This window comes from Polypterus senegalus, chromosome 7, assembly GCF_016835505.1.
Source record: "Polypterus senegalus isolate Bchr_013 chromosome 7, ASM1683550v1, whole genome shotgun sequence".
Lineage (NCBI taxonomy): Eukaryota > Metazoa > Chordata > Cladistia > Polypteriformes > Polypteridae > Polypterus > Polypterus senegalus.
The window spans coordinates 31,725,853-31,797,941 of record NC_053160.1 but is presented as its reverse complement, the minus strand read 5'-3'; the positions used below and the strand labels follow the sequence as shown (position 1 = coordinate 31,797,941).

Below are 72,089 nucleotides of genomic sequence, written 5' to 3'. Positions count from 1 at the left end.
ACCGTTTCCAAAACTTTTATATATAGTGCATAACGTTACAATTCAAGATAAAGAGAAAATCTGATATGCAGAAGAACAGAGAGACGCCTGAACACGAGCATAGGAAACAAGGGCAAAGGGGAAAAAACGTCAAAATACACTGTGACAATCTAGACATAACAAAAATGCCAAATATACACAGGGAAGAAAGTCACTGTGCTGATGTGTGAGTCACTTTGTGAAACTTGGAAAATGTTATTAGATAAAATTAGGACAGATTTGCCAAGAACAGTGTTTGTTTTAACAAGGTGGAAAGTATTACTGCAAACTTATGTCTGGGTGATTTGAAAACAGAAGAGAGCAGCCACAGTTTTAATACTATAATGCTGCATTTGTGTTTGCCTGATATGCAAATAAGTACATACAAGTGCCGTTTATTAATACTACTGTATGCGATGGACTGGCTTTCCATCCCATAGTTAATTACTGTAGTGCTCACAATGAAGTCGATGTCACATTATGTCAGACCGAAGTTGCTAATCTTGTCACGGACTATGTCAATTTACACAACTGAAAATGGCTGGACATGTCAAATTTAAGGACTTTGTGCCAGACTTCCAGCACAGTCACACTCACCCCCTTTTTTGACAGTCAATAATAACGTGCTGCCTGATGAGCCTGGTGCTATACAAAGGGCTAAGAGCCACAGCGAGTTCAACTGCAATCTCGGCCCATTTTTTTAATATTCTGCCATTGTATGTAAAACATGACACATCAGACAAGGGACTATCTCTTCTGTTTTTGATGTCCAAAACACCCGTGTTCCTTATTTATCATCTCTGCATAATATGAATTGTGCTTATGGATAAGCATTCATTTGTTGTCAGCTTTCACATACACAGAGCTCAAAATCAAACCTTTTGGACTAGTTGGAGTGAGTCACTATATCAAAATCATAATCAAGATAGTAAATATGCAGTATGTTGTAAGTGAGGAAGGAGACCAAATGAAAATTAGAGGCACCACCTGGGCCACCCCTTTAATAGCCAAAAACCAAAACAATGAACAAAAATGAGCATGTGATGGCACAAGAAAAGAATTTTAGGCCTGAACAACTTCTCAATAGAGTCAGCTTAATTGAGCGGGCCACCTTCTGTGATCTTGCAGCTTTTATATTCCTGACCAGAAGAGGCGGGCTTCCTAGGTGATGGGCGGGTTTAGCCGCCCTCTGTGCGTGTCTTTTCAGCACTGCACAGGAGAAAAGAAATGACACCGTTAGTGACCACGCCCCCTTGTGGTCCTGGTTTGAGCCTGGAAGTTGACCCTTAGAAGCTCGTGCATGACTATATATATTATACACTAGCAAAATACCCGCGCTTCGCAGCGGTGAAGTACTGCCTTAAAATTTTTATTAAGAAGAAAATTAAACCTTTTTAAACTGAGGGAAAATATACCAATAATTATTTGTTAAGGATCTCTTTGTATACCACATTGTGAGTTCGGCCCTCCGGTTGTAATATAACCAAGCTGTGCGCTGAGCTTACTCTTGAGCATGCAACGTACAGTTGGCCATGTGAACAGTAATCTTGTTTCAAATCTCACAGCTTGGATTGCTGCTGTCATAATCAGTTTGAGCTTCATGGTTTGTTTCAGTTACGTTAGTATTTGTAGGACTTGTGTTGAAGTGACATTCGGCATCTGTCTAGCGTTGTAAGTATACAACCGGTTTCATCGATAACTTCACATCCAGCTTTTGAGAGTTTAAACATTCATAAACATCAAAGTGTCCACTACTCAAATCGTCACCTGTGAATCTAAGATGTTTAAGAGGCATTGAGGGTTGTCGAAAGGTGTAAAATATTTGGCTATTTTGGTACACTTGAAAGCGTCAACCGAACAATTCAGCGGCAGCCATCAACTCACATGCAGATCCATAGGTGAAGGGCTTAAGCATTTCACTCTTCTAGTGCTCCTGTGTAGTATAATTATCTACTGTACCATCATCAGTCCACACCTTGAACCTGTCCCAGTCATTCAATACATAAGACAGAATGTTCCTCCGGATATCAAGAGTGAGCCTGATATGGCCGTGCAATATGTAACAAAGAGAATGGAAAAGATAGGTGCCATCTCCGGGCATGGAAACCACTCAGTAAGTGACAGTTCTTTGATCGATGGTGATCACCTCGATAGACATGTTAATGGGGGTACGGTTGGAATGATAAAGGAAATGGGTACCTGAACAATGTAAAGTAAGTCTAAAATACCTACACAATAACTATACAGGCTTACACAGCCAGTATTTATTAATGCAAAGTGGACTGACTGACTGACTCAATACTACTACTACTACTAATACTACTTACACTAATTCTCATTTAGTTAAAAAACTCTCGCTAAGAAAGAACATTTCGATATATCAATATTTAGAGCTAAAAAAAAAAACTACAACAGAAATTCTAAATACCCCAAAAATCCGAAGAAGCCTCAATGGATTTCATTGAAATTTGATGACTTGATTTATTTTTATTTCTCAATGCATTTGCTTTATTTGTCGATATTTATTTATTTATTCTCTGCTAACTTATATACTTAGCTCCTGCTAATAGCCTGCTTTATGCAAATGAAGGGCGCAGCACAAGTAATTGGTGGGCCATGCGAACAGTACCAGGGTAGACGGATGACTGAAGATGGGGTGGAGTCCTAGACAGGATAAAGAAATAGGCATGATCACATTATGAGTGGAAAGAGAAAGTTTGGCAACGATTAAGGAAGATGCAAAATGGTTAACAAGTGCTGAATTTGCTGTTGGCTACTGGTACTCTTAGATATGCACAACTCTGTCACAGTGTTGAAAACTGATTGCCTCCCACCCTTGTTCTTCTATTACGGCACTGAAACCATTAAGGGAGAATCCTCACCCTCCACTCTTCGATTGCGGTGCAAATGTGCGGACCTCCCACCACGTTTTTTATGCCAATTCAAATTAATTTATGGCTAAAGGAATCACTAACTTGTGTCCTATGAGACAGATGAAGTAGATGAAGAGCCGGTCAGCTCAGTCCTACAAAGTGAAGTGGGGGAAAGAAAGCATATAGTCTTGCAAAAGCATCCACCGGTGTTACCAGGTCTGTAGTTTTTCCACCCAAATTGGCTATTTATAAGCAGTGTCCTTGGGGAAAAGATGGGCTTTTACAGGTTGTGATGTTTTTGGACTATTGTTTTAAAAATAACACGGTATTTTTGGCTCCAACTCCCATGCATTATTAGCATTTATTTTTCTTCCATTGTGAACCCCCTCACCTCCCCTTCATGCCTATATACAAATTTTATGTTGTACTGCATTCTAATCTCCTATCAGTTACTCATAAGTAAATCACAAAGCATTAAAAGATTTCTCTTTCTTTTTTTAACCTCACAAAATGCAGTGCACATAGCATTTTTGTATTCAGAAATGATAAAAGGACATCAAACAATCAAAAGGTGTTATATGAAAACTGGGTTTAGCTGTTTTTCCTTTCTTATTTGTCAGAGCAGACAATGGTGGTGTTTACAGAATCTGTTAAGTGATGATGGCCATTGATATTTGTATATCTACTACTGCTCTTATATACAAAGTATTATTATTATTACAAACTGGACAGGTCTGACAACACAGTGGCTCTGTACAAGAAGGGCAGGGAGAGACTGGACTTGCTAAGCAGACGTGAGGTCTTTCAGCTGCTGGAAATGTCCTAGCAGTCCACAGCACTCAATGTGGCGTTCTATGCTGCAATCTCCTGGGGAAGCAACTTCAGCTCAAAAGAAGTACAATACCTGAACGATCGTATCAGGAGGGCCTGTTCCATCACAGGAAAACCCTGGACACACTGGTAGTCTGTTGTGGAAAAGAGCATGGTGACAAAATTTGATGCCATCTTGAAAAATCCTTTCCATCCCCTCTAGGGGGGTGCTCTCTTAAGCTACAGGCTCATCTCACCATGTTGTGCTAAGAAGTGCCTCGGGGGGTCTTTTCTGTCCACTGCTATCAAGACAATTCAGTGCTTAGTCCTGACATATTCTTTAAGTTCATTTAGAAATATATGCACAATGCACATGTATTTATTTATTAACTGATTGATTGATTGATTGGCTGTATTATTTGTCCCGTGAATCTGTATCCTTGTGTTTTTACATTTCTGATGCTGTATGCATCTGAATTTACTACGAGATTAACAAAATTTATCTAATCTAATCTGATCTGAAGGAGGATGTGCTACTGGTATGGACTTAGAAAAAAATATTTAACTATTGTTAAAGAATAAATAACTTAGTTAACTGCACCTGCTTCAAGATGATTTACAGTAATAGTTACAGATTATATTTTTTGAAGTAGTGTATACATTCAGTTTTAATATTTGAATGCCAGACTAATTTGACTGATGCCTTTATTTAAGGCAACTTACAATATCTGAGATTCAACTGGTTACATTTCTTTTGGTTTTCTAATTGGAGCACAGGCAGGGGAGGTGATGGGTTCAGGATTTGAACCCACAACCTCAAGGTTTGAAAATGAAAGTCTGAACCACTACAACACACTGCCCACCAATGACATTAGCCTTTGAAAAAAAAAAAGAGTAAATAAATAAAAAATTACAAAAATTGTATACAGAAAAGCATTTAGTTAGTTACATGGCACCACTGTTACACCCAATTAACTAACGGCACTGTAACTGGCACCCATTGTTTTATGAAATTTCTCTTTTGAAGCCAGGTAACACAGCTAGAACATTATATTTAGAATACTGTACCTTTTATATTTATCTGTTTATTGCTTTCCTCCATTTACTGTCTGTCATTGTCCAGTTATATATTGTTTATTGTTCACATATTTTAACTTTATTAGTCGTATGCCTTTGGTTTCTGTGTCTTTTACTTTGATTGTCTTGTATTATATCTCTTACACATTCTGCATATGTTATAGATCAGGGGTCACCAACTCCAGTCCTGGAGGACCACCGTGGCTACAGGTTTTCATTCTAACCCTCTTTTTAATGAGTGCTCTGTTTGTGTTGCTAATTAACTTCTTGTGAATTCATTTTAACTGAATTGCTTTTTTAAGATGTTTCCCTGTATTTCTTCATCGTTCTTCTGAATTGCTTCATTTCTTTCCTTAAATGGCACCCAAACAGGAATGAAATGTGAAGTGAAGGAGCCAACAGAAGACCAACTAAGTCAGGGCCTCAAACTCCAACCAGCTGCTTAAATGAGATGTCGATTCTTGTCGTTAATTAAACCTGTTAATTCCATGGCTTGTTGCTGTTCTTATTGTGCAATGGCAGACATTTCTGAAATTGTTGATCTTCTCTTTTCTAAGAGCTCTGTGAAAATGTTTTGTGGAGCCCAACAGATCGACATTCCTGAGACCTTCATCTTTCTTTATTTTCAGATATTGTACGATGGACACCAGTTGTTTTGTAGCTCATTATTGTTTGGCTGCTAATTAAGGACAAAGAAACAATTAAGGGGTCTGAGTCTTCAAGAGCAAGACAATTGAAATGAGGTCAAAAGAAGTTAATTAGCAGCAAAAACAGGTCGCTCATTAAGAAAAGGGTTAGAATGAAAACCTGCAGCCACGGTGGTCCTCCAGGACTGGAGTTGGCAACCCCTGTTATAGATCATTATTCTGTTTTTTTATATTACTCAATGACTAAAGAGGAATGAAATTTAATTTCACTGTATGAACTTACATATCATAGAACTATGATGACAATAAATACACTATTTAATAGATTTGATTTTAATAGACTATTTTATTATTATTATTAGTAGGGGGAGGAGGAGGAGAAGGAGGACTGTACTGGACTAAAATGGACTTAGAAAATATATAATTACAATGATGTCATCATCATTATTATTATTATTACTACCAGTAGTAGTAGTAGTAGTAGTATTGTACTGGACTAACAGGCATTTAGAAAAATGGAAAATTGCAAACGTGAACATTATCATTAATATTACTGGTAGTAGTAGCAGTATTAGTATTGTGGTGAACTAGAAGGTACTTAAAATTTTTAAATAGTTAGCATCATCATAATCATTACTATTTTTTTTATTATTGCTATCATTAGTAGTTGTATTTGTAGTAGTAGTAGTAGTATTAGCAGTAGTATTGTGATGAATTAAAAACACTTAGAAAATTGATAACAGTAATCATCAACATCATTATTAATATTAGTAGTATTAGCAGTTGTAACAGTAGTATTGTATTAGGCTGCAAAGTTCTTAAAAAATGTAAATAGTTATAATTATTACTATTTTTTTTATTATTGCTATCATCATTAGTAGTTGTAGTAGCAGTAGTAGTAGTAATAGTAGTATTAGCAGCAATATTGTACTGGATTAAAAGGCACTTAGATAATGGATAATAGGATAATAGAACAAGCCGGATTCCAAAAAAGTTGGGACACTAGACAAATCGTGAATAAAAACTGAATGCAATGATGTGGAGATGCCAACTTCTAATATTTTATTCAGAATAGAACATAAATCACAGAACAAAAGTTTAAACTGAGAAAATGTATCATTTTAAGGGAAAAATATGTTGATTCAGAATTTCATGGTGTCAACAAATCCCAAAAAAGTTGGGACAAGGCCATTTTCACCACTGTGTGGCATCTCCCTTCTTCTTACAACACTCAACAGACGTCTGGGGACCGAGGAGACCAGTTTCTCAAGTTTAGAAATAGGAATGCTCTCCCATTCTTGTCTAATACAGGCCTCTAACTGTTCAATCGTCTTGGGCCTTCTTAGTCGCACCTTCCTCTTTATGATGCGCCAAATGTTCTCTATAGGTGAAAGATCTGGACTGCAGACTGGCCATTTCAGTACCCGGATCCTTCTCCTACGCAGCCATGATGTTGTGATTGATGCAGAATGTGGTCTGGCATTATCTTGTTGAAAAATGCAGGGTCTTCCCTGAAAGAGATGACGTCTGGATGGGAGCATATGTTGTTCTAGAACCTGAATATATTTTTCTGCATTGATGGTGCCTTTCCAGACATGCAAGCTGCCCATGCCACACGCACTCATGCAACCCCATACCATCAGAGATGCAGGCTTCTGAACTGAGCGTTGATAACAACTTGGGTTGTCCTTGTCCTCTTTGGTCCGGATGACATGGCGTCCCAGATTTCCAAAAGAACTTTGAATCGTGACTCGTCTGACCACAGAACAGTTTTCCATTTTGCCACACTCCATTTTAAATGATCCCTGGCCCAGTGACAACGCCTGAGCTTGTGGATCTTGCTTAGAAATGGCTTCTTCTTTGCACTGTAGAGTTTCAGCTGGCAACGGCGGATGGCACGGTGGATTGTGTTCACTGACAATGGTTTCTGGAAGTATTCCTGAGCCCATTCTGTGATTTCCTTTACAGTAGCATTCCTGTTTGTGGTGCAGTGTCGTTGAAGGGCCCGGAGATCACGGGCATTCAGTATGGTTTTACGGCCTTGACCCTTACGCACAGAGATTGTTCCAGATTCTCTGAATCTTTGGATGATGTTATGCACAGTTGATGATGATAGATGCAAAGTCTTTGCAATTTTTCGCTGGGTAACACCTTTCTGATATTGCTCCACTATCTTTCTGCGCAACATTGTGGGAATTGGTGATCCTCTACCCATCTTGGCTTCTGAGAGACACTGCCACTCTGAGAAGCTCTTTTTATACCCAATCATGTTGCCAATTGACCTAATTAGTGTTTATTGGTCTTCCAGCTCTTCATTATGCTCAAATGTACTTTTTCCAGCCTCGTATTGCTACTTGTCCCAACTTTTTTGGGATTTGTTGACACCGTGAAATTTTGAATCAACATATTTTTCCTTTAAAATGATACATTTACTCGGATTAAACGTTTGATCTGTCATCTACGTTCTATTACAAATAAAATATTGACATTTGCCATCTCCACATCATTGCATTCAGTTTTTATTCACAATTTGTTTAGTGTCCCAACTTTTTTGGAATCCGGTTTGTAATCATCAACATCATTAATATAAGTAGTAGTAGTACTGGCAACAGTAATATTGGACTAGACTAGAAGGCACTTAAAACCTTTTAAAAATCATCATTATTACTATTATTATTATTAGTAGTAGTAGTAGTAGAAGTTGTACTTGTAGTAGCAGTGGTATTGTACTGGACTAAAAGGTACTTAGAAAATGTATTATAATAATCATCATCACCATCGTCATTAGCAGAAGTAGCAGTCATATTATTACTAATAGATTTCCTCACTCAATCCAAAGGCAAGTTACACGTGCAGTTTGTCTCCTGTCAGGCCCAGTTTCCATGAACCTGCTTTGTAATGAGCTGATTTGTTTCCAGGGTTCAGTCCTGACTTGCTGCCTTTACTTTCAGGATAGCCTCTGGCTCCTGTGCTTTTGTAAATTGAAAAAGTGAATTTATAAAAATGGATTCCTTATTATTATCATCATTATCATTCATTTCTCTATTTTCTGATGGTGCTTAATCAAATAGGCTATACCAGCATGAGCAAAATCCTTGGATAGAATGTTCACTCACATACCCGCAGTCATTAATACTGAGCCATTTTATAGCTGACAATCAACCCAACGTGCACAAATTACTGATGTGGGAGGAAAATTAGGGAGCCCAAACAACATGTAAAATTCACAGGGGCAAGTGACCAGGCTGGGATTTGAACCCAGGACTTCTGGTCGGTGAGACAGCAGCAGCATTAACCCCTGCACTCCTCTCTGTCCCATGCCAGGACTTTTTGTATTGTGTAGTTGCCCCAGATTTTTAAACTGTTAAGGGGTGCCAGGTCATGACAACCCACACTCCCTCATTCAGCAGGTTAACTGACTCAAACAAGGGAAAACAGTCTAAAAGAAAAAGCAAATATCTGAGCAATGAAGACAACTTTACTGCCTATTAAAAGTAATAATAGTGATAATTAAAATGTGCACTTCCTGGGTTTCTGAGGTCAGTAACGTATGGGACCCCCTCAGGACCTATTTAGGCCCTCATTGTTGACTGTTAATGCTTTTGCCGTTCAAGTCTCTCTCTCCATTCCAAATGCGCACATTCTATGATACCATAAATAACTCCTTTAATGTGACTGAAAGTATCAAAATGTTTGATCTGTGACCCAAACATGGGTGATAATGTTTTTGCTGCCACCACCGACTCCCTGAGCCCCCAGGCACAGTAAATATCAACAAACCCACCACAATTCCCATAACAACTTTCACACCGGACTTCCATAAGACTAAAACCAGGCACACAGAAAAGAGCTCTGAACCCTCCAGGCAAACGGTGCCTGACATTCCAGGTCAAGTACCTACAGCACCGGCCCACCAGTTTCTTGCTTGGCTCAGTGGTCACATACCACACATTTCTCTCTGATGACACTGAGATGTGAGCGGCAGCTGAGTGCTGGCCGGGATCAGCTCCATTGGGAGCCAACCTGTGTGAGAAAACAGCTTTTTTGGGAGTTACTTGGTATAAGAGGGGAGCTGCCTCATCAGGTTTAAGTCCCACACCTGGCCATGTTTTCTTCCCGCATCCCAAAAACGTGCAGGTTAGGTTGCTTGGGGACTCTTAATCAGTCCAGGGAGGGATAGTGTGTGTGTGTGTGTGTGTGTCTGGGTTGTAACTGTGCCCTGCTATTCAGAGGTGAATTTAGGGACTCTGGGGACCCCAGCCAAAAAAACTCCATGGGGCCTTCCAACTCAACTTCCCAACATGGTAAACTTTACTACTATTATTTTCGCACAAAGATTAAATTAATAACATCAACAGGGAGAATTTAGTAAACACAAATTCTTGATTTTCATTTTGTAAAAATCAGATGATATAAATGAACAACAGGATTAAAAACAACATTTGTATAGAAAATAGAAAAATAATAATGGAATAAAGTAAAGTAAAAAGGTAAATACAATATAAAAAAAATTCAAGGCTCATGTGGTAATAGAAATACAAATTGCACATTGTAACATTTAAAAAAAAATAAATTAATTGCAAAAATAAATGAATTGCAGATAATGAAATAAAAAAAAAGTCTCACCAAGATATTACTGTAACTTTCAAAATTGCTACTTCCTGACTTAAAACCTGTGGTGTTCAAGCTTCAAGAGTCAAAAGCCCCAACATGTAAACATGCCCTCGACAGGCCAAGAACACACTGGACTGAAGTTTAGCACCGAGTTCATCACTCTGTGGGTGCAGAGCCTCCTCTTTCTATACGCACATCATTTACTTGGGTGGGGCCCGTGATCAAAGGTGTAATGGGATCGCAGCTCTGTGAGTCTAGCGCTTCACTGGTCCGCCAACTGGATTGCCCGTTTTTGTCACTTTATTTACTTGACTTGCTTGCCTGAGGAGCCTGAGTTGCCTTGAAAGCTTGCATATTGTGATCTTTTTTTAGTTAGCCAATAAAAGGTATCATCTTGTTAGACTTCTCATTACATCCATAATGGCTAACACGGCACAACACCCTAATGCTACTTGACTTGAGTCAGATAGCCCTCACACAACCTAAATCTTATTACCATATCATAGCCCTGGTGTATCACGTAACATCACTGAAGTTTAATGTAAACTGACAACATCCTCCACCTGGTTGGAGTGCTGGAGGTCTGCAGATAGACTCTATTGGGGTTATTGCTGTGTCTCTTTTTCAAAAGTTTAAACTGTGCTCCATGACAAGACAGAGATGACAGTTCTGTCTCACAATTAAAAGAATGCAAACATATGTTCCTCTTCAAAGGAGTGTGCGTCAACAGCAGAGAATGTCAGAGAGAAAAAAGCAAACAATCAAAAATCAATAGGTGCTGTTCGGGCTTTTAAGTATGTGAAGCACCACGCGACAATCACCCACAAGGAAGGGAGCAATGTGAAGGTAGTTTTTCAGCATTTTTTAGAGAAGCATCCATATCCTCTAGGCCAGTGTGCCAACACCCCCTCTGCTCACACCCCCTCCGTCAGGAGCAGAGAGAGAGAGAGAAAAGCAAACAATCAAAAATCAATAGGTGCTGTTCGGGCTTTTAAGTATGTGAAGCACCGCACAGGAAGCATATTGTATATAACTGAGGAGTTTTATTTAATACGTAATTGGGTATCTTCTCAGCCATCTGCCAATAGCGTCCCTTGTATGAAATCAACTAGGCAAACCAACTGAGGAAGCATGTACCATAAATTAAAAGACCCATTGTCCGCAGAAATCCGCGAACCAGTGAAAAATCCAAGATACAGTGGAACCTCAGTTCATGAACATCTTGTTACACGTACAACTCGGTTTACGACCAAAAAGTTCGCCAAACTTTTGCCTCGGTTCACGACCACACACTCGGTATACGAACAAGCCAGTTTCCCTTTGGTTTGTGCGCGCCGATGATTTCCGCATGTGTTGCATTGTTCTCGGTCAGACGTGCGTGCTTTCGCTGTAAACTCTTTGTGCTCTATTTCATTTCCCTTCTGGTTCGTGCGCAACGATTACTGTATTTAAGCACGTGTTCAGCCTCTCCCTGTTCATTGTTCTCAGTCAGACGTGCGTGCTTTACCTGTGAACTCTTTGCGCTCTACAGTATTTCGTGTGCTTTTGCAGTTAACCATGGCTTCTAAGCACTGTAATCTCGTCTCCACCCAGTTCCTCCTCACTTCATGCCAGAACTCAACTCATGCAAGGTTAGTTTTCTTGGTGGTTTATGGTTAGTTTTTGTATTACAGATTTTTCAAATGTTCATTTTTCGGTTCGTAGCGTGAATTGTTGCAATGTTACTTTTCTTGGTTGTTTATTAAGTTACAGATTTTTCAAATGTTTATTTTTTTTCCCCTGTGCTTAAAACTCATTTTAAAAAAAAGTGTTTACAGCGATCGGGTTGTAAGGCTATAGCGCGAACTCTTGCAATGTTAATTTTCTCTGTTGTTCAAGGTTTTCTCAGTGGTATTCAATGTTTTTATATTTAGTTTACTATTACGATGTGCATTCTATGGTGTAATTAACTATATTTGTGCTTAAAAATCTTTAAAAAAAATATATTTACATACAATTCGTATGGTCTGGAACGGATTTACATACAATCCTATGGGGGAAATTGCTTCGGTTCACGACTAAATCGGTTTACGACCAGAGTTTTGGAACAAATTATGGTTATGAACCCGAGGTTCCACTGTATACTGTATATTTAGATATGCTTACATATAAAATCCACGATGGAGTGAAGCCACGAAAGTCGAAGCCCGATATAGCGAGGGATCACTGTACATCAGTTGCCACTACACTAAATCTAGCAGTTTACGGGAGTAACAATGGAGTAACAACAGTATTATGTGTAAGAGTTTGCTATTGAGTGTTTAGTAGATATTATCTGATGTTACAGTCAATGGTTGTGAATTATTTATTATGACCATGTGGACCTCAGGACCTACACATATTGTTAGAGGCTGCTAATGTTAGTCAACATATGAAGTGCATTGAGGACTGTGACGATGCAGGTTCAACTCCATGCTCCCTTTGCTGTTCAGGAGCCCTTGAACCCAACACCGTCGATAGATATAACCGAGTTGAGCTAGGCAGTGGAGGCAACAACTGAGCAAGGGGATGGTTCAAATGTGCAAAAGTGCTTTTATTAAAAAGACAATCAAAAACAAAGTGTCCAATAAAGTGCAGTGCTTCAAAGTCCAATAAATAATTCAATAAAAGAAAACGTGGAGGTTTAAAATACACAAAAACAATCCTTTAAAACCAGAGGTTAAAATGTTCAACAGGAAGCAGTCTCTAAAAACAACAACAAGAAGCCTGGTGCTTCTTCTATGCTAGTGTCTCACCTGCTTCTCCCAGTTGGGCTTTGCAGCAGGTGAGACGCCCTTTGCAGCTGCCCCTTTTCGTAGCTCTCACACACAGATCTGGAGAACTCCCGATCCTGGCTTCGGTCTGGCACTCATCCCAGGCCTGAGACTTGGACTCCTTAGTCTCCAGGACGCCCACACCAAGGACTGTAACACCAAGCCTCGCGACTCCCACTCCCTTTCCGGTCTTCTGCGGCCAGTCGCCTTTCCCTGGTCAGTCCCGCTACCTGATTGCTCAGCGGGAGTGACTACAACTCCAACTCCTGGGTGTCGGCCTAACACCCAGCTTCCTCGCAGCTGCCCACGAGCGCTCGTTCACTCGCCCACACGCTCCGCGTGTCTCTGTCTCTCTTGCACCACCTTGCTTCCTCGCTCCCTGTAACATCTGTCCTTTTCGTTCTCTTTTTTCTGATCTTTTTTTCATTTCATCTCCTCCCTAACTGACTTGCGCTTATTTTTATATTGCGAGGGGCCATAGCAGCTGCAGCACATTAGCCATGGGAACAATCACGGATGTGGGCAATCCCTCACCTGTGCACACGATGAGAAACGCCCACACTTCAGATCGCCCTGCGGCTTGCTACAACCACTACGCCCCCTCATGAAGCCGCCTCAAGTGTGGTGATTATTTATTTAAAAAGAAACGGCCTTTGCTCAGCGAGCTGTGGACCCATAACACCACAAGGACATGTTTGTAAATTCCACCAACGCACAGGAAGCTCTCTGTTTTGCTAGTTAGTTATTGGCTGAGTTGTGGAAACATACAAAAAGAGCAATTAGCTTGGATTAACTTCAACTGTTAGATAATTTTATAGGGAGCTAATGTTATTGATTTAGTTAATGCCTTATTGATATCTGCTGTCATTGGGAGGACAGAATGAAGTTTTGATAAATTCATTGATTCTTAGTGCATCACAGTTGTTAGCAGGGCCATCTTAATGCATGGGCATGCTGGGCTGTTGCCAGAGTGCCCTACAAGTATAGGGGCCACATGCTAATCTATGTATGTTGTGACTTTGCTGTCAATCAATAAATACTACACTATACTAAACTATAAATATTTGTTATTGTGTTACAAGTGGACATTGGTATTCACCTCTGGTTTAGTATCACGGTCACCTCTGCAACCTCACGTGCCTGTATGTGTACGGATCTCACACACTACATAACGTAAAGGCGTATATGTTAACGTCACTTCAACTCAATTTTCTGCAAAGAAATTTTGCAAATGCTTGTGTTGAACACTTGATTAATAATAAATAATTCATACTGTGCCATTTCCGTCTGTATGGTTTACCAATTGAGTATCATTTATATGTTGAAATTTTTGTGTTTTTCAAGACTCGTGTTATATTGTTCAAACGTTTGTGTTGAGTAGTCTTTGCTGTATGGCATGTTTTTTAATGTTTAAACACTGATTTTGTTAGAAGCACCAATACAATAAATATGTTTCATTTTATTGACCATTTACATTTTTATTCCTGTGAGTGGTTGTGTAGGAAGTGCCCCAGTGCACCTTTTTGCCTGGGGGCCTATAATGCTGTTAAGATGTTCCTGGTTGTTAGGCCTTTCCTTGTATCTCTTGTTTTACTTCTGGGTGACTTTGTCACTTCTGTCCACATTTCCTGTAAGCTTTCCTACAAACTCCACCTCTCGCTGATCCCATCCACTCCTTTAACCTTTATTGAAGCAATGCAGGTTGTTTATGAAAAATTGGGATTTTACCTGTTCTTTATGTTCTGCAGATGTATTTGAATAGTAGTGACTAGGGGATAGATATTAAATCAAGCTTAAAAGTCAAAACCAAAGATTCAGTCCTACTGTTGTCTCACAGATCCACATTAAAAGCATACAAGTATTCAAAAAGCACTGAAATGTATCAATTTCTTTTATGGTGTTCCAAAAAAGAAAAAAAAATTCCTAAAGTTTAGTTTAAACTACCTTCACCATAAAAGAACAAGCAAACTAGAGCAATGTTAACAATGGCGGGTCATATCTGTTGCCATAGCAACCATTGGCAAAGTGGCTTATCTATCGAAGTTTCTAAGTAGGACACATGTCTCCCGCAGGTGAGTGGCTGTATAGGAGCCAATGTGCTTAATGATGAGCCCTTTGTGAGATATCTTAACAAAAGAAGTTGGAACGAACCACAGCTGTTTTATTATAAGAAATGTGGGTTGGTTCCTCCTACATGAGAAAATAAGAAATTTGACAAAAGAGAGGAGACCATTTAGTCCATCAGACTTGTTTGCTTAGTTAATAGCTAAGCTGTCCCAATATCTCATCTAGATACATCTTAAAGGTTCTCAAGGTTTTTGCTTTAACAAGAGATGAAGTTGCAATCATCCACTGATGCAGCACGCCAACCACACGACAAACCACCTCAGGATCCCAAATTAGGACCCGAGCACAGCCGTGCAATGGGTGACATCTCAACACCACATTAGTTTGAATGAAATGTTCTGACTTTCCATTCCAGCCACCAACCCCTGAGTTCTCCGTGTCAGTTGGGGAACCTGCTTGCAGGACTGGATGCAGGTTAATGTCATATTCAGGACGGAGCAATTGCAGGTTAAGGGCCTTGCTCTTGTTATGGGACCAATGGAGTGGAATCACCATTGGAATGTACAGGATTCGAACCAGCAAGCTTATGATTGCCAGGACAAAGATCCCTAGCCTCAGAGTCACCACTCTGCGAGTATGTTCCTTATTGTTAAGTTGAAAGAAGTCTGCTGGATCTACTTTATTGGTGTATTTGAGAATTTTGAAGATCTGGATCAGGTCCCCACACAGTTTCCTCTGCTTGAGACTGAACAGATTTAGTTCTCAAAGTTTGTCAAAGTATGACATGTCCCTAGGGCCTAGTATATACCTGGTTGATCTCCTCTGTACAGCTTTAAGTGTTGCTATGTCTTTGTTGTACTGTAGGGACCAGAACTGCACACAATACTTCAGATGTGGTAAGACTAGTGCATATATTCAACAGTATTTACTATATAACCTAACATCTTATTTACTTTTTGAATTGATTCTGTGCTTTGCTTGGATGATGAAAATATTGTGCGTCTGTAAACACCTAAATCCTTTTCAGAGTTTACTTCCTTTAGGATAGTGTCTTCCATCTTATAAAGAAATAAAGACAAAAATAAATAAATAAATATGCAGAACATTACAGGCCTGACAAACAAGAGCATTCAATTCAGCCCGTCAAGGTTATTTGTCTGGCTTATACAGAAGCTGAGCTATCTGGGTATATCATTCAGATACTGTATTTTAAAAAAGTTGTCAATATGGGAAAAGATGGCTCCAGAATGTTAGTCTTAGAGGCAGAGTTTCAAAGAAAACACCCTATGAGAAACTGACAAATAAAAAGAAAAGGTGAAAGTGGGCAAAAGAACACAGACATTGAGCAAAAGATAACTGGAAAGGTGTATTATGTTTAGCACCATGGAGTTGTACTTCCTCTTGCAGATAACACTGGTATTTGGGGCTGTGGTTGGGTGGTGGAAGGACATACTGGAAACAGTCGAAATGTTGGGATGCCAACCAGGTCATACCTTTTAATCGTCGCAAAATGAAATAAACAAAAATTAAGAAATATCGAAACACAGCGCCAATACGCTATTCCAGATCAGGGATTTTCTCCTTCTGAAGGACTTTCAAGAATCACGTGCTTTCAAGAATCAGATTCTTTTTTCTTAGTAGGCACTTCTTTTATAACGCAACTTCCGGAAGGAGTGGGGTTAAGTGCCCTTAATGGAAGGCTTCTCAGACCTGTGAGGGAAGAAAAACAACAGGACAAAGTCAGCGGTAGCCCCTCCTCTCGTCTCGACAGGTTATTGCATACCTTTCCCTTGCCCTTAGAGGAGTCCTTCGAAGCCCATGTGTGTATTTAAGAGAGAAGACAATTGAGGACCTGCAATATTGTTTTTTTTAAATGTTTAAAAGTATTTATGTAATGCTTCTTTAAATGTTTGTATGTGCCCCTTATTTTGTGGGTGGTTCTCCAAGAGGCGTCACTGTTGACTGCTCCCAGCCCTATAAAGACAGATGGGTAATGCAGTCCTTCACGGTTCATTGAATGTGCTTTGGTGGTTTGGTGAGTTCTCTTTTTATTTACTGCTATTCTTTTTATTTTATTTATTTTTATTTTTTTTTTGTTTTTATTTAATCATTTTCTGGCTGTGTTTTAAGGATTTTGTTTCCTGTTTTTTATATTGGGACTGTTTTTGCTAAGGATCAACTTTTTGCCTTTTCAGGAATTTCTTTTTTTTATTTTTTTTGTTAATAAATCTTCAAATTTATAAAGATTAATTGGGGTCTTGCCTTTACCTCTAGTCAATGTTTTTACAGTTCTCTCCTTAGATACTTTAAGTTTTGAGACTTTTTATTATTCCTTTTTAATTTTTAAAAGCCTGACATCCATTTTGAGTCCTATTTCTATTTCCATTTTCCCAGAACTAGGCTTGTCTTGGAGTGAGACCTGTTTTGTAGGCTGTTTCTGAAGGCCTCGCCTTTCACTGTTGTGTAAATTAAGGAAATTAATAACAGTTGGGGGCTGACCAGCTAGGATATGACTATCTTTAGGTAGGTTAATGAGGATCCTGGCCTGCCTTGTGGGTCTTGTTTGATAGCCTGTTCACAACACCTAGGGGGATGACTGTCCTACATATCTACACCACATTTAACTACACAAACACTCCCTATCTTCTTCACTTATCTATGTGTACATGATGATAACATTGAAATTCTTTCTTTCAATCTCTATTTCTTAAGACATTGAGTTACTGTTCCTCCTTCCAGCTGAGTGTTCATCCCACGTTCCTCCTGAGGTGGCTTTATGCCCCATCTTGGAGTTGCTACCATTGAAACCCTGGGAAGAGCCTTCATTTTGCTACAAGGATACCAAGCTAGATCTCCCTCTAGGGGATCCTTGTGTCATTGTACCCTTTCAGTTGCCATCAAACAACCAGACATCCAAGGCAGGTCCATAGCTCTACCAAAGGGAAAGCATGGTCCCACAGATTTTCTTCTGGAGTCATGTTCAGTTTAGTTGCCACCTCCACCCTAAGCTCACTTTCTCCATAACCAGATGACAGATCGGTTGCCTGTCTTCTACTGTCCTATGATAGTACACTGCGCCTTTGCAGTCACACACTGGCATGTTCAGGACTTTTCTTCTTCCTTGTCTGGGGGCTTTGATGTAAGATCAAGTCATACTGTATGCCCAGTTGCCTTGGGATGGTTTTGACTAGTGTAAAATGATAGAATCTTGTCTATGGTTGGAGATTTAATTAAAAATGTACACAAATGTGCTTCAAATCAAATAAATGATGCATAAAAAGCAATTCCAGCTACTGTTCATTGCATAAAAGTCCATTTATACAAATTGCAAAACCCAATTAGTTCAATTCAGGGTCAAAAGAGGTACCATGATCAAAGATGGAGAGACTGTAGACAATCATTATGTACAATATGGTGTGCTAATGGGAAAGGTTTAAATTAAACAAATGATCCAAGTTAAAGCTAACCTATTTAAAGGGACACCATGGAAATGCCAGTCAGGACAGCTAGGAATCTCCTTTACAATGGACAAGCTCTGTGAAATGGGTGGACCAGCTCTTTAAAGAGATGCTCTTTGAATTGTGTGGCAGGCATACTATTCAGAAGGTATGCAGTGAATAGCATGCCTCACAGCCTGGTGCGTAAAGTCCCCATGTTCCCAAACCCCCCCTAAGTCACCTAATCATGAGCACAGGTCTGGAGTCGGGGTCCAAGGCCACCTATCAACTCCCAGCCACTGTAATCAGATCCTGACCCTCTGAAAAGCCATAGAGCCAAGTTTCCAATTGAAAGACTTCAGAGAAACTGGAGCCCCTTGTGTTCGATTAGTGGGCTCTGAATGAAAGCCTTGTTAAGAGCTTGGTTATAAACTTCTGGAAAAGTCCCTTCCCTGATCAGACATTCTTCTCAGAAATATTCCAGCATCCAGCTTCAATGGCAGCAGGTGGCCCCTGTGAAGCTCTTTTCAACCTCAACAGAATATTCAGGCTGAAACAAATTCCCAGCAGGTTGGTAATCTGGGTGAAATTTTGGGAAGGTAGTTAAGGATAGAAGTGTAAAGGGGGCTGGGAATGAGATCGAACAAAGTTGTCAATGTGAAACAGTGAGACCTTGGGAAGATCAGATGTTCTTCTCACTGCATACAGAAATGACGGTCATACACGCTCAGCACAATTTAGAGGGGATTGGATTTGGAAATTGAATCAATTTTGAACTTTATTGAAGCAGTGATCAAATCCAAAGAGTTGTCTCCGCTGATGAGAAGTAATTAAGAGTGTCAGCTGGAGTCCTTTTCATCATTAGTGCTCGATTTGAATTTCAAAACTGATATTGATTGGCCTTTAGGATGCCGCAGGGATGGCTTATTTTATTCAAACTCTGTTTTTCTTTTTTTTATTTTAAGAGCAACAGCTGATTTAAAAATAAACTAGCAGTAACAGCATGTCTGGAAAGAAGGTTGTTATATTGGATAGAAGAATGAGAAAATGGACAAATAACTTGTACACTTATATGCTTCTACATATACTTGTAACTTGTATGCTTAAATGCTTGCTGTATACTGTAGAAGCTAGAGGGTTATATGTTGTATCAGAGAGAGGGTTATAATTGGAGGGGATAACCCAAAAACTAACCCAAACATGGGAACTGCACTTCCCATCAAGCAGCAGAAATGTGCTAGGGTTGATGGGAGGATGCCTTCAATGCGCTTCAATTTTTGTAGGCCAAAGCACATCTCATCAAATACCACAGGCACGTGCAGAATTTTCTTCTTAACCAATCCCAATCCCAATTTCATTATCTTACTGTATTTGTCTAATGCTACATTCACACTTCTCATTAGTCTCCATTTTCATCTTTTTTCAGCACTTCCCTGGCATTTTAACCTCCAAAAACTATTTTTACTTTAAAAGGTTCAACTGGGATCTATCATTAGGAAATATAATGTTAATTTTTACTTGTATAGAGATGACACCCAGTTATACCTTTCTTTTAGATCAAATGAAGTTTCTCCAATGTTGTCTTTAATTAGTTGTGTTAGTGAATTAAAGGAGTGGATGGATCAGAACTACTTGTCTTTAAACGCACTTCTGCCTCGCAGTAAGGAGACCCGGGTTCGCTTCCTGGGTCCTCCCTGGGTGGAGTTTGCATGTTCTCATGGGTTTCCTCCGGGTGCTCTGGTTTCCTCCCACGGTCCAAAGACATGCAGGTTAGGTGGATTGGCGATGCTAAATTGTTCCTAGTGTGTGCTTGGTGTGTGGATGGGTGTGTGTGTGTCCTGCAGTGGGCTGGCACCCTGCCTGGGATTTGTTCCTGCCTTGCACCCTGTGTTGGCTGGAATTGGCTCCAGCAAACCCCCGTGACCCTGTGTTAGGATATTACAGGTTGGATAATGACTGACTGATTGTTAATTATTGGAGGAAATGATACTGATCACTACAACATTTTGTCATCATTTTACTCTTTTAATTTTACTGAATCAGCCTGCAATCTAGGAGTTATCTTTGACTCTAGCATGTCATTTAAAGCACACATTACAAAGTTGTCCAAATCATGTTTCTTCCATTTTAAAAATGTTGGGAAATTATGGTGATTTCTAAATAAACAGGATTCTGAGAAATTAATTCATGCATTTATTTCTAGTAGGATTAACTACTGCAATGCGGTGTTCACTGGCTGTTCAAATTGTTCTTCATTCAGCCTCTAGTTGATCCAAAATGCTACTGCAAGAATTTTTACAAAAACAAGAAAATATGAACACATAACTTCAGTTCTTAAATCCTTACACTGACTTCCGGTTAAGTTTAGGGCAGATTTCAAAATCCTCCTTTTAACATATAAAGCCTTAAATGGCCAAGGTCCGGCTAACTTGTCTGAACTTATCATTATTTACAAACCTGAGCGCACATTAAGATCTTAAGATGCCGGTCTGCTTAGGATTCCAAGGATTAATAAAATGACAGTGGGAGGTCGAGCTTATAGTTACAGGCTCCCTAAACTGTGGACTGGTCTGCCTGCTACTATAAGAGATGCCCCTTCAGTCTCAGCTTTTTTATCCTGGCTGAAGACTCACTACTTCAGTTTAGCATATCCTGACTAGAGCTGCTGATTAACTGTACAGACTGCATCTCTGTTGTTAGTCATTAGCACTAAAACATAAGTAACATGATAGTTCAAATTTGTTACTAACCCGCACCTATGTCTCACCTAGGATCGCAGGAATTGTTGCGTAGAGGGGTCCTTTCATCTGATTGGCTGGCCCAGCGCTGACTCAGCTGTGGAATGGCCAATTGAGGGAGGCAGTTTCATGGCCAAGATCTCCAGGAGTCTGGACAAATCCAAATCATATTCTGTGATATCATCGACTGTTAAATTCTGCTCTGTACTTGTAATATTTTTATTTTACTGTTATACTGTATTGAAGATTACTTGTGTTTTATTCTGTATATTGTATTGTATTGACCCCCTTCTTTTTGACACCCAATGCATGCCCAACTTACCTGGAAAGGGGTCTCTCTTTGAACTGCCTTTCCCAAGGTTTCTTCCATTTTTTCCCTACAAGCGTTTTTTGGGAGTTTTTCCTTGTCTTCTTAGAGAGTCAAGGCTAGGGGGCTGTCAAGAGGCAGGACCTGTTAAAACCCATTGCAGCACTTCTTGTGTGGTTTTGGGCTATACAAAAATAAATGGTATTGTATTGTATAGTATTGTATGATAATGCCAATGATAATTGGTGTTGTAATGAAAATGGGCGAAACTGAAGACTTTTGAAAGTGCCAACTCTAATAGCACTCTGATTTGTTTGTGCTTATTATGTTGTGCCACCCTGATTGGATCCAGTTCATTGCAACATCTCAGTCTTTCCAGTCTCAGTCACTGTGTCTTGTAACTCCTTCAGAACCCTCATAGGTCTCTTGGTGATCTCCATCACTTGTCTTCCTATTGCATGATCACTCAGTTTCTAAGGAGGACCTGCTCTAGACAGTTTTACAGCTCTGCCATACTCTTTCCATTTCTTAATGAATGATTTAACTAGATTCCAAGGGACATTCAGTGACTTGGAGATTTTCTTGTTCCCATGGCATGATTTGTGCTTTTCAATCACCTTTTTATGTTATCCCTTGGAGTGTTCATTGGTCTTCATTTTGTAGGTTAGACTACCATACTGACTCAAAACAAGTTGGACCTTCCAGATAGAGAAGTGCATTTATACAACAGTCAACTGAAACCCCAGACAGGTGACCTCCATTGAACTACCGTATATACTCGCGGATAAGTTCTCCCATGGATAAGTTGGGGCTTGATTGCACAGTATAATTTCTGGTATTTTATAATGTCGGTCGTATAAGTTGAATGCAGAAAACTCACGCTATTGGTCCCAGAGATTATGATGTGCTAACATCCACCTGAGAGAATAACCACGGAGCACACTGCCTTTTGTTCTGTGTATTGTGCCTACGTGACCACACGGTAATATCGAAACTATTCCAAAGCGATGTTTGCACTGATTTGTGTTTTTTGTATCTCACACCCTCATACACATTTATCGTAAGAGCATCCCTTATCTACGATGGTGTTCCGTCAGAAGAAAACATGAAGCTGGTTTTAAATTAAACGTCGTTGAAGTAGCGAAAGAAATTGATAACTGCGTTGTTGCAATAAAATTCAATGTGTCTGAGAAACTGGTGCAAGATTGGAGGAGGAAAGGAGATGCAAAAAAAAAAAAATTAAGTGTTGCATTTTTGAACAGGCGTATAAGTCAGGGTCTGATTTTATGGTCGATTTTTTGGGTTTCAAGACCCGACTTATACACGAGTATATACGATAATTCTGTGACTTCTAACACCAGTCAGTTGCACCAGTAATGAGTTGGTTGTTTCATATTAAAGGGAGTGAATATTTACTTCATATTAAAGGGAGTGAATATTTACTTAAGCTTGTGCTACTTGGCGTATAGGGCTTCAAGCTTTCTTCAATGATAGTAATCAGCCGCTGAAGTTGCAGATTCATTCCAATCAATGTTGACTGCTTTATGCCGGATCTCTCTCCGGGTCTTGAAGGGGTGGCCCTGCTTTCATTTTCTATTTCTTGGTTTCCAGTTCTGTGGAGTCTTGGGTGTTCAGTGGTTTCTTACACAGCAAATATGTTATTTACAATAAACTATTATACAATATATGGTATCAGTGGTGAATGTAATGAATCAAATCACTTTGGATATACTGTATCAGAAACGAAATACAATCATATAAAGGAAAAACCGGTACATTGCATATGAAGACCATTTAGAATCCTGTACTACAAAGCATCTGAGTCTTTTTTATTTCATATTGTCAAAACTGCCTCATAAGGCTCACAATAGTTATTCAGAATTGACTCCAAATATATACAGTATATATCAGGTTTGATTTTCTGTATTCAAAACTGAGTACACATTTTACATTCAGGACTGGCTCCATATGTCAGATTTTACTTTAACCATTCAGAATTGACTCTGTATATTCCAGGCTTGATTTTATAAACTTATAATTGACTTCATATATATTCATTTTGACATGATATATTTTTTTTTAAAAATTCAGTTTTTTTTTGTTTCTCACCACCGCATATGCATAACTATGTGCATTTAAGTGGCCTCAGCTACAGTGTATGTTCGTATGTAATTACTGTATAGCCCGTGTTTTTTGCACAAATGTTCACAGTCCTAGCCAAACACCCATTGCCTCAAAGCATTTCCTCTGCCTATCTCACTTCATCTGCGCATAAACAAAAAGTAACTGATGAGCAGATAAAGCCATGTTGATGAAGGCCGTCCTGAGTGCTGCTTTCTTTAGAGAGCTTCTGTTATCTGGTGGACTGGAGCCACTTGTTCAGTCTGCGTACTGATGGAATGATGTCAGTCCTTCACTGTGGCGTGATGTAAGAGGAACGAAGAATTAGCTGTTGGGCTGAAGAAAATGTGTGAATTCAGCTTTAAATCCACATACTTTTAGGGTTTGGGGATACAAGATTTGGAAAACTCAGTTAATGATGAACATTTGATACATTTGATTCATGAAACATTTTCTCGTGGGTGAGGTTTCTGAATTAATTAAGAGATAAACATGTCTGCCCGCTCACATTCATCTGTAAAATGCCTGTCAGGCCTTGATCTCAATAACAGTGGAGACCTTGGTTATTACTGAGGTACGTTGAATGGGGTCATCCATGATAAACGCAGCTCAGCTCAGCATAGATGTCAGTGGGACTCATAGCTTGTGATTAGAGCATCAACCTTTACACTGCATGGCTGCCATTTTAAAGAGCAGCATCTTCAGCACTAATTCTTCAGGGACACGACTTTTAATTTCACCAAATTCTGAAAATGTTTCTCTTACCATAACCCTTTGTTGCTGATATTTAAGTCAATTTTACACTCATGTGAGAAATTATCAAAAGCTTTCTGAAAAGATAAGATAAAAAATACCACATGTGCCTCTCTGTTCAAATTTTTTTGTTGCCTCGTTATAGAATTCTAGCAAAATACTCTCTAAAATCATAGCTAGAAGGATGGAGAAAGTGCTCCCCTCGGTAATATCACAAGACCAAACTGGATTTATTAGGGGCCGACACTTATCTTCAAATCTTCGACGCCTGTTTAATGTAATATACTCACCAACTAAATCAAACACCCCAGAAATATTATTATCATTGGATGCAGAAAAAGCATTTGACATGATTGAATGGAAATACCTTTTTACTATATTGGAGAAGTTTGGGTTTGGCCCGAACATTTGTGCATGGATTAAATTACTGTACACAAACCCAGAAGCTTCAGTTTGCATCAACATTTGCTCAGACTACTTTAAACTAGAATGTGGCACAAGACAAGGATGCCCTTTGTCACCGCTGCTGTTTGCGATTGCCATTGAACCACTGGCAATACATTGTCGAAATACTGATCAGATAAAGGGGATTAGCAGAGAAGGACTGGAACAGAAAATCTCATTATATGCAGATGACATGGTACTGTATATATCGGACCCAGAAAATTCTGTGCCTGCAGTCTTAGCAGCACTCACAGAATTTCAAAAGCTCTCTGGTCTCAGAATTAATCTGAATAAAAGTGTACTCTTTCCAGTGAATTCTCAAGCATATAATATTAGATTAGATACCCTACCTTTTATCATTGCAGAACAGTTTAAATACCTAGGGGTAAACATCACAAGTAAACATAAAGCTCTATATCAACAAAATTTAAAAGTCTGCATGGAAAAAAATTAAACAAGACTTGCATAGATGGTCAACCCTTCATCTCACACTAGCTGGAAGAATTAACACTGTTAAGATGAATATTCTTCCTAAGCTCCTTTTTTTTATTTCAAAACATCCCAATATACATTAATCATTCTTTAAGCAATTAGATTCAACAATAACCTCATTTATTTGGAATTCAAAACATCCACGCATCAAAAGAGCGACCCTACAAAGACAAAAGGCAGGCATGGCTCTACCTAACTTCCAGTTTTATTACTGGGCGGCAAATATACAGGCAATAAGAACCTGGACACAAATAGAAGAACATACACAGGCTTGGACCGCAATAGAAGTAAAATCCTGCAGTACTTCTTTGTATTCCTGCTCTGCTCCAATAAACACAAGTTATCGGCAATATACAAATAACCCAATTGTGCTCCACTCACTTAGAATCTGGAACCAATGTAGAAAGCATTTTAAGACGGAGAAGCTTCTATCTGTGGCACCTCTGCAAGAGAACCACCTCTTTCAACCTTCACAAACATATGCAGTTTTAATATCTGGAAAAATTTGGAATTAACTTGCTTAGAGATCTTTATATAGACAACGCCTTTGCATCCTATGAACAATTACATTCCAAATTTAACATTCCAGCTACACATTTCTTTCACTATCTTCAAATCAGGAACTTTGTTAAACAGAACCTTCCAGATTTTCCTCATCTTGCACCCTCATCCACGCTAGAAAAAATATTGCTCAATTTTAAGGAATTAGACTCCATCTCTACAATATATAAAATCATTTTACAATCCCTTCCTTTCAAAGATCCAAGAGGACACTGGGAAAAAGATCTCTCAATTAATATATCAGAAAAGGAGTGGAAAGTAGCAATGCAGAGAATTCACTTGAGCTCCATATGTGCAAAGCATACAATTATACAACTAAAATTATATATCGAGCACATCTGTCTCGACTAAAACTCTCCAAAATGTTTCCAGGGCACGATCCAACCTGCGAACGTTGCAACCAAGTCCCAGCCTCACTGGGTCACATGTTCTGGGCCTGCACCAAATTAACATTATTCTGGACAAAAAATTTTTAATTACCTCTCAGACAGCCTTGGACTCACAATCCCTCCCAACCCATTAACAGCTGTGTTTGGGGTTCTTCCAGAGGGGCTTAAAGATCTCCTTTCTTCTAACACACTGGTCATCCCGCATGCACCCATACAATCAGATTGTGATTCAGACTACGAATGCCATGAATGTAATTACACCGATCTACATGCTGTCAAATAAACGAACCACACGCCGTGGCTTCACCTCTGACGGTGACGTCCGAGGTTCAATCCCCGAGAGAGGGTGCAGTGAGTGTGTACGCCTGATGAGCCCAGAATTAGGGCTAAACACATGTTGCGTACTCTTTGCATTATCTGACAGTAAAACTGTGCAACATTCCATGATCTGCTTCTCGCAACTGAAGAGGGCACCATGGCGGATGTTTGCCGACTTGTAGACCAACCACAAGCGTTACCTGGTAGGTAACCACCCATATAATCAGATTGTGATTCAGACTATGAATGCCATGAATGCAATTACCCCGATCTACATACTGTCAAATAAATGAACCACACGGCGTGGCGCAATGTAAAGAGGCTTCGACGCTGACATCCAAGTTCGATCCACGAGAGGGGGTGCAGGGAGTGTGTACGCCTGATGAGCCCAGAATTAGGGCGAAACACGTGTCGCGTACTCTTTGTATTATTTGAAAGTATAACTATGCAATTTATATATATGTGTATATATATATATATATATGTGTATATATATATATATATATATATATGTGTATATATATATATATATGTATTGTGGCAGTAGGGGCAGTAGTGCACCCTCGAACCCTCAGGTACAACTCCGAGACCAGGTTACAGTCCAAGACTCTTTATTATTTTTTCCCACAGTGCACCAAGCACCTTCCACACTACTCATAAACTCTTTAAACCAAACACAATGACCTCTCCTCCTCACCCAGACACTTTGCTCCTCTCCCACCCAGCACAGCTCAGTGTCTGGACTGAGGCACCGCCCTTTTATAGCCCCTGACCCGGAGGTGTTCCTGTCCCAGCAGTCCACAGTTCCCTATTCCTTCCGGGTCAGGGCAATCAGTCTTTCACATCACCCGGAGCACGCCATTCCTTCCCGCCACGTGACTGTGACGCACTCCCGGGTCATAAGGCACAACCGATCCCACAAGTCCCCCCACAGCGACTCCTGGTGGTCCCCAAGGTATCCAGCAGGGCTGTGTATAAACACTACAAAGTCCATAAGGCCCTGCTGGACCTCGGGCACGATCCTGGTGTCGGGAGAGCTCCTCCTGTCGGCCTGGGGTGCGGACGCCTGGGAAGCCGCAGTCTTCCACAGTTTATACTGTATATATATATATATGTATATATATATATATATACACATATATGTGTATACAGTATATATATATATATACATATATATACATATATATATACATATATATATGTATATATATATACATATATATACATATATATATATATGTATATATATATAGCATTTTTAATGTAGGCAGATCATTTTGACCTGGTCATTTTAAAAGTAGCTCACAAGCCGAAAAAGTGTGGGCACCCCTGAACTAGATACATGTACTTATATGACAGCATGAACTGCTTGTAGATAAGGTTAGTCTTTTATTGGTGTCAACATATTGTAGTAGTTTAATTAAAAATAAGTGTCGGTCATTCTAAAACCATTCACATGTGAGATGCCTGTGCACTGTGTCATCCCTGGGAGCCCGGAATACCTGGGAAAGACATGTGGGATTCCTGTATTCCCAGGAATGGATAAACCCATCTGGGAATGGATTCCCTACTATCCACAGAAGTTCAGACTCCACATGCAAGATGTAAATCACTAAAACAGGATGGCCAGAATATCATTTGTGAAAAAGGACTTAAAAGAGCCTGCAGAATTCTGGAAAAAGGTCTGGTGGACAGACAAGACAAAGATGAACCTAATCAGAGTGACAGCAAGAGCAAAGTGTGGAGACGAAAAGGAACTGCTCAAGATCCAAAGCAGACCACCTCATCTGTTAAACATGGTGCTGGGGGTGTTATGGCTTGGGCATGTATGGCTGCCACAGGAACTGGCACACTTCTCTTCTTTGAGGATGGAACTGCTGCTGGCAGTGATACGATGAATTCTGAGGTGTATAGAAACATATGATCTGTCCAAGATCCAGTATATGCCTTCAAAGTCATTGGTCAGCTGTTCATTCTTTAACAAGATAATGATCCAAGCATACTGCTAAGAAGCTGAAACTTGGAAAATTTCTAGAACCACCAAGCCAGTCACCTGGTTTAAATTCAATTGAGTGGACCTTCCATATGCTGAAGAGAAACGTTAAGGAGACAAGACCCTTAAACAAGCAGGAGGTGCAGATGGCTGCATTAGAGGCTTGGCAGAGCATCACCAGAGAAGATCTTCAGCACCTGCAGGTGTCTATGAATCTCAGATTTCAAGCAGTCATTGCATGCAAAGGGATGTGCGACAAATTACTAAACATGACAGCTGTGTCCCAAACATTATGGTGCCCTGAAAAGGGGGGGGGGTCGTGTAGAAAAAGTGTTGTGTGACCAAAATGTATGCAAACAGTCTTAAATAAAAGTCTGCAATGTGCACTTTAATCACGTCTGAACTGTTTGATTTGTAATTTTAAACTGTGAAGCAGAAGGTAAATCAATGAAAAGAAAAAAAAAAACTTTGTCCCAAACATTATGGAGGGCACTGTATGTGTATATATATATATATATATATATATATATATATATATATATATATATATATATATATACACGGGTGGGCAAAAAGTAGGTTTACTGTTTGTGTGTATGGAAAAGAACTTGCAGTTTATGATGATTATAATAGCTTTGTTCAGTCAATAGCTTTATTCATTTAAAAGAATGGCACTTGGGTACAATCTCATAAGTGCCAAGTTGTGTTTCACATACTCACAACTGTAAACCTACTTTTGCCCACTCGGTGTACTGTATATTAATCTAATATGAACAGTATCCAACAAAGATGGTTCCACATATTTAATTATTGTTTTTTTCCTAAGGCCAAAATCATCCCCCTGCTTTCTGAATTGGATAAGTTGCTCGTTACCTTCAAATAAAAACAAGCTCAGTCAAGGTTTTCAAAGAGAGAAACTCTCAAATTTATTAGCAATGAATTTCACATTGTGAAAAAGAAACATCCACTTGTACAAAATGATATTAAAACCGCAGTAGTCTACAAAGAGAAAGAAACCAACATTTTGACACAATATTTTCTGCACACGGACATCAGTTGTGAATGCATACCACTTTTTATTCAGTCAGGACAGGACTATTATTCAGCCATAATCACTCTTACTCAGACAGGTGTCAGCCCCATGGAGAAAAAAAAAAAGCAGCACACAATTACACTGCAAATAGAAGGCTGCTCTTTGTTCTGCGTTTCCAAGGCAACCGGCAGCCAAAATGGGAAAAACCTCCTCATTTGATGCCAAGGGGTTTGGAGTGCACTTTACCATGAATTGTTTTCAGGTTCAGGCAGGGGGAGGCGGTGCAGAATTGGGACGGTGGTTGGAGAGAATGAGAGGCCAGGAGCTTTTTCTCTATGACCTCTTCATGTTCGCCTACACGCTTCCAGCAGGCGCGGGGTCTGCTGCTATGTGTAACTTTATCTATTCAGCCCCATTCAGACCTAAGTGAGGACTGCAGACAAAAAAAAAAACAATGTAGTGGACATACATAATCGGCAAAGTGAAAAAAAATTTAAAAAAGGGTTGATTTATTTTGGTGTGCATATTTTCTTTGGACTGAATTTGTTTTAAATACAGATTGATGTTCACCAATAACACTGTGTGTTTTTTCCCACGCAAATTGGTGCAACCAGTTTTCGCTCCAGGCAGTAGCTAATGTTTGATTGTATTGCTGGACCAGACTAGCAGGTTGTGCGAGTTTACATCCTCAGTAGCCAGAAACCACCAACAGGCAGGCTTGGCAGCAGAAGCCTTTTTTCATCTGCAGGAGAAAACAGTCGAGGAAGTGACTAGAACAACATATGAGGAAATAGTGTGCCCTGAATCAGCTCCCACGAGTACAGGTGAGGGCTGTGAGAACACAGGCATGCACAGGTGCATCTCACACACTTGCATGAACTCAATAAGATGCCGTAGCCCATCATAGTTTTGAAACAATGATGCTGCAGTCCAAAAAAAAAAAAAACGTATTGAATTAAAAAAAGCACACCACATGTCAATATTTTCTGTTCTAGGTTTTAAAAAGCTGCAGTGGGCTGGCGCCCTGCCCAGGGTTTGTTTCCTGCCTTGCGCCCTGTGTTGGCTGGGATTGGCTCCAGCAGAACCCCGAGACCCTGTAGTTAGGATATAGCGGGTTGGATAATGGATGGTTTTAAAAGGGAGGCACCGAACTCCTTATGGCCAAAAAAGATCATCACCAAACTCGTGTTATCATCTGCCAACCCCGGACCTAAATCGAGAAGGGATGAAAGTTCTTGGTGGAGGCTACAGAATGGATTGCTGAGAGGAGTCTCCGAATTAAAGATAAAGTCTTAACAATTGCTGGGAGTGATGTCTATTTTCATGTTAGTGAAACTTTTCACAATTTACCAAAAGTGTGCATTGTTCTTATTAATGAAACAGTGTCGCTTTCCGTTTTATTCAGTCCGTCTCAAACCTACAGCTTTGACTAGCCATAGTCTACAGTGGCAGCGTGAAGTGAAATGTGGCAACCGGTCTTAGGGTGGGATGCCTCTATTAAGCAAGGCACGCCACCCACCACAGTCATGTAGAGCCAATTTCAATGTGCCACCACCAGGATCTTCTACTATCATTTTGCATTTCCAGGCTTCATTCTTTTCTAGTGACTTCTGGTCAGAATTGCTAATATAGAAGAGTCAGCAAAAAGCTAGGACTCCCGTATACCCACAATAGACATAAACAGAGCATCACTTTATAGAAGAATGAAGATGGGAAAGACAGACTGGGAGAGTCAAAGTATCCTTCCACACATACCTGTACTCTAATGGTGGCCATGCTGCTTGAGGTAAGACAGGCAAGAGGCCATCAGTCTGTAACTCACTTGCCAGGTAAACAAACTAAACTTTGCTATTTGTAATTTGGACTTGGCAGGTCCTTAACGTGAATCCTCCTCGTTAGGAAGTCGTGTTTTCTATAATCCCAATTTTGTGAGGTCACTGGGTAATTTTTTAATGAAATATTTAATATATCCATTTTAATGGGCCCTACTGCAAGTAGTTATGTGACTGCGTTCACTCCTTAAGAAATGAGTTAGGACAACGAATGGCAGAACAGTGCACCGCTTCATCAGCTAGCTCGATCAGGCTCTGTGTCTCACGATGTCATTAATCGCGTATTCAAAGTCACACTGGAAACAGAGAACATATACAGTATATCTATATATAAGCTGTAACAATGCAGCACTTGAAAGTCTCAACTGTTACATGCACAAGAAAATGATCAAGTTGTCGAAACAATGCCAGACAAAGTACTGTATGCTGTGAAGGAATATTGTAACTTGTGATCAACAGTTCAGCAAATAAATTAAAATGAATTTCGTCAGATGGTGCACGCTTTCTGCAGTTTCACCAGTCATTGGTCACTCAGAATAATGATTCGTTGGAGGAACTTCATTCCATTAACGTGCAATACTTCCACATTTACTCATTTGGAGTTAAAAATTAGTTTAATTTAGCTGAGTAACAATAACGTACCCCAAGAATCATTTTTTTTTTTTGAGTGTAGCTGTCTATTAAAGCAGAATTTGCGGAAGTTGTACCCCTTTCACTCTAACCATGGCAGCCGAGTTCAATACCAAAGTTGGAGTGCTCCTTTTCACAACAAAATGACTCAAACCCTTAACGCTTTTTGCTTCAGTCGTCGACATTTTAACAAAACGTCATCTGTCTGCCATAACAACATTGCCTGACCATGCAGGGTGTTTCGCTTAATCTTTCTCTCTACATGGCTACACGACAAGGAGTTACGAAATGGGAGGGAACGGGATGGGAAAGAAAAAGCTGACATAAAAACTCTTCATTGTATTCACCAAAAAAAAAAATACCAGAGTTAAAAAATGTGCAAAATTAGAGCCTGGTAAAAGAAAATAAAAAAAGGCCTGTACTACATACATGAACTTCCAGACACTGTTCAAGCATACAGGTCACTAAACAATAAATATATATAATAGCCGAAAAGACGAAAGACATACACTTTTACCTTGAGGAACAAACAAAAACAGAATTTGTATAAATAAAAATCAAAATATACACGTTAAGCCAACTTTTTGTCCATTCTATAAAACCTGTACAATTTTTTTCCATTCCTTTAGAAAAAACAAAAAAAAAAAAAAACACGTCTTTTGTGCTGCTTTTCTCGAATGCACGTTTGGCATTCTCAGTCAGCTGAAACACTGAAGTCTTTGAAGCCCCAGGTGGACGAGGGCTGCCAGGCCGCTCGCTACTCTGTGCGCAAGCACATCAAGGCCAGGCTCCTAGGCCTGCGGCCATCACATCACCCTGCAGCTGGTGCTGGCATTTCACAATGTCACAGTGCGAGGTGACAACCATTTCAAATTTCACACTGAAACGAGTGGCCGACTGCAAGCTCCTTGTCTTCGGTTTTTCTTCTCTTCTACAGGAGCAGATGACTGGTGACATTAAATTGTTGATTACAGCAGCTTGTGCAAGAAAACAGCTTCATTTATTCATATTTAGCATAATGCAAATGGCTCCAAATGAAAAAACAGTTGCTCCTTCATTCCCAGTTTGAAGTGTTTGGGGGTCTCAGTATCACTGGAAACGTATCCAGAGTAGTCAAGTAATGCCACCCCACCACTCAATTCTTCTGGGATTCTGTAATCCTTCATGCCATGTTTAGAAAGCTTTTCACAGTTGATGACCAGTGGACAGCATCTAGGTAAGGGAAGATAAGAAGATGGCATCAGTACCTGGGCCAAGTTAATCAGAGACTGCTGTTCTTATGGTCACAATAAAGGAAATATCACATTATTAACCACTAATGCGATTATCAATTATATTACAGAATGTCAATTTTATTGCATATTAATCAAATTTATATTGGTCTTACTTAAGAAAATGTATTCACTGGGATACTGTATACCCCCATCAATGTGCAAAGCATTCAAAAATTTGATTAAGGAAAAGGATAAAAATATGAAACAGCAAGGATGACAACATCACTTTTTTGAATATAAATACAATAAAGGGGAGATGAGTAACTAATGGAGAGCAACATAATGAGCAAAGCCCCTGAAAAATCCACACAATCTTACAGGCCAACCCGCTATCCAAAAAGTGGCACGCGGTCTGCAGACCGGACTACACGGTGTGTAACGCCGGAAAACGGACTCGCGCCGCCTAACAGTTTAGCATCAGTTCCAAGGTGCAAAGAGGCTGTCTGCAAGCAGTTAAGGGGCTGCTACAAAATCACCTTCTGGTTTAATACTGATGAAAAAATGTAATTATATGGATGCATATACTTAATATTACACTGCCAAGCCCACTTCAGGGTCTTAAGGGGATGGAGCACTAGCCCATCAAAGGGTCGCTCTAACAGCATCAAATCATAAACACATGGTTCTTAATACACATGCATGTTATAAGCTTGAGTGAGAGTGTAGATACACAGAGTAGATGAGATGTTAATTTATGTTATTTAACTGAAATCCTTATTCTTGAATATATTATTAACACCTTAGTAACACAAAATAATTTGCCATTGCCATGTAAATAATTCTGTTTCACACTTGAGTACATATTCACACAGAGACACTGAGAGAGAGAATCTAAATATACAGTCTATATAAACACACCCTCTCTGTTTATGTTATAAAAGGTTAATACTGTTCCCACAGCAGGTCATTTCCCTCCTTGGACTCATGCTGATCAGCCCAGCTGTGAAGCAGATCAACAAGCAAGTCAGCCTGCTAAATTAAAGGAACACTCCCAGGAAGTCACCGTCACTATTCTTCAGTGCAGGGCTGGTATGTCACTGCACTGACAAGAGCAACAGATTCGCCCATTAACAGTGTTACTGTACATGTAAACTACTTCTGTCCACCCGTCCATCTTCCAATTCTGCTTATTCCAATTTAGGGTTATGGGGAGGATCAGCCTATCCAAGTTGAACTAAGCATGGGGCAGTAGGTAACCCTGGATCAAGTCCCAGAAAACACCAACTCATACAGAGCTAGCTTAAAAGCATCAGGCAGTCTAACCATTTAATGTTTTCAAGATGAAATATGAAACCAAAATACATGGAGAAAGTCCATGTGACCTTAAGGAGAACATGCAAATTCTACATAGTGACTAGACAGGAATGGAGCCCAGGTCATAGCCAGGTCCTATGTGGCAAAGTGCCATCTTTTACATATAAAATAATCATCTATTCATTTTCTGGCCAGCTTATCCAGTTCTGAGTAGCATGGACATAATATATTATATCTATGGATAATCTATATCTATCTATCTATATATACACACACACACATACACACGATAGGGTAGCGTGGTGCAGAATTTCTGGATATTTTATTACTGGAAGTAAACATTAAGCATGGGAAAGGCACTACAAGAGTAAAATGTATTGCTTTTATTAGCATCAGCTTTCTTCTCAATTCCCCACTTCCTTTGATACTCGCTATTTCCTCTCTCTCACTATATCTATCTCTCTCTCTATATTATATACAGTATATATATATATATATATATATATATATATATATATATATATATATATATATATATATATATATATATATATATATATATATATATATATATATATATACACACACACACACATACATACACATGCAATAGGTTCATGCAGAAGGTTGTAGTACCAGCATTGAAGGATTTCAGTACATCAGCTTTCCTTGACACTTAGCTCTTGCAGTTGTAGAAAAGCATTCTTTTCATGGACTTATTGCTTTGATGAGATCAGGACTTCACAGGGATGCAGGGATGTCCCACTTCCTTATTGCTTCGAGACAATTGGCAATTAACGGCTATCAAGATGGAAGTGGTGCATACTGTGTCGTAAAGGCACTGCACACCAGGGAGGCGAGTAATTGTGCAGCACACCAGGGCTTAAGCAAGATAATGGACATCTCCAAAACCACCTATCTGCTTTGGAACAGTTTTGGTACCGGTACTAAGGTTCAGAAGCTGGTATCAATACCAAATTCTAAATTTTAGTACCAACACACACTATATATATATATATATATATATATATATATATATATATATATATATATATATATATATATATATATATATATATATATATATATATATATATATACATACACACAGTATACTAAAATAAAATATGTATACTGTTGCCCTGTCAAGGTTGAGCCGCAGTGTTGCACCCAGTGCTGTCAGAATAAGATCCAGCCTCCACGGGCTTGAATTGGATGATGCGAGTTTAAGAATGTTATATCAAATACACTTTACGGAATGCTGTATGTATTGTGGGTCAGGCAGTGGTGGGTGTGCTGCCTCACATATCAAGTGTCCTTCACTCTGGTATCGTCTGTGTGGCGCCTACACATTCTCCACATCTCCATCTTTGTTTCTTCCTCCATTCTCCCTATAACATGTGTGTTCAGTAAACTTCTGGTTCTCATTAGACCCCAGTGTGTACCCTGTTTTGTTTTTTGTTTTTTTTCCCTGCCTGTGTCTCTACCTATAATTCCTAAAGTGTGTTTGGGAATGAACATACGTATATATTACATATGTATTACACTAAATGCAATAAGTATATCAAACAGAAAAACTTGTCATGCTGCTTGTCTGCAATGGTTTATTTACAGTCTCATTTTTTTCAGCAGGATTTTGCCTTGCACAAGTTCTGCAGAGCCTTTCATTGTTAAGATATACAGATGCCAATCAGCATTAACTCCATATACTTCCCACACCAAAGAGGGTTTTCCACATACTGTACTTTAGAAGCAGACAGTAGACTGGCTAGGTTGCTATACTTTAAACCGCAGGTTTACTCATTCAAGCCCTGCCTTTGACAAATTTTGTAATCCTGAACTTAACCCGCCTTTGCGACCTGTGAATTGTGCCGAATCCTGGTGTTTGTAAACTCCCTTGATTAAGGGTTATCAGAATGATGAAGACACAAGTTATTTTCTTGCTTGGAATCATACTGCGTGCGGGCAGAACGATATAAATGAGTGAACTTGTGCAGTCCGGTCCTGATCCATGCCCACTTTAACAGACTCACACTGATAGCCAGCTAACGATGTGTTGACTATATCTGTCCATCCATTTTCTTAGCTATGTGTCCAGGTTGTGTGCGACTTTACGTACATTGTTGACATGATAAATGCAGTCTTTAGGCTGTGTGTTTGTGCGCATGAGTGTGTTCATATGGATCACCTTTTCATTGTCACACTGCCGGTTTCCCCAGTCTCGAGCTGCAACTGAACCGATTCCTCATTACAGACATGAAGGCAACTTTCCTCTGTAGTTCCCACTGAAATGAACAGCTGTTGACGCCCGCAAGCATGCCGGCGATGAGCTCTGACAAGTCTCTGGTGCTTTTGTGCGACAGTACGCATTCACTCACTTTGCGTATACCCACATACACACACACACACATGCGGAAACAGCTATAATTCCCAGTAATAAGCATGATTTGTTATCTTTGGCAAAGATCTGGATATCTGTCTTTTACTACAAAGCAACAATGGCAATTAGCAGTCAATTTCCACTGGCAGCCCATGTAAGACTGAGGCAGAACAATACAAAGACTCCCATTGCGAAGCACTTTGTGCTCGATGAAACACCTTCTGCATTCAGTGTGTGTGCTTCCATTAAACAGGGCAGACTTGATTACAATATAATTAGGCTTATGGCAACATATCATTAAACATGGCAGCTTTATAAATTGTCCTCTATTAAATGAGGTGTCACCCCAATGAAAGAAACTGCTGGCGCAGCATTTGCAAATGTCAGCCACCAACTCGCTTTGGTGTCATATTTTTGTAATATATCAGCAAATTTCTATTTGTGTGGTGCAGTGATGGCATATTTAAATAAAATTGTCACTTTAAGCATTGTTGATTTATTCAAAAGTTTGATATTTTCCAGCTGACTAGCATAATCAATGTTTGCCCTACCAGGCATTCATCAAATTCATCAAAATTTTAACACCATTGTCTTTGATATTGGATGTATACAAGAAGCTATATAAAATATGAAAGACTAAATTAAATAATAAGAATATGAGCCACAGTGGCTCCTAACCCTAAAATTATGGAGGGGTTTCTCCTTCCTTTTCTCCACCCACAGACTTAAAAAGGGAAAATAATGGCATTGTCCTCGGATCCCACTGTAAGCAGCAAGGGACTGTTTTAACAGAATTAAGTGCCGGCAACAAAGAATCCTTTTCTTTGAAATTAACTGCTGCCAAGGTGGGCAGTGCTCCAAATGCAAATGAGACCGCCGATGGAATTCTAAGAGTGAGCTTAGTGATGGTAGAGAAAGCCTCCGGGGGCTTAAGGAAGATTCACACAACGATTTGAGAAAATGCAGGTGACGGAACAAATGCATGGGAGTTTCTGGAATGGGTGTCGAGATGTTTGTATTTAAAACACACACAAAAAAAAATTTTTGCTGTCTTACCTGAAAAAAGTTCAAATGAAATGATAATGTGATGACTCCTAATTTAACTTCTAGAATTAAGTCCGGTGTTACACCGACAGGTGAAAAGCAGACAACTAAAGGAAAGGTAGCCATGTTATGACTAGAGATCTTGACGGAAAGATTAGTCTGTAATAGTAATAGTTATAAAGTGCCTTCAGAGTTTTGGAACAATGTTCTGTCCTCATTATTCATTTAATCTTTGAGAAGATATTTACAATTATTTGCTTAACAGATGCTTTTATTCAAAGCAACTCACAAAAAAAGTCATTGTAATCGAGTAAAAAAAAAAATCAGTCTGTGGGGATTGTTTTTGGAAAAAATGTTAGGCTGGGGAAACACTTAATGCTATGCGATGCGTGAGCTTGAGGACGCTGCTGCTACACAAGCCGTGTACGGACTACTTGTACGCGAACTTTAATTCTGGAGGATTCCACCAGGTGGCAGAATGAGAAATCATCACGGTGACAAAACAACGTCCCATTTTGTGGTGTTGTGAGTTGCAACAGCGACACAGAATGCCAAGACAGTATGCGAGACCTTTAAATGTATTGCATCGTTACGGTGGGGAATATGCAATGCTTGTATTGCCTATGTGAGAAATGGCCTAAGAAAGGCACCATCTAAACATTCGCATGTCAGCATTTAAGTTTGAGGATTTGCTTCACATCATCAAACCATTTATCAAACATCAAAGCATGCAGATTCACTCTGTTAGAGCTGCAAGCCTACCGTCACATGTTGATAGTAAATAACGATGCCGATGTTGTCATGTACCAAAACTTGAACACACACAACACTCATATTTTTGCTGGTACGGCAACTCGCACACGCGTCATGTTAATTTCTGAAGAGGTGCTCAGAGGACACCTCAAAAGAACACTAGGAACGCGTGGCAGCCATGATGCATGAATTATACACCAGCCCTTATAGGATGAGGGTACAAAATGGATCATCACAGGTGAAGACCTCAGAACAAAATACAAACAAGTTACAATTCCTAGATTATAAAAATCTAACAGCTACAGTTAGACAATAATTCACTAATAAGAGTCTTCAAAAGCTTGTTAAACACATTGAGGGAGACAGAATTGCAAACGGTGGTAGGCAGTTTGTTCCACCAGCCATGAGCTACACATGAAAAGTATCTGGATTTGAGATTTGATGCCGTGCAGAGGCATCAGCAGAACCGAGTGGTCGAGAAGGAGCACAGAGCCTCACCAGTGTCTCCATATACATGAGTGCTGAGCCCCTGATTACCCTGTAGGCAAGCATCAAGGATTTGAACTTAATATTCACAGCTACAGAGAACCAATGTACTTATCTGTAAAGTGGAGAGACATGTGCCCACCTAGAATGGTTGAACATCAGACATGCTACTGCATTTTAATTCATCAGCAGCAGCTTGGTGACACATGCTGATCCTCCTGCCAGCAGGGATTTGCAGTAGTCCAGACGTGACAAGACCAAAACCTGGACCAGGAGTTGCACTGCATACTCCATCAGAGACGATTTGAACTTGCAGATGTTGTATAGAGTGAATCTGCAAGACCAACAGTCCGTTGCGAAATGATCAGTTAAGGACAGATGGTCGTCCATTACCACCCCTAGAGTGCGTACTGACTTGACGGGTGTTAGTGACAATGAGCAAAGTTGAACAGAAGGTGGGGTGCAGAAGATGGATGAGCTGGGATAACAAGAAGGTCTCTCTTTGACTGGGTGAGCTGGAGGTGGTGTTCCTTTATCTAGGTTGCAATATCAGTGAGGTGTGCAGAGAGTCTAGCTGATACCGCGTAGCCTTATGGAGGGAATGACAGGTACAGCTGCATATTATTAGCACAGCAATGATAAGAGAAAGCATGGGACGGGATGAAGGGGCCTAGAAAGGAGGTATACAAATTGAAGAGGAGAGAGTCTACCCGTGATCCTTGGGGCACCCATGTGCTAGCCTGGTGTACCCTTGGCAACTCTCCTCACCAGCACACACAGTAGGATCTGCCCAACAGGAAGGACTCAGAACCACCTGGGGGCAGGCCCAGTGATGCCAAGGTCAGAGGAGGATCTGGTGGTTGACCATGTCAAAGACAGAGAAGAGATCTAGCAGGACTGTGCCCTATTAATGGGACCACACTTAGTTATATTACCCATTTACATTACATTATTTTAACTCATTAATTAGTTGTGTTATTTATCTCTGTTAAATTAAACGATACTTATTATCCATCTCCTTCCAACCTACCACGTGTGGCCCAACAAACCTACTATTTTTTGATGTATTCATAGAAAGCCCTAAAAAACAATTAAGATGGCAGATAACAAGCACATTCCTGAACAATCCACCCCTCTCTACTTCCCCACCCTCTTTTAAAAGTTCTGGTTTGTAGGGAGCTGCAAGCATTGCTGGGCATTAAGAAAGGAACCCATTAACAATAACTGTGTCTCCTACAGAGCCCTGCAGTAATTTGAACAAAAGCTGTATAAGGTTGAGGATCACTCGTACTGTAACATGCAAAGAAAAAAAGAGGAATTAAACACAATCGATTCAGTCCAAGTGGTTTAAGATGGTGAGCCTATATGCTGCCACATAATAGGACTCTTTCTGCACTTAGCATGCATCCAGCCCTTCATCCAATTATAGGGTTACGGGTGGGTCACTGACTGATTAAACAGTTTTAGAAACAATTGGAAATAAGGGATTCTGTGTGTGTGTGTGTTCTTTACTGCATTTTTTTTTTTTTTTTTGCATTGTGTAATTGAGCTCATTTTGGAAGGTGCCAGATAAAATAATGACTAACCTGCATGTCCTCACATACCACACATGTAAATCAGATGACTTGCAGCAGTAAGCATTTGTTGATCCCACAGCTTCTTCACAAGAATCGGTATTTACAGTATGTATTATGCGATAAAACATGAATGATGCAGGTAGTGTGACTGGTTAAATCCCAGCGACCTGCGACACCGAGCAAGTCGCTTAAACGGCAGGGCTCAATTATAGACAACACACATGTAAAAACAACTTCTGATTTGCAGGTGCCTTTATACATAAGTAAATACAATGAAAAAAAGACAGCCCACTATCTTCCCACCGCGGCACAAGCACTTGCCGCCGTCAGCGCGCACTTCAAGGACAATGAGCTGCCGATTTCGCTCCTGAATGAGCCTGCAACGGATCTGCAGTCAGTTAGCCTGCCATTAAAATCCTGTCAACATGGTCCTTCCACCGAAGATTGGGCCATAAAACTCAACAAGAGATTGATGTCGCATTAAGGTTGACAGAGCGCTACCGCCTGAGCCAGGCAGGCAATAAGCAGTTGCTTACAGCGCAGTTAACGGCCAATTCAATCGCGCTCGGGATTAGCCGACCACCCCCTCATAACTCACTCGGCACCTGCCAGCTTTTATTGCCGTGGCTTCCTAAAAGCCAGCGACCTTTAAAAGAAGAAAAATACAGTGGATGCAAAATACAATTAATAAAAAAATGCTAGGACTACTGCCAACAAGAGGAGGTCATTAATGCTTGTAGTTGTCTTGAGATTAGTGGGATCCGACGGTAATGGAATAAATAAATGGAACGTGCCGCTTGCATTACAGGCACAAATACTGATAGATAGATTGATAGATAATGAGACTGATATGAATTACACTATATAATATACCGAAATCAAATATGACTTTTACGGACGGTCAAATAACGGTGTGCGACGTTGGCTTGCTGTGTAAATTTAATGGTAATACTACTAGGTATGAAGATCTTTACTCGTTTATAAAACTCAGCTGGGTGATTTATACGGGCTCCAAAACAGCCAGACCAAATATCCGAGGAACAGGCGCAAAACCATTTACAAAGTGAAATGGTCATTTACATGTGAACTCTGATCTTTAGCGTGCTGGAGTTAAAGGGCGTGGAAATATGCAAATAACGCACAATCTTATGCCCATTTAACGAAAAGCGCGGAACTATAATCAGTCAAAAGATATTAATAATTTGCTTCACCGACATTAAGCCCCACCCTCAACCTTATGTTTCGTCGCGTTCCATGGGCTGCAGCGAGGCGTACACAGAAAGCTGTGCAGTACCCTTGCTAGTAAGCGAGTTTGCGGCAAAAAAATTACCCATTAAAATAGAAATACCTACAAGTTGCAATTTGGCAATGAGTAAGTTATTATTATTCATTCATTTCTGAACACACACAATCCATATTAGGATGGCAAGATGCTCATCCGGTTTAAGACGCAAACCAACCCTGCACGGGGCATTGGTCGCAAAAAAGGTGAGTTTTGTAACCATGTGTAGCCACTATGAATTTTTCTGATTGGGTGAAACAGATTATGACGCCTACAAAATAAAACTATGAAGCTGTGGTGGGATCTTGCGTTGGAGTTTGTGTTGCTCTAAGAATTTATCCACTGGACCAAAATAGATTTCAGATTTACAATGAACACATTCACATGCCTATTTACAAATATACTAAAGAAAACAAAATAGGTAAACTTGAATCTGAACCTTTTAGTAGTGCTATATGATATAGCTGGGTGGCACAGTAGTAGTGCTGCTGCCTTGTAACTCGGAGTCCAGGGTTCATGTTCCAGGTTCTCCCTGTATGGAGTCTGCATGCTCTCTCTTTGTCTATGTAGGGTTCCACTGGGTGCTCTGATTTCCTCCCACTGTCCAGTGACATGCAGGTTGGGTGGATTGGCAGTGCTAAACTGGCCCTTGTTTGTGTGAGTGTGTGCATGTGCGCTCAACCTATTATGGACTGGCTTCCTGTCCAGGGATTGTTCCTGCCTTGGCTCCAGCCTCCCTGCAACCATACTCAGGATGAAGAGGACTTGGAAGATGGTTGATGATATAGCTTATTGGTGGCTTTGGCATTCCTCACAATCAAAACATACTTTCTCACTGCATATCAATTTAGTGACCAACTGACTTTTGACAGAGACACAGGCATTCATTTTTGTGCCATCTATGCTCTGGACAGAGTTTAGCGAGTGAAGGGAAGCATAATGTGATGTGTTGTCCAGCACTGGGCACATACCTTTACAAGACAACAGATTCAGTCTACAGTTGCCAATTAACCGAACGTCAATATTTAAACTTGAGAATCTGAGAAAGATCCACATTGTTACCATACATGGAAAGTCTAAAGAAATCGGCCAGGACATCAAAGAGCGAGCCACCGATTGTGTGATTCAGCAATTTTTGCTTTCCCTCTGTAGATAAAGATCCAAATCTTCCATAATTTACCACCTTCAGCGACATGTGAGGTGAATCATCTACTAGGTAAACCTAGCATGTTCTCCCCACGTCCCAAGTGCTGCCTCCATGTGCTCGAGTTTCCTTCCATAGCTTACAGCTGTTAGGTTGATCAAGATGCTTAAAAATTGCCTTTGTACATGCCTTGTGACCGACTGCTATGCCAGCTAGGGACATTGCTATCTTGGTGTTCCCTGCTGCCAGGATTGGCTCTGAATGATGGATGATCTTGTGAAGCAAAGGTGCTTTAATATGGCAACAGAAGTAATGTTACCTTCACCCCACTCCACTGAACAGATTCAAAATAGAATCTGCTTATCCCAGTCGAGAGGTTTGAATATGCTTACAGAGGTGAAAGTGCATGCGTGTAATTTAATATTTATGAATAGTCATACTGTATTTGGTGCTACCTTATTTCCCCCAGACATCTTTGCTCTGATTATATCTAGACTTATGAATGCAGAAATGCTTTACATTATGAAGTCTTCAGTTTGCACTACCTCTTTGATTCAGTTGCTTTATCTTTTCCATTATCTGCATTATACTGTAGAATAATGCCCATAATGCTATGTGCCTATTCCCTCTACAAAAGGCACTTGATAAAATTTTAACAATGATGATAAGACCACCGCCACTGACAGCTGAGAAGAAGAAAGCAGGCACAAATGTATTCATGATGGCCAGCCCGGCAAGGCGGCACTCCCTAGAGGGGTTACCGAATGAACTTAAGGGAGGCTGATGACATTGTTTCGACTGGGATTGTGAGCTTGTCCAGTCAGCTCAGGTTCATGAGACAACACATCAGAATAGATTTTCCTCTATTTGCAATAATGAAACACATGTTCTTTGCAACCCTAATCTTATTTAAAAAAAATTTAACAGCATTAAACCCGAATAATCTGTCGGTAATTCAATCACAGTTTCTGGCCATCTCCATTTTTATGCCTTGCAGGAATATGGCTGGGCTACTAACATCTGTTCATGTGGGCTGCCACCTGAGCCGCTCACGCCGGGATCCAATAAAAATTCCTTTTGGGAGCTCAGCCTTGGCTTTTACTGACAGAATCATTTTGTGATCAATTTTCATGTGTTACTGTGTGGCTAATGATCTTGAGCATGCAACCATACTTAATAATTGTAATCATTAAGTTACATCATTATCCAAATCTGATACAGAGGCATTGCTAAGAGGCCATGCAGATTAGTGTCCTCCACACCCTTCCGAGTTACTGGAATTCCATGAGCCACATAATACTATAAAGCTGCCACAGTAAGACAAGAATGTTAATTATTCACAAAGAACTTTAAAATATGTGCATTTAGACTATTAGCTACTGTATGTGCAGACTGTCTGTGCCTATTACAAGTATTCATGACAAAATGACTGAACTGCTAGGCCATGGATATGAGATCAGTGTGGCACTTTGAATTAGGGGCTTTATTATTGCTGCCCTAATATGAATTGATTTAGCATTTTAATATAATTTTCTCTGGTGACTTCATGGCACTGTAATGCAGTGTATAGTTCAATAATTATCAGATATTCCGTCAAAACGTCAATCGACAGATTCATGTAGTGTTCAATCCATACAACTCATCCATCCATTACTCAGGCCCACTTGTTTCATCAAATGGTTTCAGAGGACTGCGGTCTGTCCCAGAAGTATGCTGCACAAGGCAAGAGCCATCTCTCTACATGGTGCAAGTCTCTTATAAGTACAAGTCAGTCTTATCAAGCCAATAATTAATGTAAAGTGTATTTCTTCAGAATACAGCAGGAAGCCAAACTACCTGGAGCAGCGTTTTTCAACCACTGCGGCCCAACCCTGCCTGCCGGTGGGTTGCGAGTTGCTGTTGTTTATATTGTTCGACACGTGGTTGCCCCTCCCCACTCTGATATTCGTGCTTGATTTACCAAAGGGGAATTCTGAAAATCAAGTCGCCATGTGGGTGGTGGGCCGCAAATACACTTATATGGGAAAAACTGGGTCCCTGCCCCAATGGGGTTTAGGAACACGGACCTACAGAAAGTGCAGTTTACCCTCAATGACATTCAGGCCAAGCCGTGTGCCACCCAACACAACATGTCATGCTTATTGTTACATTTTTCTTCCTAACCCTAGCAACCGGGCGGACAGACAGATACATAGATGTACACACAGAGGCATGTGTCCATTTATTAAGGATGTCTGTCTGTCTGGCAGGCAGATACTCTCTTCTGGAGGTATTCAGTGTTAACATTTGCAGTGTACCATCTATTGGAATGTAATTTTTAATGCATGTTGTAATAAAATGCATTTCATTTTTCATTCCAACAGATGGTGCATCACACACATCACCACTTGTTTTTACAAATTCCATACTAAATGGCATATAACAGAGACTTAGTGACCGGACAGACACATAGGAATATATATCCACCTTAATGAAAGGCTCTTTTGTGTGTCTCTACTTACAGATATGTATAAATATTGAATATCTTACACATTCCTATCTTGCTTTCACTGCTGCTGGGATAGGCTCTGGCTCTCCGTGACCCTAAATTGGATTAAGTAGGTCTAATGACAACCCACAACAATGCCTTGGATAAGCAGGTAGAAAAAAAAATGGATAGATGCATGGGCCTGATATCATACATATATTTATAAGCATATATTATAGACACAGGCATATGTAGAGCAGTGTGATGGTGTAGCCACTAGCACTGCTGCCACACAGATACAGCATTGTGGATTCAAATCCTGTGCTGTGCCCATTCATTGTTTATGTGTAATATTTGTCCATGTGCGAGTGCATTTTCTTATGGTACTCTGATTTCATCATGTGTTTGTTCGATCAGTTGGCAATTCTTTATGCTTGACTGGCATGCCAGCTAAGGGTTCATTACAGCCTTGTGGCCAATGCCCAGTTGTCCCAGGCTTATGAAGCCATTCTGAATTGAATCAAGGAGACTGAAAATATGATTCTAGAAAATTTTGTATGAAAGAATGTTTTTTACCATTACGGAATAACCCTGAATAAAAACACATTTGAATTAACAAAAGCCACCACACTGAGCAACAGGTGGTCATACAACAGATGACCAGTGTATGCCAAGTGAAAGGCCTTGTGCTAGGCACTGCTTTACACGGCAGTTGGGTTTGGTGGAATGGTTTGATTTTCTGCTAAAGTGAGTTGTCATTTTTCTAAATTATACCGAGATCTTGATACTCTGCATTCCATTTGTGACAGTTCACTTTCACTGGGTTTGAATCTGAGAGGTTTTCTTTTATTCCATAAAGATAACTCTATACAGTTACCAAACTCTGTCAATGAAAAATAAATGAGTGATGCTCCATTTGTTTAATTATTATATGCATTCAAGCCACATTCCACAATAAAATATTTAAATATCTTACCTATAAAATCTGACAACATCACATCTAGGCTGGAAGGTGTTTCCAGGTGCTGACAAAAGCTGTAGGTATCAGCGAATAAGGAACTGTGGTTATGCTGTTCCAGGTGTCCAGAGTGGGGTCATAGCAGTCCAGTGTTTTGCACCTCTGTGTGCCAAAGTAGCCTCCCACCACATACAGTTTGTTTCCAGATGCCACAGCCTGGCAGCTCATTCTCTTTGCTGTAACATCACCTACTTTAGTCCACTGATAGGTTTCGCTGTTAAACTTGTAGGCTGAGCATGCAGAAAATTCTGTGTCTCCTCCCATGACGAAAATCTGATTTCCCAGCACGGCAGCAGCGGTGTAACGCCAGGGCTGTGGGCAGGTGGCTGGCACAGTCCATCTGTTTTCCAATGGGTCATAGCACTGCACTTTAGGTAATTTGTCATGGCTAACACTTGTGCCACCAAAAGCGAAGAGTTTTAGTTTGACGCTTACTACTGCAGCATTGCTCACCCCTTCTCTGAGAGGAGCCACTATTGTCCACTTGTTTGTTATTGGGTCATACTGTTCAACTTGCTTAAGGGATACAGAAGGAGAGGCTGGAAGACACCCTGTGGCTGCTGTGTGTCCACCTACCACATATAAGCAGTGCTTTAACTCAGCAGACCCATGACCAAATCGGGCAATCAGCATGGGAGCTGCTTTTGACCATTCTTCATGCAAAGTGTCGTATACCCACACATCTTTAGAAACGCCATTTTCAGATCCTCTACCGCCTGTCACGTACACCTTGCAACCTATGGCGCAAGCACTAAACTCTTTACGAGGGCTGGGGATGTCAGCTTTGGGGATAATCTCTTTGGCTTTTTGGTCCACCAGGTACAGCTTGTCACACATGAAGGTCTGCCCTCCCAAGAGGAAAAGGGCATGTCCAGTTTTGCGAGGACGTGCACACAGACTTGTCACCACACCATCATTCTGCAAGATTTTCAGCTTGCACCGGATGGCCTCTTCCACTAGTTCTTTGCTCTTTACCTGCTTGATGATGAGCTCTTCCATGGAGACATTCTCCATCAGAAAAATAGCTGGGAGCAGAGCAAGCCTGACAGTGCGCAGGAGCTCCGGAAGGTAGCAGTGTCTCTTCTCCAGGTCGTAGTTCACCCAGTTGAGTGCCGACTCATAAACCAGTCTCTCATCCTCGGTTTCCAGCTCTTCATTGGAAAGCAGCTGCACAAGCATATCTTTGGGCAACTGCAAGAAGTCTTCAGTTTTGCTTATGGCTGGGAAGTTGCTCAGACACATCCCCCATGAAAGCTCGTACAGCTTAGTGCACTGATGGGCATCAGAGAGCAACAGCATGCCAAGACAGTTACTAGGATGGAGATTCTTCTCCAGAAACTCGGCACAGGCATCTCGGATGTCCTGGAACTCTAGCATGTCCCCAGCTTCTAGAAGTGACTCTGCATTCTCCTCGTTGATGATGACTCGTGAGGAGTAGGCATAGTCGAGAAGAAGTTCCAAGACCTCAGGATGAATAGAATCATGGAAATTCACTTCATTGGTCTGACTCTCCCTCAGCCCACCGCTGAACATGGCTTCAAAATACCGGCTGCAGGCCGCAAGCACAGCGCGGTGACACGGAAAGGAGCGTTCCCCTGCATGCAGCAGAACATCAGTGAAAAGACGCTGCTGGCGCAGTGCATTCAGATGCATGAGGACGCTGTCGGCATATGATGATTTGTGGAACAAGTAGATATTCATTGATCCCGTGCTGGCTCTGGACTTGCGATTCTCATGGACGTAAACAGACATTTTCATTGAATCCTATAGAGAAAAAGATAAGGAAGAAAAGAAAAAAAATATTAACACCTCGATAAGCTCCATCACATCACATCCTTTGATCTTCTGGACAACAGTCTTTATTGTACATAAATTATTTGAGTTCAGCAACACAACATACACAACTAGGCAAGTAGTAAGAAATTGGTGGGGGTCCACAGGTTCTGAGATGACTAGAATTACATTGAGAAGTGGGTTTAGGAATTGGATGGAAATGATTGGTCATCTAGATGGACAGACAGACAGACAGAAGTTAGCTTAGATAATATGATTTGCGTTTATTCCCTTTAGATTAATATTTTATTAGGTAGGCAATGTGGCATAGTGGTAAAGGCTTTGGACGTCAAGCTCTGAGTTTCCATGTTCCAATCCCACTACTGACACAGTGTGACCATGAGCTAGTCTCTTCATGTGCCTATGCTACAATTGGGAGCTAATGAAATGTAACCAATTATAGCAGCCAAATAATAGGCAATATAATATTTGTCATTTATCATAATTTATATCATACCATTATTTTATTTATACTTGTATTTGCATGTAGCATTTTTCACCATTAATTACTATTCAGTTTGAAAGTTTAGCGTCCACTCTATCAACAGGACTTAAATATACAGTCAGTCAGTCATTATCCAAGCCGCTATATCCTACCACAGGGTCACGGGGGTCTGCTGGGTAGGAACAAACCTCGGGCAGGGCACCAGCCCACCGCAGGATGCACACACACACATCAAGCACACACTAGTGACAATTTAGGATCGCCAATTCACCTAACCTGCATGTCTTTGGACTGTAGGAGGAAACTCACGTAGACACGGGGAGAACATGCAAACTCCAAAAAGGGACGACCAGGGAAGCAAACCCGGGTTACCTAACAGCAAGGCAGCAGCACTACCACTGCGCCACCGTGCTGCCCTATACAAATTAATTTACACACAAAACATGTAAAAGCCATAAAAACTAAATATGCATCTAGTTTATAACTAAACTTAAAAAGTCCTGCTTTTCCTTAAATTGACATTGCTTTAAAATGCTTATTCCTGTTTAAACTATATTGTGAGAACTTGAAAACCTTTCTGGAAAACTGGGAAGGAAACAGAACACGTGTAGGATCAAAGTTTATTTTCTGGGCTTGCCCAAGGATAGTTTATTAACAGTATATACGGACTATATGTATCTATTTGCACCATTCTGAATGTTGTCCAGATAAGGCAGACATTTCTAAAGAATATAGAGTATGTAATGTTTCTGTGAACCAGAAACCAGTACTTCCTCAAACAAGAAACCAGGTACATAAGGAAATGCCAAGAATAACATCCTTGAAACACACACACACTCCTACAAATGTATTTCTACTCATATTATATTGAATATAAGTTTACAAATTTCTACATACATATGCAATAAATTATAAATATATGTACTGTACATGCAGTGGGCTGGCGCCCTGCCCGGGGTTTGTTCCTGCCTTGCGCCCTGTGTTGGCTGGAATTAACTCTAGCAGAGCCCCCATGACCCTGTGTGTGGATATAGCAGGTTGGAAAATGACTGACTGACTGTACTGTACACTTAGATGAAAGGATTGCTAGTTGGACTGATGGATGAAATGAGTGGATACACTGGTGTATATATACGTTATGAGTTACTTTTTTGCAGTACTACAAGAAATAAAAATGATGGTAATAAACTAAGAAAGAAAGATATTGGTATACACACACAGTGTACACATTTATATGTGCATGCAGTATATCAGTCAGTCATTTTCCAATCCACTTTGTCCTGAACAGGGTCGTGGGGGTCCTGCTGGAGCCTATCCCAGCTAGCATAGGGCACAAGGCAGGAAGAAATCCTGGACAGGGTGCCAGTCCATCATAGAGTACATACAGTATATGTGTCCATCCATCCATCCATTCTCCAACCCACTGAATCCGAATAGGGTCACGGGGGTCCGCTGGAGCCAATCCCAGCCAACACAGGGCACAAGGCAGGAACCAATCCTGGGCAGGGTGCCAACCCACGACAGGACACACACAAACACACCCACACACCAAGCACACACCAGGGCCAATTTTAGAATCGCCAATCCACCTAACCTGCATGTCTTTGGACTGTAGGAGGAAACCCACGCAGACACGGGGAGAACATGCAAACTCCACGCAGGGAGGACCCGGGAAGCGAACCCGGGTCCCCTAACTGCGAGGCAGCAGCGCTACCACTGCGCCACCGTGCCGCCACAGTATATGTGTTATATATGTAAATCCATATAAATGATTTACTCATGCATAGAGAGATAGATAGATAATTCACGCTTTTGTTTTCAGTCGACTAGATTACTGTAACGCACTCCTCTCAGGACTACCCAAAAAAGACATAAATCATTTGCAACGAGTGCAGAATGCAGCTGCTAGAATCCTAACTGGGAAAAGAAAATCCGAACACATTTCTCCAGTTTTGATGTCACTACACTGGTTGCCTGTGTCATTCAGGATTGACTTTAAAATACTGCTTATGGTTTATAAAGCCTTAAATAATCTCGCTCCATCTTATATATCGGAATGCCTGACACGTTATATTCCAAATCGTAACCTTAGATCTTCAAATGAGTGTCTCCTTATAATTCCAAAAGCTAAACTTAAAAGAAGTGGTGAGGCGGCCTTCTGCTGTTATGCACCCAAAATCTGGAATAGCCTGCCAATAGGAATTCGCCAGGCAAATACAGTAGAGCACTTTAAAACAATGCTGAAAACACATTACTTTAACATGGCCTTTTTATAACTTCACTTTAACTTAATACTGATACTCTGTATGTTCAGTTCTTCATAATAACTATTCATGGTGGCTCTAAAATCCGTACTGACCCCCACTCTCTCTTCTGTTTCTTTTTCCGGTTTCTTTGTGGTGGCGGCCTGCGCCACCTCCACCTACTCAAAGCTTCATGATGCTCCAACAACGATGGACTGAAAGCCAGAAGTCTACGTGACCATCATCATCAGGTCCTTCGATGAAAACGCTAAATACAAAGAGGACTGTTTGATTTATGTTAGGTAGATTGCCCAGAGGGGACTGGGCGGTCTCTTGGTCTGGAACCCCTACAGATTTTATTTTTTTCTCCAGCCTTTGGAGTTTTTTTTGTTTTTCTGTCCACCCTGGCCATCGGACCTTACTCTTATTCTATGTTAATTAATGTTGACTTATGTTTATCTTTTATTGTGTCTTCTATTTCTCTATTCATTTTGTAAAGCACTTTGAGCTACATTTTTTTGTATGAATATGTGCTATATAAATAAATGTTGATTGATTGATTGATTGATAATGAAATGACCTATAATATACTTTATAGATAGATAGAAAGGGCATAATATTAAATTTAGACGGACGTACATAACAGGCATTACGATAGATAGATAGATAGATAGATAGATAGATAGATAGATAGATAGATAGATAGATAGATAGATAGATAGATAGATAGATAGGAGTTGGTGGGTCATTAGTTGGGTTGAATGGACTAATGGATGAAATCAATGCATATACCGTAATCTGTATACACACGACTCACATCCAGGTATGGTTGCTGAGTAGCTGAGCAAACAATCTTGATACAACAGAAAAAAAAAAAAAGTGTGAACATTGTGCTAGACAAGCTACTCTGCCTCATCTCTCATCTGTTATTCAATCTGTAGCTTAATCATTAGCAGCTGTGCCAAAGCAGATGTAAAGCTGGATAAAAAAAATAACAAACAGATTTCCCTCTAAATATTAACGACAATTTTCTGCTTCAGTATTCCACATACCTCTAAAAGACCTCTTGACCATTTAAGCTTCGAAGGAACAACATTCCAGGATCAAATGGCGTCTCAGTGTGGCAGGTTTGAGCCGGTGATTTGGAGAGGACTATGTGGCTAGAAATACGGGGCCCTGGAGGCTGATAAGCCAGGGCTTCAATTTTTTTTTTTCTTCTCTTTTTCCAGAGAGTACTCTCCGGGGACCACCGGGTCTATGTGTTTGTACTCCCTATTAGCATACAGATCAAGCCACAAATGTGTTAAAGCTAACTGGGATTACAAATGAGATGGGCTACCTTGAAAGGTCACTATAGCATCTGCGGGGCTAAGTTTTGATTTATCTAGACGCTCTCTTCCATTTGCATGCGAATGGAAATGAGGGCTGGTTGGTTGCTTTATCGAGCGTCGGGCTGCCATTAAAACGTTATTTTGTGCAAAATGAAATGCCATGTGGCCCTGCTGATGTGGAACCAAACTTGTGTCAAAATTAACTGAACCTATTAATTATGCAATAGTGTGATAATATGCCCTGCTGTGCTCCACCTGATACTCTGGCATTGTTAAGTTAATTCTTGGCCATGAAATTTAGGTGAATAACACAGGAGAAGCCACAGCTTTGAAATCTGCTTCATTTAATTTCACGGTTAGTTAGTTTTAGGTGCAAAAACTGCCAGGACAAAAGGCCAGCTACATAAGGCATATCCCATCTTTTTCTCTTTTTTTTCTGTTTGACTATAGCACACCACTAATGCCACCCCCATTGAAAAAGGAAGTGTGAAACGAGTTTCTACAAAGGAAGTGGTTTTAAACCTGTTTGGCAACAACAAAGACCGTATGCAAGAAACTCTCTGACCATTCATTTACTGTATCCATTCCAAAAAAAAAGAAAAATACAAACAAAATTGGCTAAGAAAAAAAAAAATTGTTAGATGACTTGTGCACTCTGGGAAGACTGCACTAAAATGTCCTTTGCCTCGTCTTCAACGTTACTACTAAAAAGAACACCAAAAGGCCATCTGACTGGAGTTCTGCATCGCGCAACTAGTTTGACAACAGCTGACTAGATCCGTTTTCACAGCGAGTGAAACTCAAGCTTTTTAAAGGAAGGCAGCACTTCGCCCTTTCTACAATTTACTGCTTTGCACTCGCTTAGCCAACACTGACCCTTCAGTGACCGGGACGCAGATACATGAGCTCACAGGAGGGAAAAAAAAGAAAAGAGAGAGACAGAGAGAGTGTTTACAAGACTGACGTTTCTCATCTTGGAATTAAATTTAGGCCACTTTCTCTTTTTAACCGCCATTACAAATATACGCTTTATGAGGGCTAATAATAATAATACATTTTGTTTATATGGCGCCTTTCCCATGCTCAAGGCACTTACAGGATATAAGAACTAACTATAGGCTAACTAACCAGGAGGCTCATTCACAGTTTGATGGCAGACCCATTTCTGCTCTTGGTGTATAAAAGCAAATTCTCATCTATAATCTGCGACTCTTAATCCTAGGCATCAGCATTATCACTGTGTGTCCATATCTGTCCTTGTTTTATTGATGAACTGCTCTCTCGGCTTACCAACAACACCAAGCCCCCCCCCTTCGTATTTACTCTTATCAGTCTATTGTTTGATTTTGCTTCCATAGTGATACTGTTAACTTCTTTATAAAGTGCTCAATGACACCACTGACACCAAATGAGCTACAGATAAACATTGACAGTGTTGGATCAGTAGAAACAATATGAAATTGTAATCCACTGCAAACTTTTGTACCGGGCTGGAGAGGATTCTCAGTGGGTTAACATGAAAGACCATAAAATAGTCGGACAGCAAACTAGCACAAGAGAGCAATGACAGAACTAATGCTCTGTCTTAAAAAGATGCCGCCAAGAATCGATTGATTTGTGCAAGTCGTACAGAAACATTAGAGAGCAGCACTAGATCAACACACGGTAATGAGATACTTTATGCGATGACAGTACATTGTTCAGGATGCATACAAGTGCATGTGGTTGTGTATATTTTGGCTTCTTGTTCTATTTTTTTTCAATAGTACATTTTACTTGTAATACACATGGTTCTTGTTAATATCCATCTTAATAAAAGGGCAAGTGTCTGTGCATCTCTCTGCTTGCTAGGTCTGTGTCGTTCCAAAATATGGCGCATCACACAACATTAACACTGCCTTTACGAATCCAGTGACGGAGACATGTGCACTTTACAAGTTAACACGGAGGGCCTTAGACGGGCGGCACAACTAGTACTACATGATATACTAATATATTAGTGATGCACATATTCTGGTTCTTATTATATAGAACATACTCTGTAATAAATAGTATAATGTAGCATATTAGTAATACTAATAGCATTATTAAATTAAATGTCCGCCCATCCATTTTCTAATCCCTATCTATTGATTTTATATAATACTTTGCATGTCTGTATTATTATATAGTGCCAGATGGATCTACCATAGCACCGTCCATTTGTCTTATATAGTGCCTTTCACCATTTCTATCTATCTGTCTATTACAACACATAGCACTAGAGTATTAAAGTGCCTTTCACCTTTTTTTATCTACCTCACTATATGTATCTGCCTTTGTATGCCGGCACTTTTAATAAACATAAAATGCATTTGTACTTTTAAGTATGTCTATCTATCTGTCTGCTGTTTATAGTACAGTACCTTCCATCTGTCTATCATACTATCACCACACTTTTCAAATAACATAATATAGTGCATTTGAATTTGTATATCTGTTTATCATAACACCTATCATTTATATTTATCACCATTTCTACCAATGTATTTACCTATAATAACACCTTTAATCTATCCCAAATAATCTACTTTTCAATTTCTGTCTATTTATATATCTACTATTGCACATTTTCTCCTGTTTTGTTATTTTGGTATACAGTGTTTCATAGCTATGTAATTATTAATAAATGTTTTTCTCATATCTATTATTGTACCCTTTCTGTCTGATTCAGTTCCTTTCGGCATATTATTACTTATTACTTGGTTGTTGCCTTTATCCAAGGTTACTTACAACATTTAAATTTATAATTGGCTACATTTTTTGTGTTTTTCCAGTTGGAGCATAGGATGGTGAAGTGACTTGCTCAGGGTCACACTCTGTCGGCTGTGGGATTTGACTCAACAGCCACAGGGTTTGAAGTCCAAAGCCTTAACCGCTATGCCACAGCTCAATATCACAGTACTTTTCGTCTGTACCTTTCACTATTCTGGCATGCAGCATTGCATACCTATCTAATGATTAATAAATGTTTTTCTCATAATGTCCTTGCTATTCTTGTCATTTGCACCTCAATTCACTAATCTTCCCTGTATTTTGATGCCACTCTACTTTGAAGAGTAAAGAATAAACACATTTGAATAGACTGGGATATTACAACATGCCGGTGTGAACTGCTACTTGTGGCAATGCATCTTTGAGCCCTGCATAACTTTAAAATTGTAGGCAGATCATTTGTGGCATATTTGCAATTAGAATCTTCGAATTCAAACCATAGTGACAGAACATAGTACTTTTATCTTATTGAGGAACTTTTTTGTTGAGTCAATGTGATGAATTAAGTGTTTTAAAATAGGAAATCAATGCCCTAACTATGGGCTCGCTGTGTGATATTCAGCTGTAAATCTATTTTAAAACAAATCTTTAACTATAGCATATTTACATACATAATGCCTACATTGGATAAAAATGTATGTAAAATAAAAACATATTGCTTGTGACTTGGTAACTCTTACAATTTAAAAATCTATATAAAACTTCAAAGAATGCCTAATTGCTTGTCTTATTGGTACCTAAGCCGACTTTTAAATATTTCCCACATGATTCATTTGATGGAATGAATGGCATTGTCTTTATGGCTTCAACTTCACAAGTAGTCATGTAGGTTCAGATGTGTCTTTCTAAATCAAATTACATCTTAGAATGGCTTTGTCTGATGACAGCATTTAGTTAACTCAAAGTCAATATTAGGCATTCCCTCTTCATTGTGTCTTACTGAATCACCTAATTTTCTCTCTGATTCATCGCCGGTTATGTAGTTACAATGAAACTTACACATGAGTCGCACGCGCTGCTTCATTTGTCTTATCAGAGCTTACGATGCTTTAATAGCGCCGGCCACTGCTATGCTTGGTTAGGATTTCACCACAAAAGAATACTAATCTTCTGACTGAATACCTGCACTCGTAATTTGAATTTTTGCTACTCTGTAATCACATTAGTTCCCCACCAAATTGCATGTTCAGATGACCTGTACAGCTAAAATGCCCTTAAAGTGAGACTGCCGGTTGATCTATTCTGTGTAATCTTTTAGTTTCACTCCACGCGGTGAAGCCGCAGTGGTCTCGATCAAGGCAGGGACATGCAGTGGCATATCTCTCAAGGAGGCTTTTCATCTTTAAAAAAAACGTGGTCCTGCTTGTCAACAGCGTCGAGCAGGAAACTTGCTGGGCTATCTGTGGCAAAGTCCCCGAAACACCCGGCGTCAACTATGTGTATTTCTGTGCATCTGTATAGCAGCGTGTGTGAGTTTAAAGACCAGCTTGTCTTAAAGGCTTACGGTGCGCTAAACAGAACGATGTCGCGGCTGCACTGAGACAGCTGCCAGGAAAACATCTCCATTACTCACCGACTTGAATTAAAGCAGGAGCTCAATGTAATCCTCTCAGCCTTTAACCATGCCACTTTGACGAGTTGGGGGGCAGCTGGGGGAGGCGATCTTCTACACAGCGCACTGGATTCACGGTCGTCAAGAGCCGTGCAGCCCGGTGATAGTGCAGCCCAAACGATTGCCTTTCGCAGCCTGCGATCGATTCTGCACTCTTTCTGGCTATAAACACCACGGACCGTCGGAAAGTTTTCGAAGTCCCTCGTCCGGTCCAGCCTTTTCCCATGTGGTTTGCCGCTGCGAGTAATCGAGAGCGGCCAGAGGCAAGAACGGCAGCAGCTTGCGGTGAAGCTTAGTGCGATGCGGTGAGCGTAGCTACTCAGTATGCTTGTTTCACAGCGCTGGGGTGTGTTTTTGTGTCACAGGAGAAGGCGGTCACAGAAAGAGAGTGGGTGGAGCCGGTATGCAAATCTGACGGCGAAGGAGGGATAGACTTCCACACCGCGCAAGAAAAAGAAAAGAAAGAAAGGAACGGCGGAGGGGAGGCAGCACTAATTAAACCTGCAAATGATTTAATTTTCTCTCTCCCCTCTATAATTAACCGCCTGCAGACGTGTCAGGAATATCTGTTACTAACTGCAAATCCTTTCACGGCAGCGATTTGCATTTGAAATCCGCACCCCTGTGCTATACAGCTCGTGGTCGCCTGGGGTTCATTATGGACTTACTTATGGGAAACCACTATAGAAAAATGCTAGTTAAATAACAAAAAAGAATTTAAAACAAAAAAGAGTACTGTATACATTAATATGATTTAAGTCGTTATGTTGATAAGACATTTTTACATTTGATAAACATTCACCAAATACGTTATAAAATAGTTAACAAATTAATATTTCCATAAAGTATGTTGATACATTAGAATTTATTTATAATGATATATTTTATTAAAACAAATATCAAATCAATTAATATTACTGCGATAGACAGACCTCCATAGAAAGGCTATTTCCTGCCTTAAGTGTAGTGTTGCAAGAATAGGCTCCAGCACCCAATGACTTTGCAGCATAAAAAAATAAATGGATGGATAATAAATGGTTCTATAAAATAGGGTAATACAGTAATATAAAAAAATAAATGGTTCTATAAAATAAGGTAATACAGTGAATATGAATACAAATTTAACAATTTTTTAAATATATCCGCTAACTTCCCCCCGGAACCATAAACTAGAGTAAGTGGGGTTGAAATCCAGTGGATGGATGAATATACTCTGTAAATAATAACAATCAGTTATACTGATAACCATACTAAAAAATCAGTAGATACCTGCATCTATTTATTTATATAAATAAGTATGCTTAGAGTATATTAGATAAAGTGTATTAATCACATGGGGAAAATCAAATGCATACAGCAGCAGAAGCATACAAAAACAAGGATACAAACTCACAGGACAAATAATAAAGCCAATCAATTGATAAATAAATAAATAAATAGAAATAAACTTAATGAGCACATCGGGCAGAAGCACTGAATTGCCTAATAGCAGTGTGTTGAAAAGCCCCCTGTGAGCCGCTTGTTAGCACATTGTGGTGGGAATGAGCCTGTGGCTAAAACTGATCCAAGAGAGCGCCTCCTGGACGGGACGGAGGGGATTTTTCATGACGCCGTCCACTTTTGCCACCCTCCTCTTTTCCACAACAGCTTCCAGTGTGTCCAGGGTTCCTGATAAGTTTCTTCAGACTTTGTGCTTCGTTTGAGATCAGGTTGCTTCCCCAGGAGACTGCAGTGTTAAACACCACACTGGCATCTATGGACCGTTGCAAGGAGAGCCACCAGCTCCCATGACTTTGCAACAGAGAGAAAAAAAGAGTTTTATCTAATGAACGTATGCAGAATAAATTAATGTTTTATGAAATATGCTACTGCGGTGGGCTGGCGCCCTGACCGGGGTTTGTTCCTGCCTTGTGCCCTTTGTTGGCTGGGGTTTGCTCCAGCAGACCTACGTGACCCGGTGTTAGGATATAGCGGGTTGGATAATGGATGGATGGATGGATGAAATATGCTAATATATTAAATATTGTGAATAATCATTTGACAGTTTTATTTTTTACAGTAAAATATACCCCTTGGCCTAGATAAAAAGTGTAGTGTGGTAGAATGAAGGACGTTAGGGACATTAAACTCTCAGCTTGATGCTACTTTAGAGAAACTTGTTGGGCAGAATGGCCTGTTCTTGTCACAATTTATCTAATGTTGTAATTTTCTATATTTGCATTCTGCTCTTTGTGAAGCTGGAAAGTGTTAGTTGGACTTGCAGGCTAGTGACAAAATTAATTCAATTAATGCTACTTCCATGTTTACATTTATATATTTATTTATTTGTGTTAAATACTGTATATGTATATTTTGACACTTACTGTATGATCACTCTTGTATCATATTGAAACCTCAAAATAAGCCAGAGAACAAAACATAGATAATAAGAGTGTTCATTATACATACAATAATGACAAAGGTGAACACAAAGTGAGTGGCATGGTGGCCCAGTGGTAGTGCTGCTGCCTCGCAGGTTCGCTTCCTGGGTCCTCCCTGTGTGGAGTTTGCATGTTCTCCCCGTGTCTGTGTGGGTTTCCTCCCACAGTCCAAAGACATGCAGGTTAAGTGCACTGGCGATCCTAAATTGTCCCTCATGTGTGGGCTGGTGCCCTGCCTGGGGTTTGTTCCTGCCTTGTGTCCTGTGTTGGCTGGGATTGGCTCCAGCAGACCCCCAAGACCCTGTGTTAGGATATAGTGGATTGGATAATGACTGACTGACTGACTTATTGACTGAACACAAAGTATCAAAACACCTCACAGAAAACTGACCCTGTTCCCTCATCCTCTCTATAAATGCATGTTATATATATATATTGACATTTTGAGTGCTTTCTAATAATACTGATATATAAAGCAAAGCAATGAATGAATAAATAGGAGCACTATAATTTAGACAGAAGAAATGCTTTTCAAAATATATGTCTGTTTTAGTAACATATCTGTATCCATGGCAGATATTAATAATAGAATATAATTTTCATAGGTTTAATGGGATATAATAGAGAGAGAGAGATTTGGAAGGGATGATTTTGGGCTATACAAAAAATAAATTGCATTGTATTGTAGTACATACATGAATACAGTATACAGATAATAAAGCACCATAAATAGATAGATAGATAGACAGATATAAAATTACTATATTATATATACAGTATATATATATATATATATATATATATATATATATATATATATATATATATATATATATATATATATATACAGAAAGAGAGAGAGAGATTTGAAAGGGGTTATATAGTACATAGATGAACATACAGCTAAGATAACAAGGCATCATAGATTAAAATTAACTATATTATGTATACAGTATATATTACTGTGACCTCCAGCTCCCCAAACACCCAACACAACAGACACTATCTATAAACATTAGGGCACAAGTATTGCAACACACACATTTTATTATACATGGGGAAGCTCTTCTCCCTCCCCACAACAGCACAGTACAAAGCATCAAGCACAATCTAAAGCACACAGCACTATTTTTTTTTCTTCTTATCTCTTTCACTCTCTTTCTCTTCCTTCCACCTCCACTCCTCCCTCAAGCCTCGTCCTCTTCCTCCCATCTCTGCCCCCCGGAGTAGTGGTGGCTGGCTCCTTTAATGCCATTAGGTTTAGGGGTAGGGTGTCCTGTTATCTTATTCGAGAAGCATATCTGGGTGTGGTGGCAGTCTTGCTAGGGAGGTACAGGCCCTGGTAGTATTGAGCTTCCATGCTCCAACCCCGTGGCACCATAGCTAGCCAGGGAGGCTGCCCTCTGTCATCCCCATATTCCCCAGTTCAAGCTCCTTCCCCCAGTCCTTCCCTTAAGAAGGCATCCTGGCTGGGTAAGAGTCCCGACAGTCCTTCACAACATACAGTATATATTTATAGAGAAAGAGAGAGATTTGGAAAGGAATATATAGTACATTGATGAATATACAGATAGGAAAGCAACATAAATAGATAGAAAGTGTCATATATGCACGCCAGAGGATCACCTTCCAGGCTCATTAAGGCATGTGGTACCACCCTGGGATGAGAGGTGTGCTGTTGCTAATGTTCTTGTCTCCTTGTTTTCCTCTCCACACCAAGAAACTGCTCCCTGAGTGCAACAGAACCAGGGAAGCTTCACCCCTTCCGGTTCAGCCAACATAAAAGGGAGATTTCCACAGTTGGAGAGCTCGACTGTCAAGAACAACTCCAGATCAGCACTATCTAAGACTGCCATTAGAGTGGAACAGAAGGCTATAAGCTAACTGTTTGTTGCAGCACCATCATGCACACATTTTCATTTACTTTTCTTTTGTTTGATTTAAATAGGCTTTGCACAGTTGGTACCCCAACTATTTTGGGACTCACTTTGCCTCATTACTCACTCCACTACAATATATAGATATGAAAGGCACTATGATAGATAGATAGATAGATAAGGCACTATAAAATAGATAGATAGATAGATAGATAGATAGATAGATAGATAGATAGATAGATAGATAGATAGATAGAGAAGGCACTATAAAATAGATAGATAGATAGATAGATAGATAGATAGATAGATAGATAGATAGATAGATAGATAGATAGATAGATAGATAGATAGATAGATAAGAAAGGTAAATGTAAGTAATATAGGAAAAGTGTTGTATAAATCCACTAAATAGGTAGAAATGAGCTATATATGATACATGGATCTTAACATTCTTAAAATGTGCCGTATGATAAAATGCAACGTGTTCTGCTTTGAATTTAGTTTCCCTTTGATCTTTTTGTAATTTATTACTTTACCCATACATTTCCATGTATTCCCTTTGTGATTTCCTTTAAAGTATCTTGAAAACCCTAACCCACCAAGCTGATCCTCTCTTCCAAAAGTGTGTCATCCGACATCTGCTGCTAAACATATGTTTTTGAAAAAGGCTGGTGTGTTTGATGTTTGGATTTGTAACTTCCTCTTCTTGCACTCGTGCACCCGATGACTGGTTTCCTTTCCTGGCTTAATGTACAGTATAACAAATGGCGGTGCTGCTCTAGTCGTTGTTTTTGACTTTTCCCTGTTGTTGTAAACATGCACTGCTTTTTTTAGGTACTTTTTTAAACACCGTAACTGGTTATTTCTTGTGTTTTACACTGTAGTCTGAGTGCTCTCTAACATATTTCACTTATACAGAGACTCCCTATAGAACACTGTTGAAAGAGTATGGTGCTGTTACACATACTGTTTGTTTTTATGGCAATTATTTACGTTTCAAAATTTGAAAGAAAATTTAACATACTATAAAATAACATTTTCAAAGTTATTTAATAAAAGGGGCTTGTGGTGGGTCAGTGTCTATCCCAGTGTCACTGGACACAAGGCCTGGATGGGCTGGCATATAAACCCCCACAGGGCCTGTTTAAAGTGGTCAGTTAACTGGGCATACAAATCTTGGGAATGCGTGAGGAAAAGAAGAAATGCCTGGAAAAAAAAAACTTTCCAGGTATACAGACTTTACACACTTAACACATTGGCACGGGTTTCAAGCCCAGGATACTGCATCTGCAATCACTGCCGCTGTGCTGCACTGGAAGACAATTTACTGACTGAGAATACAAAATAAACAAAGAAAAACAGATTAAAGCTGTGCCACCTCTGCAGTTCATTCATTAGGCAGAGAATTCAGCATGGGGCATTAAAACATTAGCTTTGATGCCCTTGCCTTTTGAGCATGTTTGTTTTATTATATGATACCCTGCGGCAATGAATGTCATTTGATCTACAAGAACTGAACAAAATCTCATTTTATTCATTTGAAGGAAGCACCAGAGAACCTTTTCCGTTTTCCATATGAAAGGTCTCATACAACTAAAAAATTAGGGAAATGTTTTCTCTGTTTTGATTTAGGTTCTGTGATGTGAAATCCAAGCCTTAGCCTCCTTGTGGTCTTCGACATTCATTCCGTGCACCCCTGTCTAAAGCTGCTGCATGGGGGTGCTCTTAGGGTGTAGATGTAGCATCAGGCAGACAATGGGGTAAATTTCAAACCTACTCAAATCTAACCCAGCCACAGGGGATGCACAAACCAGTGAGTTTCTTCATGCCTGTCCCAAGTCGGGATAAATGGCGAGGGTTACGCCAGGAAGGGCATCCAGTGTAAAATTTTGCCAAATCAATATGTGGAGAACAATACAAAATTTCATACCAGATCGGTCGAGTCCCAAGTTAACAACGACCACTGCCCACTCAGTAGGAAGCAGGTTGAGGAGACCCTGGAGAGGTGGAGATATGCTCTAGAGAGGAGAGGAATGAAGGTCAGTAGGAACAAGACAGAATACATGTGCGTAAATGAGAGGGAGGGCGGTAGTGAGACCAGCTATGGTATATGTGTTGGAGGTGGTGGCACTGACCAGGAAGCAGGAAACAGAGCTGGAGGTGGCAGAGTTAAAGATGCTAAGAATTGCATTGGGTATGACAAGGATGGACAGGATTAGAAATGAGTACATTAGGGGGTTGGCTCAAGTTGGACGGTTGGGAAACAAAGTCAGAGAGGTGAGACTGCGTTGGTTTGTACATGTGCAGAGGAGAGATGCTGGGTATATTGGGAGAAGGATGCTAAGGATAGATCTGCCAGGGAAGAGAAAAAGAGGCAGGCCTAAATGAAGGTTTATGGATATGGTGATAGAGGACATGCAGGTGATGGGTGTAACAGAACAAGATGCAGAGGACAGGAAGATATGGAAGAAGATGATCCGCTGTGGCGACCCCAAATGGGAACAGACAAAAGAAGAAGAAGAAGAAAAAGACAAACCTACTCAAATCTGCGGCAGCAAACAAATAAAAGGCAATCTTGAGTGCCTTTAAGGATCTCTCGTAAGCACTTGAAACAATGCATTATATATGTAAACATTAACTATTGTATTTACTTCTGCTTTGCATACAACATGCTTTAGATTACAATTAGGATGCAACTTATGTAATCAACAAGTAAATGTATAGCAAGGGCAGGGTGATGGCACAGCAGGAGCACTGCTGTCAAACAACAAGTGACTGAGGTTCACGTCCCAGGTGCTACCTTTGTGCTCTACCCATGTCCTTTCTCCGGGCACTCTGGTTTCCTCCCAAAGGCTAAAGACATGCAGTTTAGGTGAATTGGCATTGGAAAAATGTGCCCTCATGTGTGTGTGTTTCCCTATGATGGAATGGCATTCTGTCCAGGAATTCTTCCTACCTTGTGCCCGATGCTTGCTGGAATAGGCTCCAGCTTACCTGCAGCCCTGCTCTGGAAAAGCAGGTTTGAAAATGAATGGATATATATATAAAAATAAACAATACGGACTTTGGTGAAGAAGTAAATACATAATATAAAAAATGAAAAATACATCTACAGTATATCAAAATACATCAGAATAAAGTGCCTAAAAGTCTACTTTGTAAAAAAAGGCAGCGTGGCTTAGAGATATATTGGAATGCAAATGTCAAGTCAGTCATTTCAGCTTCTACCACAGAGTGAGTCACTTAATCTGTCTATGCTGGAAAGGCTAAAATATACAACATGAACTATATTATGATTTTAAGTAACTGTTGATAAACCACTAAATTGTATATACTGTAATGTATATTATTTGACACACGTGTTCAGATGGGAGACAGCTTAACGGCTCAGGAGATGGTAATGACTTGCTGTGCTTTAATGCCTTCTGTCTTCATCACTCTGCAGAACAGAATCCTAACCGTCACTCCAATGCTGGCGTCACTGCCATTGTCTATCCTGCTGGACTTTCTGCTACCTGACAAAGACCTACATATTCAAGAGAGCCACCAACACAGGGAATTCAGTCTAGAACTGTTGTCTGCAAAGACGTTTCTGTACTTGTTTAATGTGCTGGTGTTTAATATACAGGGTCCACCACTTACTTCTGGTACCAAAATTAAGGAAATGCCTGGTACTGTACCATTTTAAAAATTGGGTTTTTTGGTACTTTTTCAGTACCTGTATACTGCACAGCCCTATGTGCTACTCTATATACTATATTATCGTAGCACTTCACTGTGCTTGCCAGCACCGACCCAATGGAGTCATGTTCTTTGCGTTGCTCTTATAGTAAGCTCACTGTCCCAAGAAAGAATACCTGTTTTAGATGTACTAGCTGGAAATTCAGCAACTCTGGCAGGCGTGATATTTTTACTGACTCCACAGCAGCTGGCACTGAAACTCCTCACTTCAATTATGGAATACTAGATCATACTGGGAGTTTGCATGTTCTCCCCGTGTCTGCGTGATTTTCCTCCGGGCGCTCCGGTTTCCTCCCACAATCTAAAGACATACAGGTTAGGTGGATTGGCGAATCTAAATTGGCCCTAGTGTGTGCTTGGTGTGTGCTTGGTGTGTGGGTGTGTTTGTGTGTGTCCTGCGGTGGGTTGGCACCCTGCCCAGGATTGGTTCCTGCCTTGTGCCCTGTGTTGGCTGGGATTGGCTCCGGCAGACCCCCGTGACCCTGTATTCGGATTCAGCGGGTTGGAAAATGGATGGATGGATGGATAGATCATACTGTTGGTGACTCACTGCTCATGCCATCCCCAAGCTGATGCATGTTGTCGGTGTCATTTCAAAACGTATATATATATATATACAGATGTTTGCCTGGGGTCCCACTCTGAGAGGTTGGGTGCATGCACTGATAGCATGTTGCCGCACCCACCACATGATCAACCACCTGGATTGGGACCCAAGTACAGTGGGTGACACCACAGCACCACACTGAAACAGTGTGAGGTTTTTTACGGTGGCTGGAGTGCCAATCCTGCCACCATCCCACAAGTTTTCTCTGTAAATTGGAGGACCTGCTTGCAGGGCTGGATGCGGGTTAACATCATAGCCAGGATGGAGCAATTGGTTAAGGGCCTTGCTCAGGCACCCAGCAGAGTAGAGTCACTTCTGGCATTTACGGGATTCGAACCAGCAACCTTCCAATTGCCAGTGCAGATCCCTAGCCTCAGAGTAAATGACTCTGGTGCAATAATCTTCCAAACTGCTAGTTGGTAGCTGCAGCATGTTCCTGCTGCGTTACTTAAGGTTCCCAGGGAGCCCACTGGGAAGTACTGTGTTTGCTGGCCTCTGTGGGAATGAGGGTGACCCAGAAATGTTTTACTGTGGGCTGGGGTGATTCCCAAAATAGCCCTGAGATTAGCTTTTAAAAGGCCTCCATCTCTAGAGTCAGATTAGCTCGGAGTCAGGAGTGAAGTAGAGGTGGGCAAGGACCTAACAAGGAGCGAAAGGAGGCCAGCATTTTGGGAAGCGGTCCACAAGGAGGTAGGTTAATTGTTTAAAAGTGAGACTACAGAAATATAAGAAGGCCCTGGAGGACATAATTTGGTAATCTGTACTTTTTTGTATTCCTTTCTTCTTTCCTTTTTTCATTTTTTCAGATTAGTTTGTTTGTTGTTAAATTATCATTTCTAACGTTGATCTAGTCAGCAGTGCTGTCTACTCTTGGTGTAAAGGTGGCTCAATATATATGTTACCGGCAATGTATGAAAAGCCAGCATTCTATAGAATACCTAGGCATTGTATATAATGCCCAGCGTTTTTAGGCAATGTATGAAATATGAGAATTATTACACACTTTCCCTAGGCATTGTATATAATACCAAGGCATTCTATAGAATGACAAATGCTATTTAGGCAAAGTATGAAAAAAGGTCCTCATAAGACTATTATATAAATGACGTGCATTCCTCAAAAATACAAATGTTATTCTGAAAAAATAATGAGAGTGCCATTAAAAAAAATGTTATTCAAAATACGTAAAGAAAAATGAAAGTTGTACAAAACAAAATTTATGCCTTTCTTATTAAGGGAAAGAAAATTTTCATATAAAAATAAGAAATTAAAATTAACCTACTTGTTGCAACATGGTAGGCTTGAATGACATTTTGAATTAGATTTCATTACATTTTTCACGCAAAGACATTTCATATTTTGGCACTTTGTTTTACACATACATTTGACGAATCCTTGGCCGCTTCCACTGGACTGAGCAATTGCAACTGACCGGAGAGGAATTTCATGGTCAGGAATATCTTCAATTCTAAGCAAGTTCTTCGGGCATAAAGTGAATTGTGATCTCGCATATACTTGTTTTAAAATTCCTTCAGAAGTTCCAAGTCGGTAGAAACCAACCTCTGTCACACTCATTACAACTGCCAATATATTGAGCGAATCACCTTCATGGAGCACAGTAAAAAACTAATTTTTTGTTGAACAAATTTAAGTAAAATTGCGTATTTTGACACTCCCAAACAAAACACAAAGTGCAACTGACAAATTCTAAGCCTGAGGTGCGTGTTAAAAGTCACGTGCCTTGCCACTTGATATTCAAAATGAATCAGAGATGTATTTCATACTTTGGCGGTTTCTCATTTGGCATTCTATAGAATGCCTAGGAAATGTGTGAAATAGGAATCGTTTCATACATTGCTGGCTAGTTTTAGGCATTATATACAATGCCTAGGCATTCTATAGAATGCCAGATTTCAAACTTTGCCGGTAACATATACACTCATATATAAGGCTTTTAAACCCAGCTCACTCAATGGAATGCCTCCTAAAACTATTAGTGAAAATTGCGAGGCTTTTGCTATATTTCCTAGACATAAAATAAATGACATTAGAAATAGTATAGTATATCTGCCTAAAGTCAATGCCATTGAACCCCAGCATGCCCTTTTAAGCGAGTTAAATTTCTTCACTGAAATAGATCTACCCAAACTTCATAGAATAATTCATCAGCTGAAACCCTCCACCTGCACCCTTGACCCAATACCAACAGGCTTTTTCAAAGAAGATGTCCTAATTGATAGTACACTTGACATAGTGAACTCATCATTCGATACGGGGGTCTATCCTGACTGTCTAAAGACTGCAGTTGTTAAACCCCTGCTCAAGAAAAATAATCTGTCTTCAACACCTTTAGACCAATTTCTAACCTGCCTTTCTTAAGTAAAATTCAAGACAAGGCCGTTTTAAAGCAGCTAAATGATTACTTGAATAAGCATTCAAGTTGTAACATTAGATCTTCAAATGGAGGTCTGCTTATAATTCCAAGAACCAAGCTTAACAAAGTGGTGAGGCAGCCTTTTGCTGTTATGCATCTAAAATCCAGAATATTTTACCAATAAAAAAAAACATTTTAATATGGCTTTTTCATAGATTAATTTTAGTTGTACTCCTAATAGACTATGCGGGCACAGAATTATCATTTTTTTCAGAAATCCACAGTCTGTACTAACCTCTTCTATTCTCTGCTGTCTTTTCTGGTTCTTCTGTCGTCGTGATCTGCACCATCACCACCTGATCAAGGCGTCATGCAGCAGCCTGTGACAATGGAATGAAGGCGGGTGTCTCATCAGTCCATGAGACCAACTTCATCAAATCCTGTCATGTGAAGCCTGAACACAAAGAGGATTGACTTAAGAACGTTCAGGTAAGGTAGAAAGCCCGGTGTTGGCTGGGTGGTCTTTTTGCCTTGGAACTCCTGCAGATTTTATTTATTTTTTATTTATTTCTGTCCTCCCGACTATCTGACCTTAACTTTGTTTTTGTTACTTATCTCTCTATTATATAAAAAAATCCTGCGACGAGGCAAGACTTTTTGGAAGATTTTTTCAAGTCCCGCGAGTCGAGACTTGGGCCATGAGATGAAGTCACTCTCTCCTCTCAACCATATTCAACCACACACATGGTACTCTCACCTCTCATTCCTGTGAATGCTTTTGACAGACACAGTTCTTGCTCTCTTAGCTCTTTTAAATTTTAACATTTTCCTCACTTTAAGTTCCCAGTTAAAGAAGATGTACAGTATTATGTCCAAATCTTATTGAAGAATTTTATCACAAAGGGTTATCAACAGTAAAAATGAGTACACAGGCAATCCTATAACCGAGAAACGATGAAGTCAAATGAATTAACACCAAAAATGTCGATCGGCTACACAGCAAATTGGTTAAATGCGTATTAATGGACTCTGCTGAAACAGTTGGTGGTGATTGTGCGGAAGATGAAAATATCAACTTACAATATCCCAAAGAATATCTACAACCGTTAACACCGTCCGGTCTTCCTCTGCCCGAAATACTGTATAAAGAAGGATGTATCCAAGAAAGGTAATGTAGTACATCTTCAGGGGATAACATTAAACAACAAAGGCGATCCTGATATGCCATTCGTATTAAAACGTTAACAGTTTCCGGTTAGAATAGCTTTTGCAAAGACAATTTACAAATCTCAGAGCCAAACATTCGAAAAAGTAATTTTATTTAATAGAGAGAAAGAAATGAAGTTCAACGTGCAGTTATAAGTCACGATGAAAGTCCAAACACAGAATCAAAATTCAATGCGATATTGATGAAAATATAATTCAAAAAATTGTTTTTACTGAAGTTTTACAGTAAAAGTGTAAGTTTAAAAAGTTTTTTGTGTGTTCATTTCAAAGCCAAACAGAATGAAATCATATTAAGCAACAATTAACTCTAACACAACATGAAACATAATTTACTTTCAAATTATTATGTTTTACTATTTTTTAATATGGTTAATTACTCGCTGTAATTTAAAGTAGTCAGTAAATTGTACATCCGCAGCCCTATACTCGAGCGGCAGAACTGCAAAGAGGCTAGCATAGCACAGCCACGGGGTTGACGAGCGAAGCGAGCAGGGGGCAAAGACCCCTAGTTCTTTAATATTATTACCTAATCTTAATTGCTTTTTTCATGTAACTTTCTCTTTGACGTCTTGCAAAGCACTTTGAGTCACATTGTTTGTATGAAAATGTGCTACATAAAAAATGTTGTTGTAGTTATTCTGCAATTTTGTTTTTCTCATCAAATGGATAATACAGCTAATCACTGTAGTACATACAGTATAGTAGCAGAATATATAGAATACTAAAGATGTACTTTTGAACTGGAACCTTCATTTTAAAGTCACTGTTAAATAATTATGTAGGAACAAGTCATACACGTGAACTAATAAAGAACATCGACAGATAGTCGGAGAGGGAAAAGGGTTCTGATATCTTAAGGGTTTAAATTACAGAATACAGATGATGAATACACAGAATATATGGCAATGGATAACTTAAAGTAAATCAAAAGATGTTATTTGCCTCCAAACAATAAAAAATATAAAATAAATGCACAAACTAATACATAAGAAATTAATAGAGGTATTGCTAGAACATAAAGAATATCTTACATTTTTTAGAGCAATGTGGTCCAATATTTATCCTATAATAAGGTATCTACTTCTACTATGTAGTAAAATGCTAAGGTGTGTGTGTCTGGTCCCTCCAAGCAATCTGATTGGTCAGTTTGGCATTAGTCTGATTGGCAATTTGGCTCTGGTGATACAATCGACAAAAGAAGTGCCTGGCAAGAGAAGTTGAGGCATACAAATAACGATGTAGGAGGCATGCTGAGAATCACTTTCAGAGATGGGAAGAATCTGCAAGACTATGAATGATGTTTTCACAGTGGGTAATGGGGGCCTGTCTGCCATTGGTGGTCGCCAAATAGCAAACAGGAGGTGAACAAAACGCCTCGAAATGACAGAGCCCGGGAAGCAGGCGTTTGAGAGAGTAAGAGCTGTTCAATGGTGGTTCAGATACATAAAGATACCAAGGAAAAGGTGTATGAGGAAGGCTGAAGGTACAAGAGGGCAAGAGATACAACACTTCAAATATTTTTCATTTGATTATTTATCTTTCTTGGTATTAGTTAACAAAGCTAGTAATTTCATAGTAATAAACTATTAATTTTTGATTTTTGTTATCACTTACATAGTGTTGATAATTACGCTTTTATGTGTATTATTGTGTATATAATATACTGTACATAATATTAAGATTAAAACAAAGGATACAGGCCGGTACCACAATGTCACCGACTTGTAGTCAGACAAGCTGCCATCTGAACTCTTCTGCGATTGCTGTGGACTGACGCTAATCTTGGTCTTTCCAACTATTAAACGTACAAATTATCACAGCGGTTTTCTCTCAGTTTTTCACTAGGCTCCTGCCAATCATGGAGAATGCACAGCATCAACTAAACAGTATCATCTCCAGACAGAAGAGTAGCTTCAGTGACAGACTGCCATCACTGTCCTGCTCCACTGACAGACTGAGATCGTCCCACAGTATGTTATACCTGCATTGTTATCACTCTTTAATTAATATTGTTCTTTATCAGTATGCTGCTGCTAGAGTATGTGAATTTCCCCTTGGGATTAATAAAGTATCTATCTATCTATCTATCTATCTATCTATCTATCTATCTATCTATCTATCTATCTATTTTATAGTGCCTTATCTATCTATCTATCTATCTATCTATCTATCTATCTATCTATCTATCTATCTATCTATCTATTTTATAGTGCCTTATCTATCTATCTATCTATCTATCTATCTATCTATCTATCTATCTATCTATCTATCTATTATATAGTGCCTTTCCTATCTATCTATCTATCTATCTATCTATCTATCTATCTATCTATCTATCTATCTATCTATCTATCTATTAAATTCATTTTTCAGTCAGCTTAGATTTTTTGTGGGCCTCGGGGCCATAAGATTTATCCTTTAGGGATAACAATTTTATTTTTGGGTGTCTGAAAATTGTCAAGAATTTCTTGTCAGTCAGTGAGTCATGAGGGATAAGCCACTTTACATATAAACATTCAAAATTCTTTACAACTACTGTTTCAATACAGTAGTCAAAATCATCCATTAGTCCATTTATTAATTACAATTGTTGGGGTCTTAGAGAGCTGGAGCTCATTCTGGCATTATTGAGTGCGCAACCGGTCCAGGACCCCAGTCCATCACAGGGGCACATTCACTCACGCCAGGTCCATACAGACATAAGAAGAGCATGTAAATTCCACGCAGACAGCAACCAGGCAAGGATGTGAACTGTGAGGCAGTAGTGCTATCTGCTGCACCACCCGGCAGCCCTTCATGTTACAAAATATCATTAATGTGTTATTTAGTTGAAGTAGTCTTGTCCATGGTGCCCAGACTTATGGTTTTCAGATAAATAGCTTTGCTTTTGGATAAGTGTTTTCACACTCTTTATTCATTGTATTTATTTTTAATTCTAGT

General features: G+C 39.9%; 1 protein-coding gene across 1 annotated transcript; it reads right to left on the bottom strand.

Annotated features, from left to right (window-relative positions):
- Nucleotides 1-29,346: 29,346 nt before the first annotated feature.
- On the bottom strand, nucleotides 29,347-57,212 carry enc1 (ectodermal-neural cortex 1). The gene is made up of 3 exons (XM_039758442.1): nucleotides 56,865-57,212; nucleotides 46,584-48,389; nucleotides 29,347-33,158 (listed from the first exon to the last, which is right to left on the bottom strand). The coding sequence occupies exon 2, from the start codon at nucleotides 48,381-48,383 to the stop codon at nucleotides 46,608-46,610; it is 1,776 nt and encodes a 591-aa protein (XP_039614376.1). The 5' UTR covers nucleotides 48,384-48,389; nucleotides 56,865-57,212; the 3' UTR covers nucleotides 29,347-33,158; nucleotides 46,584-46,607.
- Between the last annotated feature and the right edge of the window lie 14,877 nt (nucleotides 57,213-72,089).

What these genes read in the sequence shown, in the direction of transcription:
- enc1 (XM_039758442.1), bottom strand. Translation starts at nt 48,383, where the DNA reads ATGAAAATGTCTGTTTACGTCCATGAGAATCGCAAGTCCAGAGCCAGC.